Genomic DNA, 72,089 nt, shown 5'->3' with positions numbered 1-72,089 from the left:
CAGTTTACCAAGGTTCTGGAGGCGCTCTTCATCATTTTTCTCAGTCATGATGATATCATCAATATAACATTGTGTTCCTGGGATATCTTGGAGCACTTGGTCCATGGCTCTTTGCAAAATTGTTGGAGCTGTTGCAATGCCAAAGACAAAATGATTACACTGGAACAGTCTCTTGTGAGTGTTGATTGTAAGGAACTTTCTGCTTGACTCTTCAATCTCCATTTGCAGATAAGCATCTGACAAGTCAATATTTGAACACCTCTCCCTGATTGCCAAAGATACAAAAGTATCTTCTATTTGTGCAGGGAACATTGCACAATACACATCACTGGGATGATGCTCAACTTGAAGCCCCACATATGCAAATCACTCCCTCCTTGATCGCTGGGACAGTGGGCGTGGCCCAGTCACCCCACTCAACCTTGGAGAGAATTCCAGAAATTGGAGGAAACTCCAATTTCTGAAGTTCAGCATCCACTTTAGGACATAGTGCATAAGGCACTGGATGTGCTTTATGGAATCTTGGTGTTGCTGTTTCATCCAGTTCAATTCTGGTCTTGGTGCCTTTGAATTTACCAATCCCCTTCTCATTAGCATTTACCTACCAACCAGTATGTCTTTGGACTGTGGGAGGAAATGGGAGCATCTGGAGGAAACCCATGTGGTCATGGGGAGAACATACAAACTCCTTATAGGCAGCTGCAGGAATTGAATCCAGGTCACTGGTACTGTATGTATTGTAACATGATACATCTGACTTCAGCTCCTCCCTCTCAAATTCCATGGTGAAGTCTATCATCTTATGATCACTATCTCCTAAGTGTCCCTTTACCTTAATTTCCTTAATCAAATCTGGTTCATTAATCAACACCAAGTGGATACACAGAATAGCCTTTTTCCTAGTTGGCTCAACCAAAAGCTGCTCTAAAACGCTATCTTGTAGGTATTCTACAAATTCCCTTTCTTGGGATCCTGATTTTCTCAATCTACATGCATATTGCAATCGCCCATGGCTCTCATAACATTTCTCTTTAACTGTCTCTCATTGTAATTTGTAGCCCATATTCTGGCTACTGTTCAGAGGCCTGCATATAACTCCCATAAAGCTCCTTTTACCCATGCAATTTCTTAACTCTACTGCAATAACTTTACATTTTCCAATCCTATGTCACCTTTCTAATGATTTAAATTCATGTTTTATCAACCAAGATACCCCACCCACTCTGCTTACCTGCTTGTCCTTTTCAATACAATGGGTATCCTTGGAAGTTAAACTCCCACTTATGAATTTCTTTTTGCCATGACTCATTGCTACCAGTCTCTAACTGTGCTATAAGATCATCTACCTTATTATGGATATTGCATGCACTGAAATATAACACATTCAGTACTGTATTCATCACCCTTTTTGATTTTGACCCCATATTATGCTTCATCTCAACCCACTGACTGCAATTTTACTTTATTATCTGCCTGTCTGTCCTGGCAGTCTCACTGAACTCTCCATCCAGTTGTATACCAACTGCCCCATCGTCAGCATTATCAATCCAGTTCCCTTGCCCCTGCAAACTTAGCTTAAAGCCTTCCCAATAGCTCTAGAAAACCTACCTACAAGGGTATTGTTTCCCCTCGTGATAAAATATACTAAGTCCCTTCCGCAGAACAGATCCCAATGATTCAGAAATATGAGAATAGGTTGAGTGAACTCAGCCTTTTCTCCTAGGAGTGATGGAGGATGAGAGGTGACCTGATAGAAATGTACAAGATGATGAGAGGCATTGATCATGTGGATAGTCAGAGACTTTTTCCCAGGGCTGAAATGGTTGCCACAAGAGAACACAGGTTTAAGGTGCTGGAGAATAGGTAGAGAAGAGATGTCAGGTGTAAGTTTTTTTACTCAAAGAATGGTGAGTGCGTGGAATGGGCTGCCGGCAACTGTGGTGGAGGTGAATACGTTAGGGTCTTTTAAGAGACTTTTGGATAGGTACATGGACCTTAGTAAAATAGGGGGCTATGCGGAAGCATAGTAATTTCTAAGGGGGGGACATGTTCAGCACAACTTTGTGGGCTGAAGGGCCTGTATTGTGCTGTAGGTTTTCTATATTTCTATGTTCCGAGAAATCCGAAGCCCTTCCTCTGCAACAGTTCCTCAACCACACTTTCATCTGCCATATCAGCCTATTCTTACCCTCACTGGTGTGTGGCACAGGCAGCAATCCAGAGATTACTACTCTGGAGATCCTGCTTTTCTTCAGGATCTCCTTCCTTTTCCTAACTGGTGCCAAGACTTCTGGCTGCTCATCCTCCCTCTTTAGAATGCTGTGTACCTGATCTGAGACATCCCTGATCCTGGCACCTAGAAGGCAACATATCAGTTAGCTGTCGCTTTCATGTCCACAAAATCTCGTGTCTACTGTCTAACTGTGCAGTCCCCTATCACTACTGCAGTTATCTTTTCCCCACTTCCCTTCGGAGCCACAGGCCAGTCTCAGTGCCAGAGATCCAGTCCCTGCGAATCCTCACAGATAGGTCATCCCCTCTCAACAATATCCAAAGCAATTTACATATTATTGAGGGGAACTGCCACAGGTGTACTCAGCACTGGCTGCCCATTTCCTTTCCCCCTCCTGACAGTCACTCAGGTACCTGCTTCCTGCAACCTAAGGTTGAATACATTCCTATCATACTTCCTCAGTGTCCGTATGAGCCAATAATCATTGATCTGCAGCTACACTTCCGTAACACATTCTCTGAGGAGCTGCAGCTCAGTGCACTTGATGCAGATGTGAGGCTGGAGGACTCCCAGAATTCCCACACCTCGCACAAAGAGCACAACACAGACACTGGAGCCGTTCTTACTGCACCAACTGATGAAGAATGGAGAAGAAGAAACTTACCAGAAGCTTACCTCACCCAAGTGTTTTGAGCCAAAGCCTCTCCGCTCTAGCACTGGTCCACTTGAACAATTGCTGCTCCATTTATCCCTACCTTATTTTTAGTTGCCTTTGCTAATGAATTGTGATTCAATAGGGACACTGAAAAAAGCGAAACACCCGAGAATGCTCCTTTTCAAATCTCTCGCCCCAACCTGTGTGTAGCCTCCTCTCTGAACTTTCAGGGTAGGTTAATTGGTCATTGTAAAGCTGTGCTGTGTTTAGGTTAGGGTTAATTGTGGTTGTCGGGTGTCGTTGGTGTAGCATGGCTTGAAGGGTTGGAAAGGCCTACTCTGCATTATTTTGCTAAATGAATAAATAAATCACAAGGTCATGAGAGACTATTTCAAATGTCAAAGTCAAGCTGATTGTCATATCTACAAGTATATGAGGTGCAATGAAAAAGTTACTTGCAGCAGCATCATACGCACCTAGCATCAGATACAAACATTCAACAGAGAAACAAATGTATAAATTGTATAAGAGATGGGAGACACTGTCAAAGTACTTCAAAAACTAGGCCATGTAGAGCCTAAAAATACATTGTTGGAAAGATGTAGAAATAAACATGGATAACAGGTTTCTAAAGTCTCAATTGGATCAAAAAAAAGATGAGCAGGAGCTAGGGCATGTAGTGTCTGAGCAGTGAGGTGGCATTTATGCAAACTTCCAGTCCAGTTCCAGCTACTGAGTCCCGAGAACAGCTCAGTTCTTAAACTGTTTCCCAGATATGTGAATTTTTAATTTCTTAGTTTTTCAAAATATTGCATTAATTCAAGATCTGCCTGGGCCAGGTGTTCAGGCAAAGCATTCAGATACACTAAACAGTTAGGAAGGTGAATGGTATTTGATATTTATTTGAACAGACCTGAAGTACAAGAGGAACAAAAGTTCACTAATGATTTTGCGATGCCTAATTCCGTTGAAAACCACTCGGAATTGAGGAGCTCTGTGCCTACTTTTGTGTAGTGAGACCTACAGAGATCAAAGAAAGGCTGTTAAATGTCACGTAACATTCGTGTTCCAAAAATGCCTGGCATGACCATCTCCAAAGAGAGACAGTATAATCACTAGCCCTAAACATTTAACGGATTTATCATCACTGAGTTCTCCACTATCTTAACTGCATCACCTATATAAATACCATGACTACAGGAACAAAGAGAGGCTGAGCAACTGACTCACTTGACACCCCAGAGTCTTTCAACCATCTGCTGAGCACAAATCTTGAGCACTGGAATGCTTCCCACATGTTGAACATGGATATCCTTCATCATGTTGTACAGTTGGAATCACCACTCTGTGACTCCACTTCAGGCACCATTAGTGAACTTTTTAGTAAAGCCTCATTCTAGCTTCTGCAGAAGAGCGTAGCACTCATTCCCACCTGTAACTTTCTCTATTGTTTTGCAGTACGGCATCTTATCAGAGGCCTTTTGAAATTCCAAGCAAACAATATCCACCAATTTTGCTTTGCTGGTTTGTCTATCCCACCCGTTATTTCCTCAAGGGTTTTGAACAGATATGTCAGGCAAGATCTCTCCTTAAGGAAAGCATGCTGTTTTCAGCCATTTTATCACATGCTTCTAAGTACCCCAAAAATAGCATCTTACCAACCCACTGAAATCAAACTATAATTTACTGGTCTATAATTTACTGACTTTTGCATCCATACCTTCCTACGCAGTGGAGTGACATTAGTAGATTACTATTTCCCGGGAACAACTTATGAGTCTCGTTATTCTTGAAAGCTTACTGCTAATGTCTCCACAATCTTTTCTGCTACCATCTTTCAGAACTTCAGGTATAGCCCATCTAGTCCAGTTGACTTATCCAGCTTCAGACCTTTCAGCATCCCAAGCATCTTCTCTGTAGTAATAGTGACTACACTCACTCACTTCTGCTCCATGAATCTCTTGAATTTCTGGCATCTTGATAGTATATCCCACAGTAAAAACTGATACAAAATACTTATTCAGTTCATCCACCATTTCTTTGTTTCCCATTGCTAGTTCTACTGTGTCATTTCCAGTGGTCTAATGTCCACTATTGCCTCTGTTTTTTTTTCTTTTACTCTTTATATATCTAAAAAAGCTTCTTGTATCTCTTTCATAATTTTGGCTCGCTTACCTTCATATTTCACCTTTTCTTCCCTTTTGCTATTTCACTTTTCTCATGTTGGTTTTTAAAAGCTTCCTAGTTTCCCACAAATTCTTGAAATACCATTTGCCTTTCTTTTGCTTTCATGCTGTTTTTGAGTTCCCTTGCCAATCATGATTATTTCATCCTTACTTTCAAATGCTTCCTCTTCTTTGGGATGAAGTGATCCCTGTCATCTGAACGACTCTCAGAAACTCCCACCTTTGCTATTCCTCCATCATCCCTGCTAAGGTCCCCTACAATTAACTTTGCCCATCTCTGTTCTCGTGCCTCTCTAGTTAACCTTACTCAACTGTAATACTGATATATCTGATTTCAGCTCTCCCTCTATTGCATTATGATCACAAAAAGGTTCCTGTACCTTAAGCTCTTTTTTAGGAGATTATGAATGATCAGTTAATGAAGGGTATAATGAAATTTGGAGTTATGGATTTTGGATCCCAAGGGAGTGAGGATATTGTTATAGATCATTGTATATGGATTTCAGCTACAGAATTAATATGGATTTTGTTGTAAGAGGGACAGTCTTGTAGAGCCAAATGGCCTTTATTTTAATTTGTACTGTTCTTATGTTATTATGTAATTAACAGTGAAGTAATTGTCAAACCTGAGGTTTTGAGATGTATATATTGAGGCCCTCAGTTAGTCGAGGTCAACCATGGACGCTGTGTCCTAGGTGTCTACATGCTACACAAGCCAGATCAACGTAGAGCTGCCTTTGGAACTCAGTCTCCAGACTTTTGCTTGGGTTTATTCCCAAAGCTTTACCCATGAGTAGGTGTAGCTGCAAGGCAACAGACATTTGAGATCAGAGTTTTCATTCTCCAAACATGGCTGATGAGCCCCTTTGTCTGAAGTGACTGGTTTTAAGCCACCAGTAATCTGCCTCTGTCCCTTCTTCTGTCAGTAGGAATGGTTTTGCTGGGCTTAATAGCTAAGCCACATGTGAAGGCCAGGAGCTGGATTTGGTTGTCAGAGGCTATTTGAGATGCGTGCCACTGGGATCATTAGTGGGAGCTTGTCGCCATTACTATGCCCTGGACTATGACAACCTTAAGGAACCCTGATAGGACTGTTTGTTGGATTACAGGTAATTATCTCCTGATTTCCAAGACTGATTGATGAGAAATGTTGGTACAGTTTTCATTGACATCATTACTGTAAATAAGTTTATTGTCCCAAGGAGAACTTAGATACATGATGGCACTAAGTGGAAGTGCCAATCTTGTTTGACTCCTACCAAGGAACCTGGAACTAGCTAGAATTACATTTCTCTGAGGAAACAAAAAGTAGGACTTTTTGTAGGAACTTAAGTAGGACTGTCTCTAACTATGAATATTAAAATCAACATCCATTGTAACTTTAGGATTCTTTCAGAGAACTTCATCTGGCAATCGAGTCACTGGATCCTACCAGGGAGATCACAATAAGAAGGATCATTAGTATGGAGAGCACAGCACTGATAGAAACAGCAAACACCTTGGGAGCAAACTCAAATATAGCAGTTAGTATTTTATGTAGCAGCTGTTGTTTGTTAAAAGCATAGCGCTGGACAGGAGCCCATTGCTCAGGGTAACATGCATTGTTAAAAGTTCAAAATAACTTATTAGTTGTTGCACAAGGATGATGAGTTCTTTAAGTAGAAAATTTTATCCTAGTCTTATTTGCAAAAATTGCTCAAAACCAGTCAATACAATACCAATCATTGTTGTTTCAACACTTTTCAGACCGCGAATGCTACACTAAAATGGTTTCCTTTCCAAAAGCATCCTCTAGTTTCTTTGTCAGTATATTAAATGTGCATGATTTGTTAACTGATTTTTCAGCCATTAATACCAGTTACTCTCTGGTTATCCCATAAAACAATTCATGATTTTGAGAACTTTTGTCAAATTTCTCCTTACTTTCTCTACTCTGGGTAGAATAAACCAGGTTTCTTGCCTTACCTCAGATTAACACATAACCTGCAGCAGTTGAACAAAGCTCCCCACCAACCTCTCAAGAGGAGTTATGAATGGACAATAAGTAGTGGCCTTATGAGTGAGACATATACCCTGTGATGGTTAAAAACTGAGCTGATGTATATATGATGGAACTGGATTTCCAAACTTGTGACATTTGCCAGACATTACCATGCCTATGGCAAAGTGTGCATACAAGCAGTTTAAAAGATACTGTCCAGTGCACATTTGGTAGTGTGCACGCACATCATGAATACCATCTTAAGGGGTCCTAAAGCATCTAATAAACTTACATTACTATGCCTGATTTGTCTTCCATTAAATTTCCACAGTTTATTAGATTTTCTGATGTAGAGTTGTTCAAGCATTGAATTTACTGGTGCTGATCTATCCAGCCTTCAAAGTACAAAACTCCCAACTTGCATCTGATGAATCATTCCTTCTGTTGATGATATAAATCACAACGGAGGACATGTTTTGGCTGGATTTATGTGCCTGCAGCATCATAACCAGCTGCCTTAGGGTAAAGGTGACAAATGTGTTAAAATAACAGCCAGCTCTTCCTAGTTGACTAAGAAAAATATATTCATTTGTCAAAGTATAGCTAGGTACCAGACTATATGATGTAAAAATATCAACCTTCTTAAAGAGACATATCTTCTCTAAAAAGGATGAACCAGTATTTTTGTCATTTGAAGAAGCCTATAACTCAAAATTCCACATAATAATAATGTTCATCAGTTACTTTGGATGAGTGAAATATCTCTGTGTCAATAAAGTTGCTATCATTGCTAGAAAATGGAGTATAATTACAATTTTCATTGACTTATCTGTATTGGTATAATGAGAATCAGATTCAGAATCAGGTTTAATATCACTGGCATATATTGTGAAATTTGTTTTTTGTGGCAGCAGTACATTGCAATATATAATAATAAAAAGTTATAAATTACAGTAAGTATTTATAAAAATTAAATAAAATAAGTTGTGCAAAAAATGAGTGGTAATGTTCATTGTTCATTCAGAAATCTGATGGTGGAGGGGAAGAAGCTGTTCCTGAAATGCTGAATGGGTGTCAAAAGGGTTCTGTATTTACCTCCTCTTTGATGGTAGGGATGAGAATAAGGCATGGGTGATGGGGTCCACGATAATGGATATAGCCTTTTTGTGGCATCACCTTTTGAAGGTACCCTGGATGCTGGGAAGGATAGTGCCTATGATGGAGATTACTGAGTTTACAACTTTCTGCAGCTGTTGTTGATCCTGTGCAGTGGTCCCTCCATATCAGATGGTGGTGCAACCAGTTAAAATGCTCTCCATGGTACATCTGCAGAAATTTGCAAGAGGCTTTGGTGATATGCCAAAGTCTTCTCAAACTCCAAAAATGAAATATAGCTGCTGTCATGTCTTCTTTGTAATTGCATCCAGTATAGGTCTTAAGAGATGTTGACACCCAGAAACTTGAAACTGTTCACCCTTTCCACTTCTGGTCTCTCAAGAAGGACTAAAAATGTTTGTATTCCCTCAACTTAACCATTCTGAAGTCCACAAAACAATCAAAACAAGAATTGTCTTTGATTACTGAGATTCATTTTCTTGCATGTATACTCATTAAATCCATTAGAGAATATGAACCATGATAGAATAAGTGAAAGACCACACCAGCTTGGACACTATATCAATGTGCAAAAGACAACAAATTGTGCAAATGCAAAAAGAAAGAAATAATAATAATAAATAAATAAGCCGCAAATATTGAGAACATGAGATAAAGAGTTATTGAAAATGAGCCCATGGGTTGTGAGAACATTTCAGTGATGGGGTATTGAGGACAAGGTCTTGATGCTTATTTATTAGGTTTGAGGGGATGATGGTATTAAATGCCGAACTGTAGTCGATAAAGATCATCCTGATATATGTATCTTTGCTGTTCAGATGTTCCAAGGTTGAGTGAAGCCCCAATAATATGGCATCTACTGTGGATCTGCTGCAGCGGCAGGCAAATTGAAGTGGATCCAAGTTGCCTCTCAGGCTGGAGTTGATATATTTCATCACCAGTCTCTCAAAACACTTCATGACTGTGGATGTAAGTGCTAATAGACAATAGACATTGAGGCACGTTCACCATTCTTCTTAGGCACCAGTGTAATTGAGGCCTGATTGAAACAGGTGGGCACCTCAGATTGCAGAAGTAAGAAGTTAAAGATCTCAGTGTACAGTCCAGTCAGCTACTCAGCACAGGTCTTTAGTACTTGGCCAGGTACCCCGTCTGGGCCACATGCTTTTCATAGGTTAATCCTCCTGACATCTGCTCGCATGTCAACAACAGTCCATAAGCACAATTGGCTGCTTACAAAAGTATTAGGTTCAAAAATCTAACTGTCATTTAGCAAGCATTATTTATAAAGGTACAAAAGTAAATCAACATCTTCTGTAGTTTCTATGGCAATTAAACTGTAATAGCAATTAAAGCAAAATCCCTAAAAAACTGCTTTGAGGAAGAATCATTGAAGGACTAAAACGTTCAACATTCAAAGTGAATTTTTTATCACATATATGTCACCATCTATAACCCTGAGGTTCATTTTGTTCTTGGCATACTCTGTAAATTCAAGAAACGTAATCGAATCAATGAATCACCCAATAGAGTGGACAAATAACCAATGTGCAAAAGAAAAATTGCATAAACAAAAGAAAACCAGAAAAAATAATAATAGAAAAATAAGCTATAAATATCAAGAACATGAGATGAAGATTCCTTGAAAGTGAATGCATAGGTTAAGAGTGCAGTTCAGTGATGGGAACCCACTGGTTTAAGAGTGAGGGGTAATAACTATTCCTGAATCTGGTGGCAAGAATCCTGAGGCTCCAGTACCTTCTTCCTGATAGCAGCAGTAAAAACAGAGTATGTCCTGGGTGGTGGGGATCATTGCTATTAGATGCTGCTACAGTGCTCCCTGTAGATGTACTCAGTGGTGGGGATGTCTTTACCCATGATGGACTTGGCCATATTCACTACTTATTGTAGGATTTTCTGTTCAAGAGCACTGGTGCTTCCACACAAGGCTGTGAAGCAGCTAGTCAATACATTCTCCACCAGACATCAGTAGAAGTTTATCTAAGTTTTAAGATGTCATGCAGAATCTTCACAAACTTTTAAGAAATTAGAGGTGCTGCCATTAGTGCACTTATATGCTGGGCCCATGACACATGCTCTGAAATAGAACACAGAGGAATTTGAGGTTGCTGAGCCACTCCATCTCTGATTCCCCGATGAGGAACAGGCTCATGGACCTCAGGTGTCCTCATCCTGAAGTCAATAATCAGCTCCTTGCTGTTGCTGACATTGAGTGCGAGGTTGTTGTGGCACCACTCAGCCAGATTTTCAATCTTCCTTCTACATGTTGATTCATCACCATTTTTGATTTGGCCAATGTCAGTGGTGTGGTCAGCAAAACTAATATGGCATTGGAGCTGTGCTTAGCCTCATAATCACAGGTGCAAAGTAAGGACTTGAAGCTTATTGATTAGTTTTGAGGGGATGATAGTATCAAATGCCAAGTTGTGGTCAATAAAGAGAATACTGACGGATGTATCTTTGCTGTCCCTTTGTTCCAGGGTTGAATGAACGACCAATGAAATAGCATTTGCTGTGTCAGTAGGCAAACTGAAGCAGATCCAAGTCACTTTTCCAATAGAAGTTCATGTGCTTTATCATCAACCTCTTAAAACTCTTCTCCACAGTGGATGTGATTGCAACTGGATGATTGTTGTTCAGGCAAGTTACCACATCCTTCTTAGGCACCGATATAAGTAAAGCCAATTTGAAGCATGTGTGTATGTCAGACTGCAGAAGTGAGAGGTTAAAGATATTGGTGAACATTCCAGCCATATGATCAGCACAGGTGTTTAATACTTGGCCTTGTACCCCATCTGTGCTGGATAATACTTTCCGTGGGTTCACCCTCCTCAAGGATGCTCTCATGTCAGCCTCAGAGACTGAAATCACAGGGTCATCAGGGTCTGTGGGAATTCATGAAAGATCCTACATATTTTTATAGTCAGTGAGCATAGAAGGCATTGAGGTCATCTGGGTGTGAAGCCCTGTTGTTACCTATGTTGCTTGATTTCATTTTGTACAAAGTAATAGCATTCAGTCCTGCCACAGCTGTCAGACATCCTTTATTGATTCAAGGTTCATCTGGAATTGCCACTTCACTTGTGATCTAGCTTTTCTGAGATCATTCCTGGATCTCTCGTGTCTTACTTGGTCGACAAGCCAGAATATCTCTGATCTGTCCCCCAGCAGACTGCAAATTTCATGATTCATCCAGAGCTTCTGGTTGGGGAAGACTTTTAATGATTTTGTGGGGACACATTCATCCAGAACTGTGAGAACCACCGTGAATTCATTGAGATTCATTGATTCATTGTGTCCTTGAACACGTAGAGTCCAGCAACTCGAAGCAATCCCATACCATCTCCTCTGCCTCCTGTGAACATCTCTTTGTTGGCCTTGTCTCTGGAGCCTTGCTAAGTGATCAGTCTTCTCAAAATGTGGTTTGGGCATGGAATGAAAGGCATTCTTCATCATAAAATAGCAGCGTTCTAGTTGGTTGGGACTTCTGATGATACAGGTTATATATTCGTGGCAACTGGGCAGAGATTTCTTCAGATAAGCCAGATTGAGCTCCCTGAATATGATTGGAAATGCATCAGGGTGTACTGTTTGTTGTTTTGTGACGGCAGCATGAAGTATCTCAAGTGCCTGCTCACAGTCAGCCAGCATTGGGTATATAAGCTGCAGTCAGGGACTCTCTTGGTACTCTATCATTTGCTGTCGGGCAAACATGAATATGACAAAAGTGCCACATTGGAGTATCAGAGAGTCTATCATGAATCACACACCACCAACTTTTGCCTTTTTCCAAATCAGCAATTTGGTCCATTCTCTGTATTGAGGTCTGATTGCCAAATCTGACGTGCTCAAAGTAAGCCATGTCTCAGTAAAACACAAAACGCACCAATTCCTCATTTCCCTCCAATACAGCAGCCTTGCCCTCAGCATCTTGTTAGCAAATATGCAGTTGCTGGATTGAAAAAAATACATAAATTTAAAAGCATATTCTTGATTCTTTTTAAATATTTGTGAGCCAAGCAATTGCACAGATTTGAGTTTGCAAATTCACTCCATGACTGAATGAGCTTCCTCTGGGTTCCCCTGACTAAATGGTAGGTTAAATGGCTACAACAACACACACAAAATGCCGGTCCTGACAAAGGGTCTCGGCCCTAAACATTGACAGCGCTTCTCTCTATAGATGCTGCCTGGCCTGCTGTGTTCCAACAGCACTTTGTGTGTGTTGCTGTTTGAATTTCCAGCATCTGCAGATTTCCTCATGTTTGCTGGTTAAATGGCTGCCTTTTAATGTAGGATAATGGCAAAAAAGAATCTAAAAGTGAATTGTTTGACATGTGTGAGAGTGATTAGGCTGCTGGCATAAAGGGGAAAAAATGATGGGGCATGGAATGAACAGGATTGATTGTTTGGGACAACACACACACACACAATGCTGGTGGAACACAGCAGGTCAGGCAGCATCTATAAGGAGAAGCACTGTCGACATTTCAGGCCGAGACCCTTTGTCAGGACTGATGGACCGAAACGTCGACAGTGCTTCTCCTTATAGATGCTGCCTGGCCTGCTGTGTTCCACCAGCATTTTGTGTGTGTTGTTTGAATTTCTAGCATCTGCAGATTTCCTCGTGTTTGCTCGGTTGTTTGGGAGCTGGAGCCATTGAGTCAAATGGCCTTCTTTTGTGTCATTATATATAAAAGATCAAATCTGCAGCCTTGAGTGTTGCTTTCATTGCTTTGCTTTCAACAGCCTTCTCTCCCCCTTAACCTTAATCATAGTAATGATATATTACACAATTTATAGATTTGCATTGGTTATCTCTATATGAATGGAATTATGATAAAAAGTAAACAATAAGTAACCAGAAATAAATGCAGTCATTCTAAAGAATAGATAGGACTCAGAACTTATTTTGCATTTCAAAACATTTGTTGTTTCAGTGGAATGAAAGTTGATCTGTTCAAGATTCAAGATTGTTAATTGTCATTTTTAACTAAGCAAGTTTAAAGGAGAACAAAACAATTGTTAATGCTCTACCATGTTTAGCTAAATGCAAATGTCAGAATTAACTTCCTTTTGGAATCAATATCTTGAATTTCCTCAGACAATTCTTTCTTATTTCCTGCTGTAACTACTATAGAAAAGTATCAAGGTATGTATATCAGTACATCTCTGATATTCGTCTTCTCCAGGTAGCTGTAAAATGCAAAAAAATTCATGGTTGTTTTGTTGAAGGAAAAGACATCAACTCCCACATTCCAGCATGAAAAAGAAAAAAGAACAAAACTTGCGAAGTCCAAACCCCCCACCCTCTCCCCCAAAACCCCTCACCCTCTCCCTCAAAACCCCCCACCCTCTCCCCCAAAACCCCTCACACTCTCCCTCGCACAAATAGACCAACAAATTGTCCACATGGAAAACAGCAGCTGGAATATCAAAAGCTGGCAACCACCAACCCTCTCCTTCGCACAAATCAGCAACAATAACATCAAATCCCAAACTCGCTCTCTCACAAGAAAAAGGTGAAAAAAGAATTATTTTATCATGATAACTTTTGTGCATTCAAATTCAAGGAAAGAAAATAATTACAGCCTTTCTTCTTGAGAGAAAACCGTTCTGAATAAATATTTATATAATTGCCTGGAACTGCTTTAATTCATGTCATTTCCCGATAATAAAGAGATTATTGAAATCAGTGACAATGTAAATCTACAAATGAACAGATTTGCCAAATTACATCTTCTGAGGAGTGATCTCAACAAAGATTTCAGCAAACCTTTGATGACACAAAGGTTGGGGGTGTTGATAGTGTGGAGGGCTGTCAGAGGTTACAGCAGGACATCGATAAGATGTAAATCTGAGCTGAGAAGTGGCAGATGGAGTTCAATCCAGATAAGTGTGAGGTCAAATATGATGGCAGAATATAATATTAATAGTAAGACTCTTGGCAGTGTGGAGGATCAGCGGGATCTTGGGGTCTGAGTCCATAGGACACGCAAAGCTGCTATGCAGGTTAACTGTGTGGTTAAGAAAGCATATGGTGTATTGGCCTTCATCAACCAGGGATTGAGTTCAAAAGCTGAGAGGTAATGTTACAGGTATATAGGACGCTGGTCAGACCCCACTTGGAGTGCTGTACTCAGTTCTTCACCTCACTACAGGAAGGATGTGGAAACTATAGAAAGGGTGCAGAGGAAATTTACAAAGATATAACCTGGGTTGGGGTGCATGCCTAATGAGAATAGGTTGAGTGAATTTGGTCTTTTCTCCTTGGAGCAACAGAAAATGAGAGGTATAAGATGATGAGAGGCATTGATTGTGTGGATAATCCGAAGGCTTTTCACAGAGCTGAAATGTCTAACACAAGAGGGCACAGATTTAAGATGCTTGGAAGAAGGTACATAGGAGATATTAGGGATATGTTTTATTACACAGAGAGTGGTGAGTGCGTGGAAAGGGCTGCCAGTGATGATGGTGGAGGCAGATGTAATAGGGTCTTCTAAGAGACTCTTGGATAGGTACATGGAGCTTAGAAAAATAGAGGGCTACGGGTAAACCTAGGTAATTTCTAAAGTAAGTACATGTTTGGCATAGCGTTGTGGGCCAAAGGGCCTGTATTGAGCTGTAGGTTTTCTATGTTTCTAAAATGACACAGTGTGAATAAAATTTGAGAGCAATATTCTGTTATGAGCACCAAACTGGCTCACTTCTTTGGTTCCATTAAAATCAATGGAACTGATTATGTTATAACGAGTGCCACCGATGACAAATGCTCTGCATTCAAGATCACCAATGAAATTCAGCCCTCTGGTGTTCCTTTGTGATGTTGCCCAAGAGACCAGAAGAAGCTCCTCACTCCTTCTTCAAATTGTAGTGTGAGGCAGCTTGGTCCCCAACTGGGAGAGTTAACAAGATGTCAGTCTGGCAACTCATGAAAGATAATGCACAATGGCCTAATTAGTGCACTGGAGTGTCAATTTATGTGCTCAAATCTCCGGTGTGGATCTATGTTCTCTGAACCTTTTGACTCAGAGCCAAGGATGCTACTTTTGAAGTGAGGTTCCAAAACAAATAAATAAGAGTAATCAAAATGACAGATCTAGAAGTTTCATTGGTGCAAACACGTAACTATTTTTGCTAACCTGACAACATCAACAACATTCTCATAGAATCATAGAAACTCGTAGTTCAGAATGAAACTATTCAACCTGCACTGGATGTTTGAAAGACAGTCCCAGAATTATCTGTTGTTGAAACGGTTCCCTATTCTTGGTCTCACAGCCATTCATTTTAAATTTTATTTGTGGATTTATTCTTTTATATGTAATTGTATCATGTTTGCAAGTGTTTTACCAGTGATTTTAAAATCTAAAACTTTTGGTCATTGGCTCACTTAATAGATCAAAGAATTTTCATTGTAACACACACAAGTTTGAAATGTGGACTGAGCTCTTCCCTGATGCTGCCTGGCCAGCATTTTCAGTGTATTGCTCAGATTTCCAGCATCTGCAGATTTTCTCTTGTTTGTGAAAGAATTTTCACTATCATCTTGTAAACCTCCATTAGGTAATGTCTCAACCTTCTCTTTACTGAGGAGAACAATTCTAACTCTGTTCAGTTTTCCTCAAAAGTAAAATCCCTTATACATTATGCTGTCCTGACAAATATACTCTGTTCCTTTTTGAATCCTGAAGTGTGGTGTCTCCTAAGGTCCAAGTGGTGATTAATCTGAAGTTTTGGCAGAATATCTTTGCTTTTTTGTCCTGTCTATATTTACAATCCTAGTTTTTAGATACATGATTAGATTTTCCTGTCACCTTTAATGGGCATCAGTGTCCCTGCACAAGTAAAATCTTGCCATTTATGGTATACCATCTTTCCATTTTTAGTGCTCCCTAATGCATCAGTTCACACTTCCCTGCATTGAACGCCATCTGCCAGGTTTCTGCCTATGAACTCATCCTATCTATGACATTCTGAATTCTGCAACGATTCTCCTTATTCACTACGTTACTGTGCTGTAATGATCTGTAGACCTCTTTGCTGCTTCTTGTGGTGCAGTGTAGGTTGTTTATAAAAGTTGAAAAGGACAACACAAATACAACTATAAGCCAATTCCCAGTTGGAAAAGCTCACATGTATTATGGCACTTTGGTTCCTGTTCCAAAGCCAATTTCACACCTGCACTGTTACATCTAACTCCTTTCTTTTCTTTCACCTACTGCATAGTAGGCACTGTATGTATCTTCACAAACAATGTTTACTATGCAGCACTTTATCAAAGTTCTGAAAGTTGATATAAATATCAATTGGACTGGCTTGATTTAACTTCACTTATACTCATCAAAAATACTGCAGCAAATTCACACATATTTCAAGGTTATAAACCACACTGATTACATAATTTTAGCTTTCTGCAGTTATTAGTTAAATGAAGAAGAATGTTCAGAAGGCAAAATAAAAAGAACTTTTAACTCGAGGAAGTCTGCAGATGCTGGGAATTCAAAGCAACACACATAAAATGCTGGAGGGACTCTGCAGGCCAGGCAGCATCTATGGAAATGAATAAACAATCAACATTTTGGGCCAAAATCCTTCTTCAGGACTAAAAGGGAAGGGAGAAGCTGATATAATAAAATAAAAAGGAAATTTTTCTGCTTTTAAATCATTATCATGAGATCTTAGTTATCCAAGACAGACAGAGGTGACCTTGAGTTCATCTTGCATCCAAATATGCAGATTTCCTCAAGCATATACATTCAGCTTGGTAAAGGACTTGAACTCGTAATGTATTTTTCAGAAATAACAGAACACTCTATTTTGTAATGGAGAATGTTTTTCTTTGCACTTTGCAATGTGAATAATAGTGAAGCTCTCAATACTGACAGTTATAATAAGACCATAGGACATAGAAGCAGAATTAGGCCATTTGTTCCATTGAATCTGCTCTGCCATTCATTCATGGCTGATCTTTTTTACCCCTCCTCAACCCCATTCCCCAGCCTTCTCCCTCTAACCTTTGATGCCATGTCCAATAAAGAACATATAAATCTCTGCCTTAAATATACCCAATGACCTGTCCTCCACAGATGTCTGTGGTAACAAATTCCACAAATTCACCACCCTCTGGTTAAAGAAATTTCTCCACATCTCTGTTTTAAATGGACACCCCTCTGGCCTGAGGCTGTGACCCCTTGTCCTAGACTCTCCCACCATGGGAAACGTCCTTTCTACATTTACTCTGTCTAGGACTTTTAACATTCAAAAGGTTTCAATGAGACCCCCCCTCATCTTCTAAAGTCCAGCGAGTACAGACCCAGAGCCATCAAATGTTCCTTGGATGATAACCCTTTCATTCCCAGAATCATCCTTGTAAACTGCCTCTGGACCCTTGCCAATGCCAGCACACGGCAGAATAATGGCAGAAAACTGACAGAAACTTTGGGATAGTCACATGCCTCATTAAATACAAATCTATTGTGATTTATATTGATTTGGAAATTATTTATTATATCTAAATAAATATCATGGCTCTAAATATTAAAATAGGACAATTTCAATCCTTCTACACCAAAGAAACAAAAACTCTGAACACCCTCAGGGTGTATTTGTAACTTTAGGAAACCATTCTTTTGAAGGAATGTTAGCAAAGGTACACCTCCATCTGAGCAGAAGTATTATATGTTGTCAGTTATAACTTGTAGATTTTTTGCAGATTCTTAGTTAGTGGGTGGAAAGCTTAACCAGTAAGTGTGCATCATTTGATTTATTCTGAGTAATGCCATGGGCAATCTATTTTATTGAAATAATTATGAATTCCATTTTACTTTATTTTCAACCATTGTGACAGGAGTATTTGGAAGGGATTAAGTTTTCAATAATGCTTATATTCTTGTGGAAAATTTGGTCAATCTGCAAAGGCTTTATAGACTACCACAGGAGATCACAATCAAAAATGTCAGCTGTGTCAACTCCTCGAGATTAACATGCACTATATTTTCATGATGGAAAGTTCATTGAATTGTTTTTCTCTTGGATTTTATTAAGAAAAACCTTGCTGCACTTAGCTGTCCATGTATTGCAAAAATTAGTATGATTAATATGGTCAACATGCTGGTTACACAACAACAACACACGTAGCACAAAAATCACATTTGTTTTTATTATCTGTGAAAATCTTCTTACGTTACAAGAATTAAAAATAAATTAACTTAAATAGTTTGAAACAAACTAATTAGACATTCTAGCCCAGTCAGTCTTCAGCCTCACCAGAGACATCCGGTCTTTGCATTTATAAAAATGACAGTCAATGGCTAAACTTGCCCTGACAACAGTTCCCACAAGAATTCACTCTTTAGCTTGTATTATGACATTTTCTTTTATGCTCTTCCACCTACGTGTTCTTCCTGCTGTTGCTATTGTATGTTCCTCATCCCACACACAGTTAAAAGTATATATTGATGAATAAATATAATTATTTCTTATTGAGCACTGACCTTAACAATAACAGTTTTTATACTTTAGATGCTATATTGTTACTTCCTTGACAAATGCACCTCCCAAAATTTTTCCAAGATTACAAAGTATTGCCACTTAGCTGCCGCCTGAGATTAAAAAGTTGTCATTTATTATGATTGATTTCTTTCAGCACACAATCTGTGAACTGTCTTAGAGTTTTTGATCAGATAAGTGTTCAGAATGATTTTTTTCTTTCTAAGCATCTAGGTTCCCAGATGAATTTTCCATCAACTAAAAACAGCATTGACCTTTTCCTCTGTTTTTCTCTTGGAGACCTCAATTCACAATAAAACAGGCTCATAAATTTCCAGTCAAGGGGGGCAGTCTGTCTTTCAGTAGATTTAATATATGCACTTTTGTAAATTATTTTCAGAAGTCTTTTTGGAAAAAAACCTTATAATTACATTTCATAAGTTTCTCTGTATGCTTTACTTACAGTGTAAGAATAAGTTAGCAGTCCTTACAAAATAAATGTAGTTTTACTAACAAAAAGAATTGTCTTTTTATCAACCTGAGTTCATTAACAATTCTATATTTTTGGCAGATGTTTATCATTATGAATACAACATGTTACACAGAAGCTCAAAAATATGTAATTAAGGGAAATTTATAATAATCATATGCAGATGTAAATTGCATATTTCAAATAATACTAATGTGCTCTGTTTATATTGTAAAACTTTTTCCAAAATTGTAAACATTACATTACCATTGCCTGGCTGTGCATAAAACTAACTGACAATTAATTCATTGGTCTTGTTCAGGGATATGCAACGTTTGTCCGGAGGTAAAACATAATAGATCAGTATTTAAGAAAATGAAAAGAACTAAGTCAGCTCTTAAGTACATTATGTAAAACTTAAGAAAAGGAAGAGAAGTATGCTATTTGGCATCTCATGCCTGCTCCATCCTTTAATGAGACCATGATTGAGTATTTACCTTTGAGACAATTTCCAACTCTAACCCCATGCTCCTTATTTCCTTTTTGTTTTCTGTTAACATCTGAAAATCACTTGTCCTTTATCTTGAATTTACTCAGTAGTTGAACTTCCACCACCTTCTTCAGTGGAGAGTTCTAAAGATTTATTACCAAATATTTATTTATCTTTGACTTAAATGAATAGCTCCATACCTTGAAATTGTAACCCCCTGGCCTTGACTTTCCAATCATGAAGATCTTCATTCCTAAATCCATTCTGTCAAAGCCTCATAAAAATTGAGCATACCTCAATAATTTATCTAAAAGTTCTAAATTTAAAGGAGAAAAGGCCCTGCCTGCTTCATCTGTCATATGACAATATAACTATCTAGGATTCAATCTGATGAACATCCGCTGGGCTTCCATTACCTATATATTCTTTCTTAAGTAGGGAGATTAGACCTGCATGCAACACTCCAGATGTGGTCTGACCAGGACCATATTTGATTGGAACAAGGCATTTTTCTTTCCTGAAGGCTGCTGTTGTCAAGCTTCAACAATTCATTTGCAGTCACTCAAGTTTTCCTGATACTGTCAATCTCTCATACGTACAAACAACTCTAACTTTCTACTTTTTCAACAAACTACCTGTAAGGTCCTTGCCCATTCATTTGTCCACTTCTCCTTAAATTCTCTTTGCAACTCAGAATATCATCTAACTTTCAATCATTAATAAGCACCCTATTTCCTTTCAAAACTATTGACATAGATTGTGAGCAGAATCAGGTTTACTATCACCAGCATATGTCATAAAATATGTTGTTTTGTAGCAGCAGTACGTTGCAATACATAGGAATAAAAACTATAAATTGCATCAAGAAGTATACAGTGTGTGTCTTCAGGCTCCTGTACCTCCTCCTAGATAGTAGCAATGAGAAGAGGGTATGTCTTGCAAGATGAGGGTCCTTAATGATAAATGCTACCTTTCTGAGGGATTACCTTTTGAAGGATTCTGGATGCTGGGTGGGTACTGCCCATGATGAAGCTGGTTGAGTTTAAAACATTCTGCAGCTTTTCTCGATCCTGTGCAGTCGCCCCTCCATACCAGACAGTGATGCAACCAGTTCGAACCTGTAGAAATTTGCGAGTGCTTTTTGTGACATGCTAATTCTCCTCAAACTCCTGATAAAGTATAGCCACCGTCCTGCCTTCTTTGTAATTCCATCAATATGCTGGTCCCAGGATAGTTCCTCAGAGATGCTGACACCCAGGAACTTGAAACTGCTCACCCTTTCCACTTCCGATCCCTCGGTGAGGACTGGTATATGTTCCTTTGACATACCCTTCCTGAAGAATATAATTAATTCCTTGGTCTTACTGACACTGAGTGCAGGCCATTGCAGCAACACCACTCTACCAGCTGATCTATCTCACTCCTGTAGGCCTCTGTGTCACTATCTGAAATTTTGCCAACATTGTACCATTGCAAATTTATAGATACTGTTTGAGCTGTGTCTAGCCTTTCAGTCATGGATGTAGAGAGAGTACAGCAGTGGGTAAGCATACATCCTTGAGGTGTGCTAATGTTGATTGTCAGTGAGGAGGAGATGCTAGTTCTGATCCACACAGACTGTGGTCTCTCAGGGAGGAGGCTGAGGATTCAGGTGTAGTAGAGTGTAGCTGGGCAAAAGAATCACCGTGGGCATGGTGGTCTGAAAGTTCTGTTTCTGTGTTGCAGAATTCTACGTCTCTATGACTTTAAATAGTCACAGCTCATTGGAAGGTAGAGGAGGGCATACAAAAAACAAACAATTGTAATCCGGTTGCTTTAACATCAGATGTCCCCAAAATGCTTACTAAGGACATGTAAAGGATATTTAGAAAACTATTGGGCAGAGTAAACATGGTAAACTTAATGATAAATCATCAAACCTTTAAAAGTTTATAGCTATACATGAGGATGCTAATAGGTGCAGCTTGTCTTGATTTTCAAAAGGGATAAAGACCATCAGATCATAAGACCATAAGAAATAGGAGCAGTATTAGGCCATCTGGCCCATCGACTCTGCTGCACCATTCAATCATGGCTGATCCTTTTTTTTCTCCTCCTCAACCCTAGTTTCCAGCCTTCTCCCCATAACCTTCAATGCCATGTCCAATAAAACCATTAGAAGTACCATACAAAGGTTATTTTAAATGTCCTGAGAGAATTGTATGTTATATATTACAAAGGAAAGGTGATTAGTTAAAGGATATCTATTAAAAATAGCACATTCATTACTAGACTATGGTTTCCTGTCCTTTAACTAATTTGTCTTTTCTGGTTAGAAGGTAATTACATGGAAGACAACAGGGGCCAAAAATGGGCTTTCTACTATTTACACTTTATAATATAAACTGGCTCCCAAAGTGGATGATATTGCCTTCTCCGGGGACTGTGGAGTTTCTAAGGGGGTGATTAAGATAATGGGGTGGGATACTCATTAATAAGAGGCAGCTGAGGGATTACAGACTTAATTTAAGAAATTAATTGCTTACTATAAGCATTTGATCCTCAGTGCCTCATTAAAGGTTCCAATGATCATGTAATCACCTTATCTCTTGCTAACCCAACCATTCTCTTAGACCTAGCTCAAAGTACACTATAATTGTTGAAAAGTAATGGGATATGTCTGAACTTGGCATATCATGAGAAATAACTTGTGTTATTTCTGAGCCTGGTCATTGTACTATAGTACAGTGTTAGCTAGTAAGATTCCCACACTCTAATCATGCAATGATATGATTTCCTGTGAATTAGGGCATGGTGTTCAATGGTGTAAAGTCTGAATCTTCCCTTTTGAATAGTCTTGACCGCATTTCTCTAGCCCATGGCCCAATCAAGATATTATTGCCCCTCTGTATGTATCTTCAGGCAGAATGTCAGGTTTTGCTTGAACTATGATGACATCATAACTCTCCCCTTTATTGATTGCAGTGCTTGAGGTTGGAGTTAAATAATAGTTGTCAATCCATAATGAAAATGTTAGAAGCAGCCCAAATGAACAAGAGTGAAGGCAGTATAGTGTGGAATATCTGAAATATGGATTTATGTCTGATGGATAGGGGAATCAAGGGATATGGGGACAAGGCAGGGACTGGGTATTGATAGTGAATGATCAGCCATGATCTCAGAATGGCGGTGCAGACTCGAGGGGCCGAATGGTCTACTTCTGCACCTATTGTCTATTGTCTATACCAGCACCAGGCAAACAACAGCAGCCAGTATCTACTGTGTCACAAAGTTTTTTCAAATGAGGCAATGAAACCATTCAGGCTCCTTGAGCATTTGAAGAAAATACACTCTGATAAAGCAAACATGAACTTGGCTAATTTTCAGTCACTTTGTGACATCTTTCAGGAACCAAAAACACTTCAAAACATGTTTTTCAGCGTTTCACTACAAAACAGTAATGGTTTGTGTGCTCTGCATAACATTTCATTGCTATGTCTGGAAAGCCCCATGCAATTAAAGTGATTCTGCTCAACGACAACTCTGTTCAAAGATGAATAGTTGCAATGTTTGAGAATGTGGATATACATTATGCAACAAACTTAGGACAACAGAATTCACTATGCAGTTGGAAGAGTAAACTCAGCCAGGCAATTAATCTTTGTTATTTTTGCTTCATAATAGATGAAAGCACGGTTCAAGAGTTGTTATTTGCAAGGGGACTAGAAACAGATATGAAAGGGGAGTCAATATTTCATGTTGTTGAGCAATTTTTCAAAGAGAAAGGCATTTCACTCACCAACATTCTTTCATGTGCAATAGGCACCACTGTGGGGTTATTACTTTTTTGAAAAAAGCTATATATAACATATTTACCATTCACTGTGTAATTCACATACATCTTGTCACAAAAATGTTCAAAGTTCAAAGTCAAACCAAATTTATTATCAAAGTACACACGTATATATATATATATATATAGTGTGTGTGTGTGTGTGTGTGTGTTTGCACTTATATATCACAATATGCAACCCTGAGATTCATTTTCTTGCAGGCATACTGAATAAATCTAATGACCATAAAACAATAATAGAATCAATGGAAGACCGCGTCAATAGGGTGGATAACCAGTGTGCAAAGGACATCAAACTGTGCAAATACAGAAAGAAAGAAATAATAATAATAATAATAATAATAATAATAAAGCAATATATTTCAAGGTTATAAGATGAAGAGTCCTTGAAAGTGAGCTGAGTGAAATTGTCCACTTTGGTTCAAGGGCCTGATGGTTGAGGTGCAATAAATGTTCCTGAACCCAATGGCGTGGGTTCTGAGGATCCCGTATCTTCTTCCTGATGTCAGTAGAGAGAAGAGAGCATGACCCGGGTCATAGGGATCCTTGCTGGTAGATGCTGCTTTCCTGTAGATGTGTTCAAGGGTGGAAGGGCATTACCTGTGATGGACTGAGCTGTATTCATTACTTTTCTCTACCTCAGTGATCAGCTGCACAAATCATTAAATACTATCACAGTTGTAAATAAATCAAATCCCATGCTTTGAATTCTCAATTAATTTAAGAGCTTTGCATTGAGAATGATGAACAGTTTGAATGTTTACTCTTGCACACAGATGTCTCTTAAAAGGAAACTGCCTGAAATTCTTCTATTCATTTTTGAAACTGTGATCAAATTATTTGATGACTCGAATACTTCATTCAGTAATCAGCTCACAAATATTAGCATGGCATTGCTTATTTATCACAATTATTTGCTAGGTTCAATAAAATCAATCTTCAATTCAAGAAAAAGATGTGAGTCTTATCAAAATCAAGTCAGACATTTTTACAGTTCTGCCCAAGATTACCCTACTCAAGTGTAATATCAGCTATTGAAACCTTTTCCAATTTCTGAGCCTCTCTAAGTTGGAAGAGAAGGGAACAATCAAGATGGTGATGTTGAAGTATATCATGCCCACCTGGGTGAGCTGCAAAAAGACATGTCAGAGAGATTTCAGGATCATTTCTCAGCCCAAGTTCCAGATAGTGTAATAAATCCATTCCTGAAAACTTGCAATGAGGAATTAACTGGAAGGATGGAGGAAGAACTGATCTTGCTACAAAAGGACATTGAGCTGATGCCAAGATTCAAACGATCATGTCAAGACTTTGGTTATGTAAAGAAATCACTGAATACTATCTGCACTTTGGAAAAAAGTCAATATGTTCTTTATTACCTTTCCAGAATCACATTTAGTGGAGCATGATGTCAGTGCAGTTGCCAAACTTCTTTAAAAGCAACAATACTGACTGAAAGTGACTAAACATGGGGATCTGAAGTTCCTGTGTGACATTCAGCCTGATGTTGAGAATCTGCTCCAAGCCCATACATCTCATTGAAAGGCGAAAAAACAATGAGGTGGTGAATAGTTGGACTACTAATGTTCACTCTAAGATTGTTGATGAAACTTGCATTTACTGTAATTAAGTAAAGAAATAATTGTATTTGGTAGCTTTAAATAGATTGAATAATTTTAGCAATTCCAGTCAAGAGTTTATTATATCTGCCTATTCTGCTAGGAGGTGTCAGAAAGTAACAGCACACTCATTGGTAAAGCAAAGCCACTGACTTGATGCAAAAGGATCTCCTTACGGATCTTAGCAGATACTTGTATAAAAAGAATGATGTCAGGGTTTAGGTATCTGACAAAATGCCACCAGTGAATGCCAATCAAAGTATTGATATTTTGTTTCATTTTGATTTATTACTGCTCAGAAATTCATGCCTTGACAATAGGTCTGAAAACACAATATAAAACCCATTCTTTTTATGGGGTATTTATTTCCATTGACTTCAGTACAAACTGGCTTTCATTACCCAATAGCAGACTGTGTTCTGATGCTTGATTCCTTATAAAGAAATCAAAAGGAAACTTTCATTTTTTTCCTGTGCTTTCTATCAAAACCAAAGCCAGATGTAAGGAAACCTTAGCACACACAAGTTGAATAGAAAGGTTGCGAGAGACTTCGTTAAATCAAAACTTAAAGTAAAGTGCAAAAATAATAGACAAGTATGTAACCAGTGTGCATAATGAACTGTTTGTTTGAGAAGATAATCTATACTTTGAGGGCTTAATTGTTGCAATACATTTGTAATTAACCACTGGCAACAAAAGAATACATTAACTATGTATTGAGTGAGAAGTCCACTGGAGAACATTTGACAGGCACAGCTTTATTGAACGCAAGTGGGTTGACTATTGGTTGGCATTGAAGTAGTTGGTCTAAAGGCCTGAACCTATGCTGTCGAACCCTAGGATGCTATGTCTCCAATGAGAAGGCTGATAAGCTATATTGATTCCACATCCACTTGACGGAAGGTAGCCACCTAATCTTAGTGCTGAATGAGTTACATTGCTCACTAACAATGTCCAATACTGTGTGGGATCATCACTAATCAGAAACAAATTAACAAATTATGCAGATGCTGTATCCAGAGGAACAAGATGAAATTTTGGGTATTCCCTGGTGAATGACCTCATCTTATCTACCTTAAACCTCTCTGCTAACAATAAGATGTAGCTGAGTGTGCGAGGGAATAATTTTACCTTCCAGCACCTGTTAAACTCACTGGTATCCATGGTGAAGCAGAGTCACCCCAGCTAGTGCCTTAAACTTTAGTTTCCACCAGGATCAGCATAATATTAGTTGAACTATGTGTTATCTAATGGATTCACTGGAGTTACTTGTCAAGCATTCTTCAGAAACACTTCCAAAAGCTGCAACTTATACCACCTGGAAATATAGGGACACTAGTTGCATTAAAACACCATCATTTTTAAGTTCAAATCAAAATCAGTAAAAATTCGAAGGTTCATTTATTATCAAAGCATGTACCCATATACACCTCTGAAAATTTGACTTCTTCCGACAGCCATGAAACAAAGAAAGAACATTCAGAGAGGAACACCAAACCCACTCCCTGCACAAAAAGGAGCAGTATCCCAATCATCAACCCCCAAAACCCCACTCCCCCACACAAAAATGGAACAAGAGCCTCAAGCCCCAAAAGACAACACCTCCCCCTGCATAAAAATCTAACAGAGCATCAACCCCAAACTCCCTCCCCTTCAACAACAAAGTGGAAAAGAAACCGGTGATAAAAACACAGAATGTAAAAATGTAAAAAGTCTGCAAAAGTCCACAGTCCAAAAATGTAATAGTTCAATCCATAACTGCAGAACCATGATAACATCACTGATGTTCATTGAAAGAGTGGGACACCACACCAGCGCAGAGGCCCACACAGAGACACGCTGCTCACAGAATCCCTCACAGCAGCAATCAAAAGAAAGGCAGTTGGTACTGAACTCTTGCTCGCTGCCTGCATTTCCCTCGATATCTCTATCTTCCTCAACACTTTAATCGGCGATTAGTAAATGTTTTAACCAATAAAATGGAGTTAGACATCAGCTCGTGATCTGTCTCTAAGTTTCTTAGCATCAAGATCCTGCGAGTACATGCGAGTACTTCTTGGAATCTTCTCGGAGACAGCAAAGGCTAGGTTACTCAGACAATCCCCTAACTGTAAATCACAGGTTCTAACAGCACTAGAAACACAGTTGTGGTGAAGACCATTCACAAGAGAAGCAAAAAAAAAACATTAAAAAAAACATTTGTGAGCTATCCGGAAGATGTCGACTGAGGGAGTGGTGTACGCAGGCACCACCATGACTCTAAGTAGTGTCAAATTTCTGCTGCTTATGCAGATAAAGTACTCTTCTGGTTGCAGTTATTCCATTCTATGATATTTTCAGAATAAGCTTGTCATATTTGTACTTGAACATTCCTCTGTTGTTTCTTGGCTGCTGATGTGATATACAGTAAATGTAAGCAATCCACTAGTTTGTCTAAAGAAGGGAAAGTGAAGGTGACCATCAGAAAGGACTGAGTATCAGGAACATTCACTCTGCCTTTCTCATAGCTCCAAATCAAACATTGCAAGGTTCAGGAAATGTGAGGTTGTTTTTTTTTGGAGGTACAAGTTCAGACTGCATTAAAAGCAGAAATGGATTGAATTAGTTTCTTTAACAGTTGATCAATTTTGCAGTTATTAAACTAAGCAGAGAATTTGTAGCAGCATGGATTGTACCCAGCTTTCTGGACTTCTTTCTCACCATGTGAGATGGTGTCAGTAACTGTAGTGAGAGGAGTTGTGACAGTTTCCGCATTTATAAACTGACCTCATGTTCAATGTACACAACATATTTGCGTATTTTTTATTCTGGTTTATTTCCCTAATGTTAAGTAATCTTAATTTGTATCTAATGATACATATCATTGCATGGGCTGCACCTATGCTAGCCTTTTCACTGGCTATGTGGAACAGCCCATGTTCCAAGCCTTCCATTGGGAATGTTACCCAACTCTTTCTGCACTACTTTGATGATTGTATTCGTGCTGCTTCATGCTTGTCAATTTTATCAACTTTGCCTCAAATTTCCACCCCGTCCTTAAATTCACTTGGTCCATTTCTGACACCTCTCTCCCCTTTCTTGATCTCTGCCCCCAACCCTGGAGACAAACTGTCTACCAACACCTTTTCTAAACCTACCAATTGACCATACCTCTTCCCAATCTGTCTCCCATAGAAATTCTATTTCCTTTACTCAGCTCTTTCGTCTCTGCTGCATCTGTTCCCAGGATGAGGCTTTCCTTTCTAGGACATCAAGGATGTCCTCTTTCTTCAAAGAATGGAGTTTCCCTTCCTCAATCATTGATGTTACCCTCACCCACATCTCCTCCATTTTCCAGACATCTGTGCTCAACCTATCTTCCCTTCACCTTAACGTGGATAGAGTTTCTCTTGTCTTCACCTACTGCCTTATCAGCCACCATATCCAACATCCTCTGCAACTTCCAACATTTTTAGTTGGATCCTACATCAAAATCAGAATCAGAATCAGGTTTATTGTCACCAACATATGTCATGAAATTTGTTAACTTTGCAGCAGCAGTTTAATGCAATACTTAGTATGGAAGAAAAAAATAAATGAGTAAATTAATTACAGAATACATATATTGAATAGATAAAAATTGTGCAAAAAAACTAAAATAATATATATTAAAAAGTGAGGTAGTGGTTAAGGTTTCAATGTCCATTTAGGCATCGGATGGCAGAGGAGAAGAAGGTGTTTCTGAATTGCTGAGTGTGTGCTTTCAGGATTCTGTACCTCCTACCTGATGGTAATAGTGAGAAAACGCTCTGTGTGCTGGAGGTCCTTAATAATGGACGCTGCCTTTCTGAGACACTGCTCCCTGAAGATGTCCTGGGTACTTTGGAGGCTAGTACCCAAGTTGGAGCTGACTAAATTTACAACCCTGTTCAGCTTCTTTTGGTCCTGTGCAGTAGCCCCTCCATACCAGATGGTTATGCAGCCTGTCAGAATGCTCTCCACGGTACATTTATAAAAGTTTTTGAGTGTATTTGTTGACATACCAAATCTCTTCAAACTCCTAATGAAGTATAGTCACTGTCTTGCCTTCTTTATAACTACATCGATATGTTGGGACCAGGTTAGGTCCTCAGAGATATTGACACCCAGGAACTTGAAACTGCTCACTCTTTCCACATCTGATCCCTCTAAGAGGATTGGTATGTTTTCCTTCATCTTACTGTTCCTGAAATCCACAATCTGCTCTTTCATCTTACTGATGTTGAGTGTAAGGTTGTTGCTGCGACACCACTCCAGTGGTTGGCATATCTTGGTCCTCTATGCCCTCTTGTCTCCATCTGAGATTCTATCAACAATAGTTCTATCATCAGCAAATTTATAGATGATATTTGAGCTACGCCTAGCCACACAGTCATGTGTATATAGAGAGTAGAGCAGTGGGCTAAGCATACACCCCTGAGGTGCGCCAGTGTTGATTGTCAGTGAGGAGGATATGTTATCACCAATCCAGACGGATTGTAGTCTTCTGGTTAGGAAGTTGAGGATCCAATTGCAGAGGATGGTACTGAGGCCTAGATCCTGTAATTTTCGAATCAGGATTGTGAGAATGATGGTATTAGTGTTTGAGTTATTGTTGATGAACAGCATCCTGACAAAGGTGTTTGTGTTGTCCAGATGGTTTAAGGCTGTGTGAAGAGGCGTTGAGATTGCATCTGCCATTGATCTACTGTGGTGATCAAGGTGAAGGAGAAACACCTCATATCATGTCTGGGTAGCCTCCAACCTGATAGTAGGAACATCAATTTCATGTTCCAGTATTTTTTTCTTCTCCCCCTTCCTTCTTCTATTTCTCAGCCTGGTCCCTTACCTCTTATTCTCATCTGCCTATTAGCTCCCATTGGTGCCTCTCCTTCTTCTTTGCTTTCTCCCATGGTCCACTCTCCTCTCAGATTTCTTCTTCTCCATCCTTTTACCTTTGTTCCACCCACCTGGCTACCACCTTCTAGCTTGTCCTCCTTCCCCTCACCCCGCCTTTTTATTCTGGCATCTTCCCCCTTTTTTTCCAGTCCTGATGAAGGGTCTCAGCCCAAAATGTTGACTGTTCATTCATTTGCATCAATGCTGTCTGACCTGCTGAGTTCCACTAGCATTTTGTGTCTGTGCTCTGGATTTCCAGCATCTACAGAATCTCTTGTTCTTGTATCCAATGAATTGATTTTGTCATCTACAATCTTAGTTCACCAAAATACAAGAGATATTGTGAAATCAACTGAATTACTGTATCAGAAATCTGAACTATATCATCTTCATCATTTTCCATGTCTAGAATAAGCAATGTAGCACAAAAAGTTATTTATGTTAATTTGTTTTATCTTCCTTTCCTTTTGTCTTCCTTTACCTTCATCTCCATGGTGGAAATTTGTTACTTAATTTTGAGTCTGTAACAGTGACTACCTTTCCCTTATGCATCATGCCAGTGGTATCTTCAAAGACCTCCAGTAAGTTAATTAAGTATGACCTCATTTTCTTGAATTCATGCTGTTTGTCCTTTATCAAGCTGTGCTTTGCCAAATGCCCTTCCCTTCGCTCAGATTTGTGCAAACAGTTTGAAGATTTTCTCTATACTTGATGAACGGCTGTGATTCTACATATGAATTTTATTCTTCTTTATGTTTACTAGTTTATTGTATATTTTCATGAAACTTCCCTGAAACAAAATAGCTAATAAAAGGTACCAATGGCTTTCAATGGCTTAAGCGCTTATTACAAGACCTTTCAGAATTTTCATTACTCATTCTACATACATTTCAAATTCCTTACCAAACCTCATTTTCTCTTATCCTTACCTCCCAAAATACGTTTTTGAAATGTAAACTTTTCAGTTCATAAGCTTTTCTTCTGTTTCTCTTATCGACATTTATTATTTGTCCACCTCATCCAAACATTGCTCACACTAGCCTGTGCTTCAAGCCTTAATTCTTCCAGACTTCCAGCTTGTTTGTTGCTTAATTATTTGCACTTAAAACAATTAATATCTTGTACAGTGCAACTGTAATGTTTAATTTATTTATCAGTATTTAGCTTGAGGTCTTATATATAGATAGAGAAATGAGATTTTTATCACCATTGTTAGGGATTAGATATCCATATCCCACAATATTACTAATGGTCAAATAAACAAGAAAGATGCTACTTTAAGTTACCAGAATCTTCACATTAGAATTTGCAGCTGGGCCCAATGTTGAAACAATTTATCCCGGTCTAGCAATTGCTTCAAAAAATGTAATCCATTTATTTTGTTAGTAGGATAGCCTTGGAAATTACTTGAATGCTGCTTTATGGAGAAAAGATAATGTAGCATACAAAGATGGAACTTTACTATTGAAAAGACTCAGTGGTCTTCTGAAGGTGACAAAGTAGTTGGAGATAAAGAAGGAAAAGATGTACTTCTGATATTTCAGAGCTGAATATGTTGTTGCACCACAAAGTCAGGAGCAGAGGGATTACACTGTAAGAAAGTCAGTGGTGAAGCCATAGATAAACCATGAAGAAAGAAGCTGGTTCATGCAGTCTGAAAGGTTGCCGTAACCCTAGGGCTACCCTATGAAGAGATTTAAATGTTATGATTGAGTAAGCAAAAGAGTGTTTTTCCAGATGAAAGTAACAGTTAATTAAATCAGATCAGTCAAATACATTAAAATTGGACAACTCTTCTGTTTGTTTTTTCATGCTGTATTGCTCGAAGGCTTGAGGAGGTCTTGTAGCATAGATTTTTGAGCCAACGTATCCAACATTCATTTCATGATTGTAGCTGCAGAATCTGAGGGCAACAGTAGCATGTAATGTCACATTTCTGCTGCAGGAGAGTGCAGTTTTATGCATCAGTGAATGCCAAGCTATTGCCAGAGGGCATATGAATCTGTGACACCATGACACTAGAACTCTACTGGGCATATCATTTAGTGTGATACTATTACAGCTCTGGGCATTTGGAGTTCTAAACCAGTGCTGCCTGTAAGAAGCTTGTACATCCAAAGATGTACTGGTTAGTAGGTTAATTGGCCATTGTAAATTGTACTGCGATTAGACTAGGGTTAAATAGATGGATTGCTGGGCAGTGTGGCTCATTGGGTTGGAGGGGTGTGCTTCACATTGTATCTCTAAAAAAATAAATAAAATAATTCTATGACATATGGCTTATATTAGGTGATCAGGAAGAAATTACCTTAATTGAATTCTTCTTCGACATACAAAATAAGGATAAATTTGAGGAAAACAGTATGCTAAATGAGATTGTAGGGAACATTTGCTATGGGGATAGAATCTGGATTTCATTAACCCTGTGTACGAGTGTAAAACGGACATAATAGCTGCAAATTTCAAATCTGAAAGCAAAAGCATGATCAACATACACTTGACTTAAAATTAAGCCAAGCCATTTTTCAGGTATCTCTGAATGCCTAGAAAACCAACTTAGTATTAGTTGTGCACCTCTGTTTCATCTGGAACTACCTGGTGGCCAAACAGTCTAATTCTGATTCCCATTCCCATTCGACATGTTGCTCCATGGTGTCCACTTGTGCCTCTATGAGGTGGGGGAACAATACCTTATGTTCTGTCTGTGTAGCCTCCAACTTAATGACATGAATATCAATTCCTCCTTCAGGTAAAGAAAAATCCCTCCCCTTTCCTTCTTATTCTATTCTCCACTCTGCCTCTTACCTCTTCTCACCTGCCTATCACTCTCTTTGGGTCTCCTCCTCCTTTCCTTTCTCTTATGACCCTCTCTTCTCTCCTATCAGATTCCTTCTTCTCCAGCCCTTGACCTTCCCCACCCACCTGGCTTCACCAATCACCTACTAGCTATCTTCCTTCTGCTTCCCCCCACTTTTTTATTCTGACACTTTCCCCTTCCTTTCCAGTCTTGAAGAAGAGACCAGATATATCAACTGTTCATTCATTTTCATAGACGCTGTCTGACCTGCTGAGCTCCTCTAGCATTTTGTGTGTGTTGCTTTGGCTTTCCAGCATCTGTCAATTTTCGCATGTTTATTATTAGTGTTATTTGATCACAGGATCAAATGTATGGCAAAGACTCCATCTACTAAAATTGGACCACAGAACCGAGCACTGCAGCCATAAAGTAAGAAAAGCTGTGGATGCTAGACATCTGAAATAAAAACAGAGTGTTGGCAATACTAGCAGGTCAGAGGACCACACTCAGAATGCTGGAGCAACTCGACAGGACAAGCAGCATCTAGGAAAATAGTACAGTCGACGTTTTGGGCTGAAACCCTTCGGCTGGTCAGAGGACATCTGGGGATTGAGAAAAGAAGATGACATCTCAGGTCAATAAACCTACATTAGAACCAGGAAATGTAAGAAAAATGAATGTTTTAAAGTTACAGAAATGGGAGAGAATGGAGAGAAAAACAAAGGGAACATCTCTATTAGAGATTATGACAAATGTGCTGGTTTTTGTTTTTACTTCTCAACCAGCAGCTTGAGTCCTGCCCACAACCAAGAAACTGGGTGAAGTTATTATTTTTTAATTTCTTTGAATCGAAGAGGAGGAAAAAGTGTTCTTTAGCTCCACATTATGGTCCATTAATTACCAAAGTTTCTACTTTTGACAGTTTAAAGTAAGAACCTTTATTTTCTGAACAATATATCTCTTACATAAGTGTTATAAAAGTTTATTTAAATATCAAGCATAATGTGCTACATCTGAAAAACTTGTAATTCATGAATGAGCTATCTCTGGTAGACTCCTATATACTGACAACTCAGATTTTGAGGAAAAATATAAAGTACATTAAGAAAATACTCTTGATACTTCTGAAGGACTTTTACAAATAATCCACCTTCCAGTACTGAATTTGATTTTGCAAACTAATAGTCTTAAAGTAATATGGGTGGCAAAGCAGCTTGACTGAATTTGGGTCTTTTTACTCTCTCTGTGTTAAAAATACAAATTGGCAAGACATTGAGTTTGAAAGCGGTGACACTCTATACGTGAACATATACAGTATATATAGAATAACAGTTGGTGTTCCAAAACTGTAACACAAATTAACAGTTCTGATAATGACATGCATTTCATGCTAAAAAAAACATTCTGAATCAAACTTGTAACTCACTCCATTCCAACTATTTAACACCACTAACAACTAAACGTCAAAGTTCCTCTTGAAACCTTGGTCAGTGTTACCATCTGATGTCAAATAAAGCATAACATACAGAATTAATTGCATCAAAAACTGCAATTTGAGTTGAGGCATCTGAGTTTATATTACACTGGTATTTCATTTGAAGTAGGAAGAATATGAAATTAGAATTTAGGAATTAGGTCCATTGGTATTCAGTTTGTTTATGCAAAATCACATGTTAATGCAATTGTTTCCCCTTTAGATATATTACTTCTGGGTGAAATTATGTCCATTGGAAAACTGGTCTTGGTACTCCTATACAAAGCTCAATGCATAAACATAATTTATCCTGCCTTTATTTGGGCACTCAAAGAAGTCATAAGCCAGACCGTATATGCTCACTTCCTTGTTGGCATAAGTTAGAGCTTATGATACAAATTCAAAAAAAATGCCAGGAGAATAGTGCATTGAAATTTCCAATGTGACATCAGTTAAAGCAACTCCATAATGATGTTGTGCATTCAGTATTCACATTCTCAATCTTCAAAGCTCGGGATATTTGGAATTTCTTCACTAATTGTTTAAATGCTGATTTTTATTACTGTGCACGTTAGAACTACAAACTGAAATCTCATCCTCCATCTCATTGTGACAGGGGGCTGGCCACATAGAGAGAAGATCCCACCCCATGGTATTTTTCCTCATGCCTTTTGGGTAGCTGCTCTGTGGTTGCCATGGAAAGAGGCTGTTTAAGAGTCTGATGCCCTCCCAGTGATCTCCATGTCAAAGACACATCAGATCAAAGATTTTAATTTCACTTCCTTTTGAAATTTCACAGATTATGTTATGGCATGATTCTGTGAAAACCATGAGAGTGCCATTTTACACTTTTTGGCTGGTTTGTGAGTATCTTGTATATGGGATCTGAATGGAAGGCGGTGCTGTTTATTACCCATTTAATTAATCAAAAGTGAGGGAAAACTAGTTTCCACACAATTGTATTTATAGTTCCAATAATATACCAGAGAATCAAATTAAAGCACGCCTACTCATTTGCTGGATTTTCACAACTGAGCAAATTGAAATTTAGGTCAATGAAGCTGGTTAGTTGAAGGTGTAGGTGCAGTTTGGATATCAAAATACTACTCAAGACACAACTGAACACTTGTGAAAAGTGGCATCCTTGACACTGTATTGATGAGCGTGGAGGAGCGCTTCCCTTGAATGTTTACTGGAAGTGAGCTGCCACGACACCATTGACTTGAATGTAAGCCTGCCACTTTAGAGCGAACCTCTTGAGCTGATGCCCTCTCTCAGATACATGCAGCACATGACTAAACGTATTTTGCAATAAGCTGAGCCCGCTCACATTTCAGCTCCTGTCCCCACACTCCTTCACCCTTAGCTCACCAGAGCCAATTGAAGGGATTATCTAGTGTTACAGAATGCTGCATTTTAATGGAAACCTTTGATGTGGCCATTATATTCCCCCATTTAATAATCAGTCTTCAAACACCCAGGTAGTTAAATCTAGCTATTTAGTGAAGGCCATGTCTGTGAATTAGGGACTTAATTCTGAGTTTCCAAGACTAACCATAGTAGTAGCCGTTGGTATGTAGTGCAAGCTGACTGTCCAAGTACAGGTGTACTGCTCCCTACAGCTTCCTATGGTCATGAAGAATTAAAGAAAACACCAATCCTGGCAATGTAAAATTATTCCTAAAACATGTTGAATTTCTTTTTATATTCTGCAGATATTCCTTTGAATTTTTGTGCAATATATAGCATACATAGTTTTGAGAATATGCCCTGATTACCAGGGATGGCTTTAAGTGTATCATTGGAGCAGATTAGTGATACTATGTTAATACAGAAATGGAAAAAGGTTGAGTTTTCTGGTGCAAGACTCCTTCCAAAAAACAAAAATATTCATAGAGTATTAATGTAACCAAAATTAAAAAATATATCAGCCCCTGAATATAGAGTCCCCCAAAAGAAGAAAATAATTGTTTACTTTTGGTGTATCAGTTGCAATTCATTTAATTTAATGTGTGCAAAATGATTAATGTTTATGCTGGAATTATTAATATGCATCGCAGTTCAGAGAAGCTCAAAATTAGTGACATTAACTTGTGGCATCTAATTTACCTCACCATTTGATTCACCTTTCATAATTGTTGATCACAATGATAGTTGAATAGTGATGCATTTGTCAGAAATTTCCTGTTAGTATTTTGGCCTAGAATGTGAATGGGCATGTGAGACAAAACAAGACTGAAAATAAAGAAAGAATGATTGGCAATTGATGATTATTTATAACTTCCTGTTGTTCACTCTTTTCAAACATTTTCATTAGTCTCATTACAAAAAGCAATGTTGCAGTAATCTGCATTAGCTGATTTGGGCTGTTGAAAGCTGTTTAAATCAATTAGATGATGTGGGACTTAATGGCAAGACCAATATTTATCGCCCATATCTATGCGTTAGGAAAGGAATAGTTGAACATAAAATAGTTTTAAATACAACATAAATGGGAGAATTCCTGTATTAACTTTACCAGTATTTCTGTAATACGATCATTTTTGAATATTTAATATTAATCAGTGAACCCCTTTAATCAGAAAGTCAAAAGCTTTATTTCTCATCTTATGACTTTTTCAACTTGTCCTGTTACATTTAATAACTGGGTTACACAGTTAAATGAATTTCACACAGAGAGTGGTGGGTGTGTGGAATACACTACCAGCGATGATAGTGGAGGCGGATACAATAGGGTCTGTTAAGAGACTCTACGTGGAGCTCAGAAAAATAGAGGGCTATGCAGTAGGGAAATTCTCGGCAGTTTCTGAGCAGGTTACATGGTCGGTACAATTCTGGGCTGAAGGGCCTGTAATGTAGATTTCTATATTCTTTGTGCTATGGAGTACCTGCACCAAACTCCTGCCCACAGAGAACCATTAAGATATTACTGGTGAAGGTCTCTCAAAGTTAACTTGCTTGTATGATGGAGGAGCATCAGGTGGAGAACAATTATTTAAGTGTGTCCAGGAAAACTGTTTCAAACAAAATATAGCTGGCTTGAGAGGTGGCAAAACAATACTTCCTCTTGGGAAAATAGGCAGGGGTGAGGACTTTGGGACTAGTGACCATTATTCGATTAGTTTTAAAATAGTTTTGGGAAAAGATAGCACTGGCCCACAATTTAAAATCCTACGTTCAGACAGGGGTAATTTTCATGGAAGACTGAAGGGTGACTAATGTTGTGCAAGGAAAGGTTAGAGGCCTACAAGCTGGTGAGTCTAACCTCAGTGGTGGAAGTGACACTGGAGGGGATTCTGAAAGACAGGATTATTTGCATTTGGAAAGGTAAGGACTGGGTAAGGAGAGTTAGTATGGCTTTGTCCAAGGGAAATTGCATCTCACAATTTTAATTGAGTTGTTTGAAGGGGTGCAAAGAAATGAAGAAAGGTTGGTAGATGCTTTCTAATGGATTATAATGAGGCTTTTGACAAGATCCCCTGTGATGGGCTGGTCCGGTCCGGAACGTGATAACACATAGGATCCAAGGTGACCTAAACAACTGGAGGTAAAATTAGCTTGATGGAAAGAGTCAGAGGGTGGTAGTGGAGGGCTGTTTTTCAAATTGGAGGCTTGTGACCTGTGGTGTCTCACAGCATACAGTGCTGGCTATAGGTTTAAGATGTGAAGGGAAAGATTTACAGGGGAATAGAGGCGAATGCTTTCCACACAGAGCTGTGGGCACATAGAACAAGTTGCCAGAGAAAGTGATAGAGTTATTGGGACAGATGCATGAACAGGAAATGTTTAGCTGGACACACACAAAGTACTGGAGGATCCTTAGTTCCTCCAGCATTTTGCACGTGTTACTTCAGATTTCCAGCGTCTGCAGTTTTTCTTGTGTTAATGTTTAGATGGACAAGGGCCAAATACGGGCAAATGAGACTAGCATAGGCAGGTACGTTGGACAGCATTTGCTGTATAAATCTGAGTCAGCCCTACCTCAGAGATGAGACTCTATGTAGTTGCAGGCCTTTTAGAAATGTATTTTGCTATGGTAGAGGAACCAGAACAAGCATTACGCTTCAAAATGTTGAAAGCATATCTCAGCTGGCTAAGTCATGTCACTGCTTAACTGCCTGACAAAGTGATCAAAGTATGATGAATATTTTGGATTTTACCACATTCAGAAATGTTGAAAAATATGTTATAACCATTCAAAAAATTAAACTATTAAACATTTTAAAACTTATCAGTAATTCTTAAAACCCAAACTCTTAAATACACTTAAAATACTCAACTAATTAAAATAATGAATAAAAGCAAAAGAAACTGACTTTACACAGGTCCCTTGCAGCCATTCCCTTCCCTTCAAGTTAAAGGTGCCACAGTTTCTGTGCCATCCACTGGAAAAGATAAATAAGACAATACCAGAGCATAACCAGAAAATAGTTGTTGAACAGCTGAATACAGATAGGACTTGTGCATTCACAAGTCCATGTGGGACAATGCCAAGCTTACTGACACCAGTATATGAAGTGCTAGAAATTCTCGGAGTGATGTGATCATGGTAAATCTCATTTTTTGGTGGCAGCACTCTCTTTACCATTTGTTCTGGATGAACTTTGTGTAGATGGAGTGTGTGCAGACACTTGGCAGCCATTAAGCGATACCTGTCAAATTATGCAGTTTAGCTTATTTGTGCCTAGTTACAATGCTTATGCTCAAACTGCGTGACTTAAGCAGTTTGGAGAACTCAAGCTGAAGTACACCATTTCTGGGGGAGCCATTGCATTGCAAGTAACAGAATTTAATACAAAACTTTAATTTTATTAAGAAAGTCAGAGACTAGAATAATGTCTAAAAGAAATGCTGTTTAGGATTTTGATTTTGGTGGTGTGAAGTACAAGTGCCAAGAAACCTATTGTTGTCTCTTTGGGAACGTTGTACATACATATAATTGGTGTAACTGTAAAGACTGCTTGGTGTTAATGAAGAAAGCTTTGCAGCTGAAAACATTCAAGGAAGCAAAGAATGCAAGATAACATGCATATGATCCAAAACAATTTCACTATTGCTTTGGATGATGAATGCCTAAGACTGACTCCAGGTTTAGGTGGAGCAGTGTGCCTTGTAAGCTGCACAATTAGCATAATCCTTCGATGCTTCACATTTAAACACCGCATCATGTGGGGTAGATCCAAAATCCATATGCTCATTAAAATTTTGCTCTGTTTCAGATCCAGTACATCTCTGGTATTGGTCATTGTGCTTTCTTTCCTATTATCCATTAATTAACATTTTAAGGCAAGAGAATTTTTGGACAAATGCATTAATACATTTCTGTAAGACCATAAGACATAAGAGCAAATTAGGCCATTTGGCTCTTTGAGTCTGTTTCATCATGACTGTTTCATCCATTTTTCTTTGCAGCCCCAATATCTTGCCTTCTCCCAGTCTCCCTTGATTACCTAACTAATCAAGAATCTGTCAATCTCTGCCTTAAATATACATACAGACTTGGCCTCCGCAGCTGCCTGTGGCAACAAATTCAACAGATTCACTGATCTCTGGCTAAAGAAATTCTTCCTTATCTTCATTCTAAAAAGACACTCCTCTTTTCTGAGGCTGTGTCCTCTGGTCTTAGACTCTCTCACCATAGGAAGCATCCTCTCCACATCCACTTTGTCAAGGCCTTTCACCATTCGATAGGTTTCAATGAGGTCACCACTCATTCTTCTGAATTCCAGAGCTATCAAATGCTCTTCAATACAAGTATATGCATTATTAGAATACTTTATATCGGAGTACTCGAATAAAGTTACTCAAAGTATTTCTATGCTTCTAGAATTTTATTACTTAATATATTATTAATGTACAATTGCCACAATTTGTTACAAATTTTTAACCTCTGCACAGGCATTTATAAATTCTCTTCCCATAAATATGTAAACTTGATCTCCTTTGATTCAGTTTGATTAGGTTTTCTCCTTTTAGAAAAAACACTAAAGTATTTTTGTATCTCAACAACTTTGTAGTCATTTCCTTTAGTTTTAAAATGTCTTTCATCCAAACCTTTGATCCAATTTAAAGAAGAGGATTTAGACTGATCTGAGTCTGATACTTCTTATTTCTTTGCCTAAAATTCAGAGATTGAGAGTTACAGCTCTGAAGTCAGTACTAAGCGTACCAAAGCTTACACTTGAGGCTTAAAATAAAAATGAATGTTTCTGGCTTTCTGAAGAATACCCTAAGGTTTAATTTACAAATGATGCTGTGTCATCCATCCCATATTAGATCAATAAACTCTTCCTCATTTGTTGTTAATATGATCCGATTACTGCTGAAATCTCATGAACCAAGGAAACGTATCTTGTTCTGCAACTGTTTCTGGACAAATTAGATGCAGGGTAGCAATGTTTTGATAACTATCAGATATTGTTTTTGTATATAAAATATCAGACAAAGTTGCTGTTTTAGTCTGTTTTTGTGCCCACTCTATGTTGCTTAGACTTTGGAACCTAAGGAAATCTAATTGATCCTTCTTAGACTGCTACTAGAATAATTTTCCAATTCCTTGATTTATTTTTTGATTTAACCATCTTTCCCTTTTGCACATGGGTGCACATATTTGCATTAAGGAAGTTGACCATTCCTTCTCCTTTCATTTTGTACGTGCGCAGCTGATATTGTATATGCATGTTTAGCATTTCTCTGGTCAGCAGGAATTGAGCTGATGAATCAAGTCTTGAGGAAGTAATATTGGTTGGTTGTTTTGCATGACACACATTCACATTGGTTTACATAGGTCCAATTCCACACAAACAGCTGTATATCCCGATTGATGTGTACTTGTATTTATCAATGATCAAGAATGATCAGCTTTATTCACCATATACATTGGCATGTATTTGGAATTTGCTGTGATGTATTGGTGCAAAATGCAATGAAAAACAACAATATTCAACTATTAAGAATAAAGAATTATATTAAAAATAAAGTTAATGGTTAAAGTACTGGGAAAGGCATTTTGCTGGGAGGGTAGTGTCTGCATTCAGTTTTCCTGCCTGCTTCTTGGGCGCATAGAGTCCTGCAGTGATAGTAGTCTGCAGCCAATGAACTGACCTGACAGCTTACTGTCATTTCTGTATATTGAGAGACGATGCTGCACCAAATGAGACAACAATGCATAGAGATATGAAAATGGGCTTTCTGATGGCAGTTTAGAAATACCCCAATTCATTTATCATTTCTATTACATGAGCCACCTTACTTCATGTAATCCTTTTAGCATTATCATCTGTATCTTTCCTATTTTATTGTTGGTGAACAATGCATATTTACTTTAACCACCTACTTCAGCAGTATGTTTCACATTCTAACTCTCATCTAGGTAAAGATAATGTAATGGTTGAATTGGGGATGATGGGGTAGGATATAATTATAAGTGACATATCTAGAACAGGTTTGCCAAGTTATTATTTGTGCTTGCATTAGCTGCTTATTTTAGTGTGCACCATTCTGAGTAACTGTCCTGACAGAAGTCCATCATCTATTACCAGAAGCTTCATAACTGCACTACAAAGCCGTTCATCACTCCAGAGGTAACTGTGTGCAGACTGATTAGATGGTTATTAAAGAGCAAGAAACAAATTCGGAGCAACGTGTTTTGTTCTGATGGGCAGAGAGGTATGTGATTTGCTGAGATGGCTTGATGGCTCATCTTCAAGAAGACAACAATACAATGTTGTCTTCTCAAGAATCGCCATAGGACCATAAGACACAGGAGCAGAATTAGGCCATCGAGTTTGCTCCACCATTCAATCATGGCTGATCCTGGATCACCCATGCACCTGACTTCTTGCCATATCCTTTGTTGCTCTGACCAATCCAGAAACTATCAACTCCCGGCTTAAATTTACCCATGGACTTGGCCTTCACTACAGTCTGTAGCAGAGCATTCCACAATTTCTCTCCGGCTAAAAAAAATCCTCCTGATCTCTGTTCTAAAAGGTTGCCCCTCAATTTTAAGGATGTGCCCTCTAGTTCTGGATACCCCCAACATAGGAAACTCCGCATCCATCCTGCTTAGTCCTTTCAACATTCAAAAGGTTTCAATGAGATCTCCATGCATTCTTCTAGATTTCAGTGAGTACAAGCCCAAAGCTGTCAAACACTCCTCATATGTTAACCCCTTCACTCCCGGAATCATCCTTGTGAACCTCCTCTGGACTGTCTCCAATGACAACACATCCTTTCTGAGATACAGGGTCCAAAATAGTTGACAAAACCAAGTACGGTCTGAATGGTGTCTTATAAAGGCTCAGTATTATCTCCTTGTTTTTATATTCTATTCCCCTTGAAATAAATGCCAAGTGGCTCCTTAGTTATATCCTAAAAAGCATTCTGGGGGCTAAGTTCATTTCTGACTGAAATTGAAATTGGTCCACTGAGAATTCCTCCAACTTGGTCCCATCTGCTTCCAATCAGAGCTGCAGAAATTATCATGCTGTAGTTTCCTAAGGACAAAGGAGATTCCAGTAGGAATTGCTATCCCAAAATAAAGCAAGATATAAGCAAGGTGAGTAAAATTCTGTTAAATGTTAACAGAGACTAAACTATAAATGAAAGAATATATTTAAACACAATTGAAATACAAAGTAACTATAGTGCTTGCAACCAGGATAACATCCCAAATTGCTAAATGAATAGTTAGACAATATGCATTGCCAACTGCTGATTGTTCAGATGTGAACATACATAGAGATGACTGGCGGGGATAGGCAGGATCTGGAATCTGGAATGCATCACAGTCAAATGCATAAGATTTGCCTCTAATGAAAGAAGTCAGCTTTTCAGCAGAAAAATCCTGGTCTGATTGTTCACAGCACATATCAGCCACAAGGTCACGTACTTGGATATCATTTATTTCTGCCTTGATCATGTCCGCATTACTGATTCAGTGTTATATTTTTCAGAGTTCAGTTTTTTCATTATTTTCTTCGTGAATGGAAACTTTCTATGTTATTGTTTGATGAGTGACATGTACTCACCCTCAGAGCACTTCACTCGCAAATGCTTTAAGATTCTGTCTCAAAGAATATAGAAATTCCTTGTTTTCTTTCATCCATCAACACTACACTTGCAACCGCAACTCATGTCACCCTTAGGTTTAATGTGGTCTGCCGCCTCCTTTCACCAGATGTGACACTTTCTCTTCAATTATTCTTGCTAATAAGTATATCAAGTCATGGTAGATATGAAAGTAGTTTGCTTTGATTTTCTGCAGTCCGATATTGAGAAAACAATTTGTTTTATTTCCTAAAAAGCAACCCCATCATAATGAAAGACAGAAATAAACACTTCTTTCCTTGGCACACCATCAGTCTGCAGTAACCTGGTAAAAGCTTTAGTTGATGTGGATCTTTTCTTTTCCTTTTTTTTTATTTTCTCAATTTCATTTGGCTGTGTCTATGTGAGCTGGTGGGTTTTCCTGCTTTGTTTACTGATATGAATCTGTTGTTTCTGTTCAGTTATGCTCTATTGTTATACTATTACTTCCAAAGCAGGAGCAACAAAAACAATGGCTCCCATAAGGGATTAGGATGGAGTTGCTTTAGAGGATGTGGAGCTTCTTTGAAGCATTGAGGCACAATATCAATGTGGCTATCAATACAGAAAGAAAGATCAAGTTCCAATATTGACCCTTTAGGCTAATATGGTGAGGGTTTTGCTAAATCAAACGTTCTTGTTTAGTTTAGTCTTAATACTAGTAATTTAATACTAGTTACACTTTTTTTTTGCCAGTGTCCTTGTTGCTAATGATACTAGACATTTCCCCATGTACATCAACATCAGAGAGATTGCACATTTTCTACGTGCAGTGAGCATTAGTCATTGTGACTTCCTGGACTAGACTGCCTACCTAAAGCCAATTTCATGAGGGAAGTTTGAACAAAACATGACAGATGATTCAAAACACAGCATGTTACTAGAAAGGTCAGTTGGCAGGGTCCCTGAGTCAAATCTGTTGATTTATATCCGTTGCCCCAGCAGGATGCATAAGCTTCAGTCACAATTATCTTAAAATATGTAATTAAATCCCACACAAAGGTGTCTGCTAGGATCATGGAAAGGGCTGCTAATAACACCCAATTGTAGTTAGTCTGCTCATGTTAACTGCTCATGCCAGATGAGACACTAGATAATGGGTGCTATTTTACAATGCATATCAGGAATAGTTTTGTTTTTGAAATACATTTCTACTGAGAGTGTGTCTGGTTAAACTAGTTACAACAAAACTACTTCCTGAACTTTAATGATATTAATTATATATGTATAAAATATTACTGTGAAAATTGTAGGGACTTTTTTACACTAATGAAATCTGACAAACTTCAATACCTTAATTTAAAGATTCATGTGCTCAGCTGTATTTAACATATGAAGAACCAAGCACTAACAATGATGCTTATTATGTTGCCTGCTCCATGACATTTATTATCGTGTTGACTTAACAAGCATCCTTAACATTTGTTTTCACATGCAAACAGCTAGGATCGTAGCTTATTGTTAGTCACGCTGTGAGTGCTGTAACAACATGGTGTGCTACTTTAAACTAATTGTGAAATTGCAGCAAAATGACATTTTTTGCAGCTATGTCACACTGATTCAAGGGTCAGTAAAGCAAGCTACATGTAAGGAAATCAGATATTTGAAACCAAAGTGGGGATTCCCCAAAACGTGTGAGCAAGATGTTTTCCTCAGGCTTCGGCTTATCGACAAATAGTTGAATACTTCTTCTTTGTCAAAGCAGAGAACAATAGGTATAAGAATTTTGCTGCTGTCTTATAATTAAAGGATGAACTGAAAGAATTGTGGATGGGGTAACATCCACAAGTTTCTCCTGATTTTTGCCTCTTTTTTAAACTCGATTTTTTTAACCGTCCTTCCAGTCCTTCGCAGTTGGAATGCTGCAATTTAAAGGCCAGAGCCCCAGCGGTGTGTTCATCTAGAAACTAATTCCGATATATTGCAACCAAATACTGTCTGATTGGATAAACTTCTCATCCACTTCCTTCTGCTGTTGCTTGGTAAGTTTTTTGGACTAAATGTACCGGCAGATCAAAAGCAGGAGAACATTTGCAATGTTGAATTTAGTTCTTAACGTCGTCAATTAATTTTTGTAACCTCCAGCTGATTGTCCAATGTTGAGTTATCTTTGTGTGTAACTATATAGAAATACACAAACTGCTGAGCACTATTAAAGTGTCAGAGTTAAAGTTGGACCTAGTTTTGTAATATTGTGGGTGTAAAATGGTTGCACAAAAGCTGGTTTCAACAGCCAACATTCCATATCTAACAATCTTCTGCTGTGTATCTGGTGCATTGTTAAGTCAGACCATTTCTCTGGCATTGCCTAATGGCCACCTAAAATATATATCAATGTTGGGAAAACTCTGATATAAATTCTGCAGAGATCTTAACAGAGAGTTTGCTCTCAAACAAAATAAAAGGATTTCATGAGATTACAAGCAGTCTTAAATAAAATTGGCAGCACCAATGTTTCTCCATAAATCTTACCCTACATCCATGACTCCTTCAACCTTGTGGTATTCCATCTCTCAACTTCCAGCCTGGTAATACATTTGACCATGGCCCACCTGGGCATTGGCACCAGATCGGAGCCTGTTCACTGCATGTAACCTTCACATCTGGCCAAAAATCAAACTCTACTCAGTCAATGAAAGGTGCTTAAAGAGAAATAAGATGAAAGGAAGTGTGACAACAAGTCAGTCAGTTTTATATGTCTTGCAGTTCTTTAATGCCTCTTTCTGGCAGTGCAGAGATGGAGATGTCAGTAGACATGATAGAAAGGACATTTTGCGGAGATAACCAGCCTGGTATTAGACTGCTATTGGAGAGTTCGTATTTTCATAATTTCATCCATGACCTACTACGTCCTCCAACAAAACTGAACTTCTTCATACTCAGGACAACTTCTCTTTAATTCCTCACACTTTCTGCAAACCAATCATGGACCCCAGCTAAGCCTGCCTTTTTGATAGCTACATGCAACAAATCTTGTTTCACCCCCTACTCTGGCATGCCTCCCCATCTCTTTCTCTGTTACATTCACAAATGCATTGGTGCTGCTTCCTGCACTCATGCAAAATTTGCCAATTTGATCATCTTTGCTATCAACTTCCATGCTACCTTAAAATTCAGCTAGACAATTTCTGACACTTTTTCCTTTTCTGGAACTCTGTTTCCATCTCAGGAAACAAACTATTCATTGATATTTACTAAAACCCTATGGATTCCCTCAGCTTCATCATACAGTTTACCTCCTTGTTTCCCATAGTAATGTCATCCACTTCTCTTAGTTTCTTTATCTTTACTGTATCTGCTCTCATGAGGAAGCTTTCCACTCTGGGGCATCTGAAATACCCCCCTCAACAGGGAACACTCCCACCCACCTGCTGCAGCTGACTGAGCCCTCATGCAATTCTTCCATTTCAAACATGCTTGCTCTCACCTCCCCATCCCAAAACAGAACAGAAATAAGACCTCCCCTGGTCTTCTCCTTTCACCCAACCAGCCTATGCAATCCAGCATGCCTTCTATCACCACTTAGAACCATAGAACCATAGAACACTATGACACAGTACAGGCCTTCACCCCTCCATGTTGTGCCGACTCATATAATCCTTTAAAAAAGTACTAAACCCATACTACCCCATAACACTCCATTTTTCTTTCATCCATGTGCCTGTCCAAGAGGCTCTTAAATACCCCTAATGTTTTAACCTCCACCACCATCCCTGGCAAGTCATTCCAGGCACTCACAACCCTCTGAGTAAAAAACTTACCCCTGATATCTCCCCTAAACTTCCCACCCTTAATTTTGTACCTATGCCTTCTGGTGTTTGCTGTTGATGCCCTGGGAAACAGGTACTGACTATCCACCCCATCTATGCCTCTCATAATCTTGTAGACCTCTATCAAGTCCCCTCTCATTCTTCTACGCTCCAAAGTGAAAGGTCCCAGCTCTGCTAACCTTGCTTCATATCTCCAATCTAGGCGACATCCTGGTAAATTTCCTCTGCAGCCGCTCCATAGCTTCCACATCCTTCCTATAATGAGGTAACCAGAATTGAACTTCTTCCAATTCCAAAGATATTCTATCATTAGCCATCAATATCGCACCCTCTCTCCCCTTTTCTGCTTTCTACAGGAATCTCTCTTTATGACAGCCTAGGCTGTTCATCCCTTCCTCTCCACCCCATTCTTCTGGTACATTCTCCTACAGTTGTCCCAACATCTCCTCCCTTACCACCATATATGGATCTAAGCAGCCCTTTCAAGTGAGGCAGATATTCAGATGCACTGCCAACAACCTGGTCATTTGTATTTAGTTCTTGTGAAGTTGCTTCCTTTACATTGGTGTGATTATTTTGAAGGGCACCTGCACTATGCTCACAATGGTCGGTTTCACGTCATTTCACTCACTGGCTATCTTACCTCTGCACTCTCAGTGCTAATGCAGGGTCTTGACCCAAAATGTTGACCATCCCTTTGCCTTCACAAATGCTTGGCATTAAATACGATAATTGCCTCGAAACTAAATAATAAGCTTCCAGATCTTGGCTGCAATACCTCTTTGCCAACTGGATCCTTAATTTCTGCACTTGCAGACCCCAGTCAGTTCGGATCAGTGAAAACATCTCCTCAGCACAAGTGCAACACAAGATCGTGTGTTTAGCCCCTGCTCTACTTATAACTGTGAGGCTAAGCACAGCTCCAAAGCCATATTTAAGTTGATGACATCACTGTTGTTGGTCAAATCAAGAGTGGTGACAAATCAGTATATACGAGCAAGATTGAAAATATATCTGTGTAGGAAAGTAACAACTTCTTACTCAGGAACTGATTATCGACTTCAGGAGAAGGAAGGTGGAAGTCCATGAGCAAGTATTACTCCGAATAGAGGAACCAGAGGTGGAGAGAGTCAGCAACTTTAAATTCCTTGTTGTAATTTCAGAGGGCCTGTCCTGGGCCCACCATGTAAGTGCCATTATAAAGAAAGCACAGCAGTACGTCAACTTCCTTAGAAGGTTGCAAAGATTCAGCATGACAACTACAACTTTCACATACAAAACTTCTATAAATGTATTGGCTGGTCATATCACGGCCTGTTTGGAAACACCAAAGCCCTTGAATGGAAAATCCAGTGAAAAGTAATTACAGGCTAGTTCATCATGGATAAAGCCATCATGACCATTGACCACATCTGCATGGAGTGTTGTTGCAGGAATGCAGTATCCGTCATCAAGGACCTCCACTACTCAGGTAATGATCTCGTTTCACTGCTGCCATCAGGAAGAAAGTACAGGAGCCTCAGGACCCACACCACAAGGTTCAAGAACAGTTAATACCCCTCAGCTTTCAGGCTCTTGAACCAGAGGGGGTAACTTCATACACCCCATCACTGAACTGTTCCTACAATCTATGGGGTCACTTTCAATGACTCTTCATCGCGTGTTCTCGATATTTATTGCTTTATTTATTTATTTCCCTTTTTTATTTGCGCAGTTTGCTTTCTTTTGCACATTGATTGATTGGCAGTCCTGTAGGGACTTTCATTGATTTTATTGCATTTCTTGGGTTTATTGAACAAGAAAACAAATCTCAGGGTTGTACATGGTGACATATACATATGTAATTTGATAATAAATGAACTGTGAATGTCGGTATTGACTGATAATAGTGGTGAAGGGATATGTACAACAGCATGTGAGGGGTACGAGAAACCAGAATTAAAGGACCTATGGAAATCAGCTAGGACATAGGAGTGCGAAGGATTTTTGAAGGATGGTGAAACAATTAATAGACTTGAGATCAAGAAAAGTTACATAACATTCAGTGACTTAGTACACAAGAAAGGCACTGAAGAATATGTTACAAACTTAATCTGCATTCACACCTCATTTTATTGGAACTAAGATAAATTATGCGCCCAGGGTAGTGACCCTTGGTCTGAAAATAAAGTGCAGATGAAGTATGGCATTGCTTCAGGATTCTCAGTATCATCCCAAAAGGTCCTTCATCATTTTGTGCCTGGGATTTGCAGGATTTGTGGGGGTGGGGGTGGGGGTGGGGGTGCTGTTTCAACAAATGTGAGGGAATCTCAAAGATAATTGTGAAAGAAAAAAATCTTCGGGTTTGACAGGCTGCATGCAGAGAAGATACAATATTTCCTCTGTGAATTGAAGCAGGGGCCAAAGTTACAGGATAGTCATAAAATATTTAGGACTGAGTTAAGAGAAATACAATCACTCAAGATAGTAAAGCTAAAGAATTACCTACCTTGGAAAGCTTTGGCTAAGTCACTTAAGAAGGAGGTAGATTTCTAGGCAAAAAAAAAAGCATCAAAGGGTATGGTGAGAGTGCTGATATATGGTACCGAGATAAGGGATGAGGCACGAATGGTCTGGAAAAAGGAGCAGGCTGGAAATACAAACAGCCTTCCCTTTACTTTTATTTATATTTCTACAGGCACTTGATCATATTTCCCATCTATTGCACACATATGCTCTTCACTCTTATCTATAGGTAATATCATGCTGCCGCTCTCACACAGTCACTGGCAATGACTCTCCATCCATTCATTCAACACATGCCGTTCTGTTTAATCTGTTTTGTTTTAGTTTACTTACATGTAAGGAAAACAAAATATATAAGGTTGGGGCAAAATACCAAAGAATATCCCATTTCATAAGTCACAGATAAGAAGCAAAGAAGTATTGCAGAGCAGCACCCAGCACAGTGGTACAGTGACCAGAGTGTAAACTTCGAATGTTACCTTAATCTCTTGTGCTTTCGGAAATGGAGTTTGCATGTTTTTCCCACAATCGCACAGGCTTCTTCCATGTGCTGCAGTTTCCTTCCACAAGCCAAAGATGAGTGGATATTGTAAATCAGCCCTAGTGTGTAGATGGATGGTACAATGTGGAGGAGCTGATGGGAATTTGTGGAGAATAAAAGGGGTTATGGTAGGGTTAATGTAATAATGGGTGCTTGATAATTAGCACAGAATTGGTGGACCGAAAGGCCTATTTTCTGCAGTATGTCTCCATGACTGATTAGAATTGGAGTTGCAATGTCTCTTGGCATTGGTGATGGGAAATCCGAGTGGCATAACTACCTGGTTACAGAATTAAATGTCAAGCATCACTTACTCATAATGATTTTCACACTAACCTGCAGTGAAATTTGATCATGTGCAGAATGATAACTGAACAGATTGAAGGCGTTTTGAGCCGGGTGGGAATGGGTTCCTGCAGGACTTGAGATGTCCTTTAACATCAGGAAAATGTCTTAGTTGGAGGTTTGGAAGCAGGTTACATTTTTTGCATGTCATTTAAACTAAATGGAAGAACGATCCAGTCTGTGTAATACAGTTTAATATTATAAAATCCATCCATCTGTGAACCACATGCAGACTTCTTTCCCACAATTTGTGTCTCAGAAACCTCTAAGAAACCTACTAACCTTGGCAACTCCTGAAGCAGGCTCAAGGTAAAGTTTGAATGATGATCAGAATTATTAGAGAAACTGTTACCTTACAGGAGAAGAGAGAGATGTAATTCTAAAATAGGCAAATGCAATGACCAAGATCTTGAAAGGAACCGACTGAAGTGAAGAGACAGGAAGTGTGAAAATCAGGACAGATGGTGATCTGACAGTATTTTAATAAGGTGCTGTGATAAAAACCCTTAGGTGCATGGAGGTCGGTGATCAGTGGTGTACCTCAGGGATCTGTTCTGGGACCCTTACTCTTCATGATGTTTATAAATGACCTGGATGAGGAAGTGGAGGGATGGGTTAGCGAGTTTTCTGAGGTTGGGGGTGTTGTGGATAGTGTGGAGGGCTGTCTGAGGTTACAGCGGGACATTGATAGGATGCAAAACTGGGCTGAGAAGTGGCAGATGGAGTTCAACCCAGATAAGTGTGAAGTGGTTCATTTTGGTAGGTCAGATATGATGGCAGAATATAGTATTAATGGTATGACTCTTGGCAGTGTGGAGGATCAAGGGATCTTGGGGTCCGAGTCCATAGGACACTCAATGCAGCTGCGCAGGTTGACTCTGTGGTTAAGAAGGCATACAGTTTATTGGCCTTCATCAATTGTGGAATTGAATTTAGGAGCTGAGAGGTAATGTTGCAGCTATATAGGACCCTGGTCAGACCCCACTTGGAGTACTGTGCTCAGTTCTGGTCGGCTCACTACAGGAAGAATGTGGAAGCCATAGAAAGGGTGCAGAGGAGATTTACAAGGACATTGCCTGGATTGGGGAGCATGTCTTATGAGAATAGGTTGAGTGAACTCGGCCTTTTTTCCTTGGAGTGATGGAGGATGAGAGACAACCTGAGAGAGGTGCATAGGATGATGAAAGGCATTGATCGTGTGGATAGTCAGAGGTTTTGTCCCAGGGCTGAAATAGTTGCCACAAGAGGACACAGGTTTAAGGTGCTGGGGAGTAGGTACAAAGGAGATGTCAGGGGTGAGTTTTTTACTCAGAGAGTGATGAGTGTGTGGAATGGGCTGCCGTCAATGGTGGTGGAGGCAGATACGATAGGGTCTTTTAAGAGACTTTTGGATAGGTACACGGAGCTTAGAAAAATAGAGGGCTATGGACAAGCCTAGTAATATCTAAGGTAGGGACATGTTTGGCAGAATTTTGTTGGCTGAAGGTCCTGTATTGTGCTGTAGGTTTTTTTATGTTTCTATCCTTGCTTGCTCATGTGAAGGAAAGAGATCCTGTTATGACTAGACTCACCGTTAGTTAGCTCATGACTAACAGCTAGACTGATGTGCTCATGTCTAGATGCCTATTTACTTCTTTACTTCCCAAAATCCTTTCTGAATTACTGATGTGTGGGGATGAATCTCTTGCTTTTCCCAGAATCATTCCTTTGTATTGAACATAGAAACATAGAACATAATGAGTAGGTCATACTGTAGTGAGTATGCTTTTCCTTTCAGATAGCCTGGATCCACAAGCTGACCAGGCAGTCATGGATGATTGAAAATGACTTTGCTCATTCTGGTATGTGTGGACACTGCTCCGACACAGACACTGTGGGTGACCATTAGCTTTGAGGTGTGGTTCACAGCTGGTGAAGCAGAATTGCACCCACGAAGGAAAAGGATAGCACAGATTACAGGAAGCTAAAGTTACCAATTCTGCTGCAGAGCACTCAGATGGTTACTTCTGTGGATCTCCCTTACACTGCAACATTTGGCAACCTTCAGCAAATAACACCTATCCTTAGACTGGAAAAACCCTGTAATGCAAATGTCATGGTCTGTGACTCCCTTAGTAAATCCTTTTATTGAGGAAGTCTTCATTCAGAGAAGTCACATCATGTACTGTTCCTTGCTGCTATGGAATTGCCCTAGATAGAGCATCCTGCTGAGAAAGCTGCATTGCTCTCTCTCTCTCTCTCTCTCTCTCTCTCTCTCTCAACAACTTGTTTTGTTCTGTAAGTTCTCTCTTTCTCCCATTCATATTCCTTTTTATGGAGAATATCAGCCAAAGCAGCCTCATTTTACAGCATAGCTACACAATAAATCATGAATTCAAAGCCATCTCCCTCAGGTCCTGGAATACTACCCCGATCAAATGTTGACAACTCTAATGACAACTGGAAGCCCCTTGTTAAATCAAGGAAACAATCAGATAAAATTAATCAACTACCAAACTGCAAATAATTGATAATTATCTAATGTGAAGAAGGATAGTCATCTCTATTGCTGAAATTGAAGTTGTCTTCCTAGAATTTCATCCTCAGCAGGTGGCATTAAACATGCAATATAGACACTGAGTTCAGTGAAATAAATTCCAAGATGCAGTGTACAACTTGCTCTTGCAACTATATATTGCTAATATAGCACTGCTGATTGGAGATGGATTTCTGCACAATGGTGATAGCTGGTGTGTTGAACTCCAATTTATCAGACCTGGGCTCCAATCAACTTTGCGCACTGATTGATATCTGGGTGCTATCTTTGAACATGCAACATGTTGGCTCACCCACACTGAAACATGTCCAGCTGCATCACATTGTAGAAACCTGTCTATACCTGGATGAACTGCTGCTAGCCCTGGACATAATTGGTCCTGCTGACATGTAGAGATGAGTTAGCCAAGGCTGATCACTGACATCAGATTAAGTAGGCGGTATGAATTTGATGTGGATTAAGTGTGAGCAATGCCATCCAATTTAAACCATTCACTGAGGACTCTTAAAGCTGCTGAATCTGGTACATTCTTGCCTCTGACGATAACCTAGTACTTCAATAATTTTAAATGATCAATGTTTCTATTTTTACATGAAAGTGTGAATATTTGCTGAATATATTTCAGCATGTACAGTATTAAAGTCCAAAACCACTGTATTTTGCATTTTAGGTCAAAAGTGATGATGCCAAATTATTTTGAATGGAACAAACAACTCATGCAGGAATACTTCAGAGAGGATGGTGAATGGACACCTTGTAAAAGTTTATAAAATAATGAGGGACACAGATAGTCAAAACCTGTTTTTACAGAGTAGTGGGGTATAAACCTAGAGGGCACAGGTTTAAGGTATGAAGAAAGAAATTTAAAGGAGGTCTGATGGATTTTTTGTTTTCACTCAGAGTGTTATGGTTATCTGGAACACACTGCTAAGGGAGTTGATAGAGGCAGCTAAAATTCCATCATTGAAAAGGTATCAGATAGGGAAAACTTTGAATTTCCCTAACACAGGGAAATGTGGTTAACTTTGAGTGATATGGTGCCATACTTACTATTTGGAAAAAGTTTAAATGTGGAACTCACTACCTCTGTGGGTAACTAATGCAAGTATTTAACATAGAAATAAATAAAGGCTTAGATTAATGGAATTTCTTTCAGCTTGTTAGGATTTCCTGATGATTTTATATCTGATAGTGTCCTTCTAAAGAAGAGATTGCTTTGTCATGTAGGAAGGCAGAATGAAATTAAAGGATATATTGATGGAATTCCATGAAAAGGAATGGGAGGAGGCTTGTGTGAATCAAACACTTTGCTGACTAGCTCGGTAAAATTAACTTTTTTGGTGCTGTGCTGTGATCTCCTGTGCTCTGCTGTGCTGTGATCTCCTGTGCTGTGCTGTGCTGTACTCTGCTGTGTTGTGTTGAGCTATGCTGTGCTGTGTTGTGTTGTGTTGCACTGTGCTGTGCTGTACTCTGCTCTGCTCTGCTCTGCTGTGTTGTGCTCTACTGTGCTGTACTCTGCTGTGTTGAGCTGTGCTCCGCTGTACTCTGCTCTGCTGTGCTGTGCTCCGCTGTACTCTGCTGTGTTGTGCTGTACTCTGCTCTGCTGTGCTGTGCTCCGCTGTGTTGTGCTGTGCTGTGCTGTGTTGTGCTATGCTGTGCTGTACTCTGCTGTGCTGTGTTGTACTCTGCTGTGCTGTGCTCTGCTATGCTCCACTGTACTCTGCTGTGTTGTGCTGTGCTGTGTTGTGCTGTACTCTGCTGTGCTGTGCTGTGCTCTGCTATGCTCCGCTGTACTTTGCTGTGCTGTGCTGTGCTGTACTCTGCTGTACTCTGCTGTGTTGTGCTGTATTCTGCTGTGTTGTGCTGTACTCTGCTGTGCTGTGCTCTGCTTCTTTTTTTTAATTACAAAATCCTTTATTACAAATATCGGTGCTGTGTTGTGCTCTGCTGTGTTGTGCTGTGCTGTACTCTGCTGTACTGTGTTGCGCTGTGTTGTACTGTGCTGCACTCTGCTGTATACTGTCGTGGTCCCATCATTCATATAAATTTTGCATCTAAAATAATTGAACTTTCTGTTCTTGTTTTAAAGCTGAAATTAACATACTTAGAAGCAACAATATAAAATTGAAAATATTTGCATATTTTTGTTGAATTTTTGATAGAGGCTTCGTCTTACAGAAGGTGCAGGCATAGATCTTCACAATATTTAAATTAATTGGCCATGTACACACAACAGGAAAAAGAGAGAAAAAGAACTGAAATATTTGATTAAATTTGTGAGCCATCAAAGAATTAGTTTAGGTTCAATCTAAATTCTGTTGCTCTGTACACTGACTGAGGTGATTAATGTGCTGTGGAGATGGCACTGCAGTAGGATAACCAGGTGGATTTTTTTAATGAATACTAATTTGCACAAAGACATGGAGACAGAACATCATGCTGGGTGAAGAAAGCTGAGACCTTTGAGTTATGTTAAATATTTAAAGGGGCTTTGTTATTAAATTTTAATGTTAACATCTCGTTCATTTTTGTGATTGGAGGATTACAATGGATTCATTGTGAAACTTCACTATTTTCACGAAGTAACTTGTTTAGGCAATCATGTTGATATTTTATTCATTTCCAAATCATTTAACCAGCAAACATGGTTTCAGGATAACATTTTGCTTTGTTTATGTGCTCCCATATGGTCCCTTGTTTGGTATAAGAGGTTGCTCCCTGGAGTTCTAGTTGCCATGGCAAATAGCCTTGTCTTTCCTTTTACGCTGCGGCATGAATGCTACACCCCAACAAGTAAATTATATTAAAGTCCACATACTGTGATCACTTGAACATTGATAGGCATCCATTTTACCAAGTGCCAGTGAAACAGAATAAATAGAACCACAGTGTAAGTTTCAGTTTTGCTGGTCCTGATATATTTTCAACAAAAAGATAAATCCTTCAATGATTTTTACCACAGTATTTACAATTTATTATGCTTGAAAAGTCCATGATTTAAGGCATATACATGACAGAATTTTGCTGTGGGCTTGATCTTAGTAACTATGCAGCTACTTTTTTTTTTGAAACATAGGAACTTATTCACTACTGAATGCTTGTCTTTTAATTTGAATCTCTTCAGTTGTGTCTTACATTCAGAGACCAGTTAATAAAAATACTATATGCACTTGACATGTATTCACTCAGTGTGAATGTTAATATAAGGATTTTATAGTTCAGGTTTATTTTATATTAGTTTACATAAATTTATATTGAATACATTTTCTTAAAATAAGTTATCAAAGCGATCCTTGGAAATATTCAATATTCTGGGTTTCCGTTGTTGTAGACAATATAGAGCAGAAGGCATTAAAGGGGGAGGGGTGGCATTACTAGTCAGGGGAAATGTCACGGCAGTGCTCAGTCAGGATAGACTGGAGAACTCATCTAGTGAGGATTTATGGGAGGAACTGAGGACTAAGACAGAAATGACCATGTTAATGAGGCTTTATTATAGATCACCCAACAGTCAGTGGGATTTGGATGAACAAATTTATAGAAAGATTGCGGACTGTTGCAGGAAACATAAGGCTGTTATAGTAGGTGATTTTAACTTTTGACATATTGACTGGGGATCAAAATGATGTAAAAGGACTAGACGGGATAGAGTTTGTCGGATGTGTTCTGAAGTTTCTCTGCTTGGTACAAAGAAGTCGCAAAAGAGAGTATGCTATACTTGACTTTCTATTCGGGAATGAGACGGGGCAGGGGACAGAACACTTTGCATCTAGAGATCATAATGCCATTAGTTTCAATTTAATTATGGAAAGTTAGTTCTGGTCCTTGGGTTGAAATTCTAAATCAGAGAAAGGCCAATTTTGATGGTATCAGAAAGGCTCTGGCAAGTGTGGATTTGAGCAGTCTGTTTTCTGGCAAAGGTGTGCTTGGTGAGTGGGATGCCTTCAAAAGTGAGATTTTGAGAGTGCCTGTCAGAGATAACTGGTTTAGGAAACCTTGGTTTTCAAGAGGTATTGAGCCCCTGGTTAAGAAAGGAAAGAAAGTGCATAGCAGGTATAGGCAGGGGAGAATAAATGAAGTACTTTAGGAGTGCTTCAGAATACTTATGACGGAAATCAGGAGAGCTAAAAGAAGGCATGAGGTTGCTCTAGCAGACAAGGTGATGAAGAATCCTAAGGGCTTCTACAGATATGTTAAGAGCAAAAGGATTGCAAGGGACAAAATTGGTCCTCTAGAAGATCAGAATGGTAATCTATGCATGGAGCCAAAAGAGATGGGGGAGATCTTAATTGGAATTTTTGCATCTGTATTTACTCAAGAGGTGGACAGAGAGTCTACAGAAGTGAGGGAGAGAAGAGTTGAGCTGCTAGACCCTTTACAGATTACAGAGGAGGAAACGATTGCTGTCTTGAGAAAAATCAGAGTGGATAAATCCCGAATGCAGAAATTGCAGGGGCCTTAGCAGAGAAAAAATATCATAGATACATAGAAAACCTGCAGCACAATACAGGCCCTTTGGCCCACAAAGCTGTGCTGAACATGTACTTACTTTAGAAATTACCTAGGGTTACCCATAGCCATCTATTTTTCTAAGCTCCATGTACCTATCCAGGAGTCTCTTAGAAGACCCTATCATATCTGCTTCCACCACCGTAGCCAGCAGCCCACTCCACACACTCACCTCTCTCGGCGTAAAAAACTTACCCCTGACATCTCCTCTGTACCTACTTCCAAGCACCTTAAAACTGTGCCCCCTCCTGCTAGCCACTTCAGCCCTGGGAAAAAACTTCTTGACTATCCACATGATCAATGCCTCTCATGATCTTATACAACTCTTGTCAGGTCACCTCTTATCCTTCGCTGCTCCAAGGAGAAATGGCTGAGTTCACTCAACCTATTCTCATAAGGCATGCTTCCCAATAAAGGCAACATCCTTGTAAATCTATTTAAATATGAAATATGATAACTAAATCATCCTGAGCAATAGGTGACGTATTGGAGGTCTGCAGAACAGCCAATGTTGTTCTGCTGTTTAAGAAAGGATCTAAACATAAACCAGGAAATTATGGGCTGGTGAACCTGACATCAATAACAAGACCATAAGACATAGGAGCAGAAGTAGGCTATTCAGCCCATCAAATCCACCCCGGCATTCAATCATGGGCTTATCCAATTCTTCCAGTCATCCACACTCCCTTGCCTTCTCCCAAAAGCCTTTGATGCCCTGGCTAATCAAGAATCTATCTATCTTGACCTTAAATACATCCAATGACTTGGCCTCCACAGCCGCTCGTGGCAACAAATTCTACGGATTTACAACCCTCTAATTAAAGTAATTTCGCATCTCTGTTCCAAATTCTGAAGTTGTGCCCTTTTGTCCTAGACTCCCTTACCATAGGAAACAACTTTGTTATATCTAATCTGTTCAGGTCTTTTAACATTCGGAATGTTTCTATGAGATCCCCCCTCATTCTCCTGAACTCCAGGGAGTACAGCCCAAGAGCTGCCAGATGTTCCTCATACGGTAACCCTTTCATTCCAGGAATCATTCCTGTAATGAGAACGTAATTGGAAGTTATTCTAAGGGGCCAGATATAAGAGTATTTAGATAGACATGGACTGATCAGGGATACTCTGCATGGCTTTGTGCATGGTAGGTCACAAAGCTGATTTTATAGAGTTTTTTGAGGAGGTTACCAGGAAAGTTGATAAAGGCAAGGCAGTGGATATTGTCTACATGGACTTCAGTAAAGCACTTGACAAGGTCCCACATGGGAGGATGGTCAAGAAGGTCCAGTCACTCAGCATTTAAGATGAGGTAGTAAATTTGATTTGTGGGAGATGCCAGTGAGTGCTTACCCTTCTGGCAGGCTGCTTGTGATTCGTGTGCCACAGGATTCGGTGCTAGGTCCATTGTTGTTTATCATCTACATCAACGACCTGGTTGATAATGCAGCTATCTGAAATAGCAGATTTGTGGTGACACCAAGATTGGGGGTGTAGTGGGCAGTGAGAAAGACTATCATGGCTTGCGACAGCATCTCGACCAGCCTGAAAGATTTCAGATGGAACACAATGCAGACAAGTGTGAAATGTTGTACTTTAGAAGGACCATAGAAACATAGAAATCTACAGCACATTACAGGCCCTTCGGCCCACAATGTTGTGCCGACCAAGTGACCTACGCTAGAAACTGCCTAGAATTTCCCCACTGCATAGCCCTCTATTTTTCTAAGTTCCATGTGCCTATTTAAGAGTTTCTTAAAAGACCCTATTGTATATGTTCCACCATTGCCACTGGCAGTGCACTCCACATACTCACCACTCTCTGTGCGAAAAACTTACCTCTGGCATCCCATTTGAACCTATTTCCAAGCACCTTAAAACTGTGCCCCCTTGTGTTAGCCATTTCAGCCCTGGGAAAAGCCTCTGACAATCCACACAATCAATGCCTCTCATCATCTTATACACCTCTATCAGGTCACCTCTCATCATCGTCGCTCCAAGGAGAAAAGGCCAAGTTCACTCAACCTATTCTCATAAGGCATGCTCTCCAATCCAGGCAACATCCTTGTAAATCTCCTCTGCACATCCACATAGTATCCACATCCTTCCTGTAGTGAGATGACCAGAAATGAACACAGTACTCCAAGTGGGGGTCTAACTGAGGTCTTAAATAGCTGTAACATTACTGCACGGCTCTTGAACTCAGTCCCACAGTTGATGAATCCCAACAGACCATACACCTTCTTTACAACACTGTCAACCTATGCAGCAGCTTTGAGTGTCCTATGGACATGGTCCCCAAGATCTCACTGATCCCACACACTGCCAAGTGTCTTACCATTAATACTACATTCTGCACTCAAATTTGACCTACTGAAATGAACCACTTCACACTTGTCTGGATTAAACTCCATCTGCCACTTCTTCGCCCAGTTTTGCATCCTGTCAGTGTCCTGCTCTAACCTCTGACAACCCCTCCCCCAAGCATCCAGAACACCCCCAACCCACCCCTCCATTTCCCCATTTATAAAAATCACAAAGAGAAGTGATCCCAGAACAGAACCCTGCGGAACACCACTGGTCACCACCTCCATGCAGGATATGAACAACCTACAACCACTCTTTGCCTTCTGTGGGAAAGCCAATTCTGGATCCACAATGGAAGGTCTCCTTGAATCCTATTCCTCATTACTTTCAGAGTGAGCGTCGCATGGGGAAGCTCATCAAATGCCTTACTGAAATCCATATACACTACGTCCATTGATCTACCTTCATCAATGTGTTTTGTTACATCCTCAAAGAATTCATTCAGGTTAATAAGGCATGACCTGCCCTTGACAAAGCCATGCTGACTATCCATAATCAGATCATGTCTCCCCAAATGCTCATAAATCCTGCCTTTCAGGATCTTCTCCAACTTGCCCACCACTGAAGTAAGACTCACTGGGCTATAATTTCCAGGGTTATCTCTACTCCTTTTCTTGAACAAGGGAACAACTTTGGGAACCCTCCAATCCTCTAGTACTACTCCTGTCCCTATTGGTGATGAAAAGATAATTGCCAGAGGCTCAGAAATCTTCTCCCTTGCTTCCCACAGTAGCCTGGGTTATATCTCGTCCGTTCCCTGTGACTTATCTAACTTAACACCTTTCAAAAGCTCCAGCACATCCCATTCCTTAATGTCTACATACTCAAGTGTTTCAGTCCACTGTAAGCCATCCCCACAATTGCCAAGGTCCTTTACACTGTTGAATCAAAGTATTTAGTCAGTATCTCTGCTACCTCTTCCGGCTCCATGCACATGTTTCCACTCTCAGTCTTGATTAGTCCTAGTCTCACACTGCTAATCCTCTTGCTCTTCATATACTTATATGGGGTTCTTGGGGTTCTCATTAATCCTGCTTGCCAAGGTCTATCCAAGAGTTTTTGGATAGACAGGGATTGATTAGGGATAGTCAGCATGATTTTTGCGTGATAGGTTGTGTTTAACAATGTTATAGAGTTTTTTTGAGAATGTTACCATTAGAGTTGATTAAGGTAAGGCAGTGGATTTTGTCTACATGGAATTTAGCAAGGCACTTGACAAGGTCCTGCATGGGAGATTGGTCACTTGACATTCAAGATGAGGGAGTGAATTGGATTATTCTATGGAATGTAGAAGATTGACCAGATTTGATGGAGGTATACAAAATTATGAGAAATATAGATAGGGTAAGTGCAAGTAGGTTTTCCCTCTGAGGCTGGGTAAGATTACAATTAGAGATCATGGGTTAAAGGTGAAAGGTGAAATGTTTAAAGGGAACATGAGGGGAAACTTCTTCACTCAGGGAGTGGTGGGATGAGCTGCCAGCACAGGAGGCAAATGTGATTTTGATTTCAATTTTCAAGAGAAGTTTGACAATAGACAATAGGTTCAGAAGTAGTCCATTCGGCCCTTCGAGCCTGCACAGCTATTTTGAGATCATGGCTGATCATCTACTATCAGAATCAGAATCAGACTTTAATCGCCAAGTACCTGTGCACATACAAGGAATTTACTTCCGGCAGATGTTGTCTCTCTGCTCATAACAGATGATAAATATAAATGAAAATATAGATTATACATACAAGTAGTGCAATCCAAGTAATAGTTAGCCGGCAGTTAACCGGCAGTTAACTGTTCAGCAAAGTGACCGCAGTAGGGAAAAAACTTCTCCAGTGCCTATTAGTCTTAGTCTGGAGGGATCTGAAGCACCTACCAGATGGAAGCAGTTCAAACAGTCCCCATATCAATACCCGATTCCTGCCTTGTCCCCATATCCCTTGATTCCCCTATCCATAAGATACCTATCTAGCTCCTTCTTGAAAGCATCCAGAGAACTGGCCTCCACTGCCTTCTGAGGCAGTGCATTCCAGACCCCCATAACTCTCTGGGAGAAGTAGTTTTTCTTTAACTCTGTCCTAAATGACCTACCCCTTATTCTCAAACCATGCCCCCTGGTACTGGACTCTCCCAGCATCTGGAACATATTTCCTGCCTCTATCTTGTCCAATCCCTTAATAATCTTATATGTTCCAATCAGATCCCCTCTCAATCTCCTTAATTCCAGCGTGTACAAGCCCAGTCTCTCTAACCTCTCTGCATAAGACAGTCCAGACATCCCAGGAATTAACCTTATGAATCTACGCTGCACTTCCTCTACAGCCAGGATGTCCTTCCTTAACCCTGGAGACCAAAACTGTACACAATACTTCAGGTGTGGTCTCACCAGGGCCCTGTACAAATGCAAGAGGATTTCTTTGCTCTTGTACTCAATTCCCTTTGTAATAAAGGCCAACATTTCATTAGCCTTCTTCACTGCCTGCTGCACTTGCTCATTCACCTTCAGTGACTGATGAACAAGGACTCCTAGATCTCTTTGTATTTCTCCCTTACCTAACTTTACACCATTCAGATAATAATCTGCCTTCCTGTTCTTACTCCCAAAGTAGATAACCTCACACTTATTCACATTAAACATCATCTGCCAAGTATCTGCCCACTCACCCAGCCTATCCAAGTCACCCTGAATTCTCCTAACATCCTCATCACATGTCACACTACCACCCAGCTTAGTATCATCAGCAAACTTGCTGATGTTATTCTCAATGCCTTCATCTAAATCGTTGACGTAAATCGTAAACATCTGTGGTCCCAATACCGAGCCCTGTGGCACCCCACTAGTCACCACCTGCCATTCCGAGAAACACCCATTCACCGCTACCCTTTGCTTTCTATCTGCCAACCAGTTTTCTATCCATGTCAATGTCTTCCCCCCAATGCCATGAGCTTTGATTTTACCCACCAATCTCCTATGTGGGACCTTATCAAATGCCTTCTGAAAATATGTTTGCATATATGGAAGGCAGGGGTATGAAGGGCTAAGGTCGTTTGGACTAGGTGGCTTAAATTGTCCAGCATAGACTGGATTGGACGAAGGGCCTGTTTCTGTGATGTCATTTTTATGACCCTATGACTCTATATATATTGCTGAAAAACATCTGTAAAGGTCCACGCACAAAATCCTGGAAGAACTCAGCAGGCCAGGCAGCATTTTGTGTGTGTCATTTGCATTTCCAGCATTTCCAGATTTTTTCTTGTTTGTAAAGGTTCACAGTTTGTTATTCTGATAGTTGTTAATATATGGACCTTGATGGAAATGATTGGTTTATTATTTCACATGTATTCTGATATTTGTTAATATATGGACCTTGATGGAAATGATTGGTTTATTATTTCACATGTACGAGGTTCAGTTAAAAAAAATGTTCTGCATGCTTTTCATGCAAAACAATTCATTACAACAATTCATTGATATAGTACAAGGTAAAACAATGCCGAATAAAGAGTTACAGTTACAGAGAAAATACAGAACAATAAAAAACAAGGTCAGAACATGCTAGGTTGTGAGATCACATGTCTATCATATTGTACTAGGGAACCATTCAATAATCTAATAAAGGAAAAATAGAAACTGTCCTTGAGCCTGGTATACATCTTTCAGGCTTTTCTATTTTCTCTCCTGATGGGAGGGGGAGAAGAAAAAATGTCTGGTATAGGTGACATTTTTGATCATGTTGGCTGTTTACCGAGATAGGGAGAACCGTAAACTGTCCATAGAGGAGGGATGGGTTTCCTTGATGTGCAAAGCTTTGTTCACAACCCTTAGCAGTGGAGTTGCCATACAAAACCCTGAAGCATTCGGGTAGGATGCTTTCTGTGCTACATAGATAAAAACTGATGAGGGTCAAATGGGATAGACCAAATTCCTTTGGCCTCTGGAGAAGGTAGAGGCACTGGTGAACTTTCTTGGATCTGACATCAATGTGGTTAGACCGGGACAAGCTACTGATGGTGCTCACACTTTGGAACTTGAAGTTCTCAGCTGACCTCAGCAACACTGATAGAAATTGGATTATTTGCACTGCCTCCTTCCTGAAGAAAATGATTAACTCTGTTGGTTTGCTGACATCGTTATCATGACACGATGTCACTAGTCTCTCCATCTCCTTCCTGTACTCTGACTCATGGTTATTTGAGATATGGCCCACTACCGTGGTGTCACCTGTAAACCTGTTGATGACTTCAGAACAGAATCTGGGCATGTACTTAAGGGTGTCTAATGAGTGAGTAGGGAGCTTAGGACATAGCCTTAGGAGCAGCAGTGTTTAGAAAAAAAAGAAAAACAGAAGGTGGCTAGCTACCTTCCTGACTGTGTTCATCTTACAAGGAATTGAGGAGAAAGTGATTCCATTCTGAATTGGATCACTTTCCATTGGAGTATCTCATGGACTTGCTCTAGGTTTTCTTTAATTCATTACTTCTTCAACTACAAGTTAATTGAATTTGCTAATTTGGGCAAAACATTTGAAAAATTCTTGGTACCACTAAAGGAGGCAATAAAATGTATATAGTAAATTTTTGTCAAATGAAATTTAAAAAACAGCAGCTTGTAAGACAATGTTGATGTATGTGATACATAAAAGTTGTGCCTGAACTTGAAAGGCATCTGGTAATATTAATAAATCCAACATTGAAAAATTATGGTATTGTTTTTATTTAGAGATACAACATGCTAACAGGCACTTCCGGCTCGACAATCCTGCACCACCTAATTACAGCCATATAACCAATTAACCTGCTAACCTGTACATCTTTGGAATGTGAGAGGAAACAGGAGCATCCAGAGAAAGCCCATGCAGTCACAGAGAGAGCGTACAAACTCGTTACAAACAGCAGTATTATTGAACACTGTAATAGCTTCATGCTAACTGCTATGCTACAGTACCACTCTGATAATTGTCTTTGTTTTTGTGGCCTGAATTTAGCCTCTGAGTCATGATTTCAAGTTCAAACTGACTTCTAAGAGTCCAGTGTCGGCTCCAGAGAGCATGGAGTGCCATTGGGTTTTCCCAAGCAAAATACCACTGAGTGGCCCCATCAATAATGACTTGAGCAAGAGCAAAATTAATTGGCTGCTGAATGTCAGTAGCTCAGGTCGCTCTGAGCTTATTGAGTTACAGCTGGCCTACTTGGATGGTAGTGTAGCCCTTAATGTAATGCTACTATGGCACCAACAGCCTAGGTTCAGTTCCATCGCTCTCTGTGAGGAGTTCATACCTTCACCCTGTGACCACGTGAGTTTCCTCTGGGTGTTCTGGTTACCTCCCACATTCCAAAGATGTATGGCTTAGTAGGGTAATTGGACGGGAAGGTTCTGTTACTGCGCTGTATTGCTAAAAAATAAATAAAACTAAACTAAAAAGGCTATTTGTTTTCAGGAGCTTATCTCCAAATGAACGAGAGCGATCTTGGGAGCTGCCTGAAACTGAGCCAGATTGAATTAGCATCTTGACACTGATGTAAATGTACTGAGTAACTCTTCATATCTTTCAGAACTGGTAACATTGATTTGACAACTCACTACTAATACAAAGGGTCGTGTAGGATGTTCACTTCAGGGAAGAGTTAACCTTGCTAAATTAAGCAGTAAAGGTGTGAACTAATGTGAGCTTACAACATTGTGTGTACCCTTGCGTGGATGTAGGGCAACTGTACAGCTATTAAGGAATGTTGTCCAGATTGCTCTCACAATATCGTTGTCATAAGCAATTGATGATACCTTGGTATTTTCTTACCCCTTGAATATGCATCATCCAGGTCTTGGAATGATTACTTTATTTGCTTTCTCACTTCAGTTTTGGACTCCTGACTTTGCATCTGAAGCTTGCAGACAGCAAAGTCAGAATATATTCATGGGCTGGCCAGCCACAGTGCTTGAAAAGACAGCCACCAGAAAGGGTCTTGCCAACTACCTGGGGACATGCCATCTTTCAGTGAATTGTATCCAGAAGCATGTTGGAAGAAACAGCATGCTCCCATGGGATCAGACGAATAAACCTGGGGACTATTTGGAAGATCCAGCATAATAGTGGATGTTGGAAATCTGAAATAAGTGCTTAAAAAGCCTGAAAAATCTCAGGAGGTCTGGTCAGATTCGCCTTGAACTTCTTTCCTCTGTGCCGATACACACTGATGATTGGGCATCCTGCACTTCTGTCGGATTCAGAGCCAGGCCCAGGGATGGAAATGTGTCAGACATTAGCTCTGCCTCTCTTCCCACGGGTGTGGCCTGACCTGCTGAGTATTTTGATTTGAGATTTCTGACACGGCAGGATTTCTTTAAATGTTTTCAGGTTTAGCTGAGGGGCCAGGCATACTTTGTACTTTACTAGTAAATGCAGAACAAACCATTAACCTGAATGAGGTCACCAAATTGGCTGGCAATGGAAGGTAAGTGATGCAGTCTTTATTTTACTTAATATTAATATTTCTAATTCATTTATGTAGATTAAGTGTAATTTTACTCAACACATTTTGACTTCACTCCAAGTGAGGTAAGGCTGGGTAAGATCCTTTCAAAGGAGAATGTTTCAAAAGTTGAGGCAAGTATTGAGCAGGTCATGGCAGCTGAGATCGGCCCCGTGGTTTGTTCATCTTGCAGCATGTCGGAAATCAGGGATACTTCCAGTGTCCCTGACAACTATGTGTGCAGGAAGTGTGTCCAACTGCAGCTTCTGACAGACCTCATTGAGCGTCTGGAGCTGTGATTGGATTCATACTGGAGCATCCGCGATGCTGAGAAAGTCATGAATAGCACATTCAATGAGTTGGCCACACCGCAGGTAAAGGCTACATAGGCAGAAAGGGAAGGGGTGGCCACTAGACAGTGTAGCAGTAGGCAGGTAGTGCAGGAGTCCCCTGAGGTCATCTCTCTCCTAAACAGATATACTGTTTTGGATACTGTTGGGGGAGATGTCTCATCAGGGGAAGGCAGCAGCAGCTGAGTTCATTGCACCATGGGTGGCTCTGTGGCACAGGAGGGAAGGAAAAGGAATGGGAGAGCTATAGTGATAGGGGATTCAATTGTAAGGGGAATAGATAGGCATTTCTGCGGCTGCAAACGAGACTCCAGGATGGTATGTTGCCTCCCTGGTGCAGGGGTCAAGGATGTCTCTGAGTGGCTGCAGGACATTCTGGAATGGGAAGGTGAACAGCCAGTGGTCGTGGCGCACATAGGTACCAACGATATAGGTAAAAAACAGGATGAGGTCCTACAAGGTGAATTTAGGGAGTTAGGAGATAAACTGAAAAGTAGGACCACAAAGGTAATAATCTCTGGATTACTACCAGTGCCACGTGCTAGTCAGAGTAGAAATAGGAGGATATTTCAGATGAATACGTGGTTTGAAAAATGGTGCAAGGAGGAGGGATTCAAATTTCTGGGGCATTGGAACCAGTTCTGGGGGAGGTGGGACCGGTATAAACAGGACGGCCTGCACCTGGGCTGGATTGGAAACAATGTCCTAGGGGGAGTGTTTGCTACTGCTGTTCAGGAGGATTTAAACCAATGTGGCAGGGGGATGGGAACAGGTGCAGAGAGACAGAGGGGTGTAAAATGAGGGTAGAAGCAAAAAGTAGTAAGGTGAAAAGTAAAAGTGGCAGGCAGGCAAATCCAGGGCAAAAAGCAAAAAGAGCCACTTTTCAACATAATTGTGTAAGGGCTAAGAGTGTTGTAAAAACAAGCCTGAAGGCTTTGTGTGTCAATGTGAGGAGCATTTGTAACAAGGTGGATGAATTGAATGTGCAGATAGTTATTAATGAATATGATATAGTTGGGATCACAGAGACATGGCTCCAGGGTGACCAAGGATGGGAGCTCAACATCCAGGGATATTCAATATTCAGGAGGGATAGACAGGAAAGAAAAGGAGGTGGGGTGGCATTGTTGGTTAGAGAGGAGATTAACGCAATAGAAAGGAAGGACATTAGCCTGGAGGATGTAGAGATGCATAACACTAAGGGGCAGAAAACGCTGGTGGGAGTTGTGTACAGGCCACCTGACAGTAGTAGTGAGGTTGGGGATGGCATTAAACAGGAAATTAGAAATTAAGTGCAATAAAGGAACAGTAGTTATAATGGGTGACTTCAATCTACATATAGATTGGGTGAACCAAATTGGTAAAGGTTCTGAGGAAGAGGATTTCTTGGAATACATGCGGGATGGTTTTCTGAACCAACATGTTGAAGAACCAACTAGTGAGCAGACCATTCTAGATTGGGTATTGAGCAATGAGGAAGGGTTAGTTAGCAATCTTGTTGTGCGAGGCCCCTTGGGTAAGAGTGACCATAATATGGTGGAATTCTTCATAAAGATGGAGAGTGATATAGTTAATTCAGAAATAAAGGTTCTGAACTTAAAGAAGGGTAACTTTGAAGGTATGAGACGTGAATTAGCTAAGATAGACTGGCAAAAGATACTTAAAGGATTGACAGTGGATATGCAATGGCAAGCATTTAAAGATCGCATGGATGAACTAGAACAATTGTTCATCCCAGTTTGGCAAAATAATAAACCAGGGAAGGTAGTGCACCCAGGGCTGACAAGAGAAATTAGGGATAGTATCAAGTCCAAAGAAGAAACATATAAATTAACAAAAAAAAGCAGCACACCTGAGGACTGGGAGAAATTCAGAGACCAGCAGAGGAGGACAAAGGGCTTAATTAGAAAATGGAAAAAAGATTATGAGAGAAAGCTGGCGGGGAGCATAAAAACTGACTGTAAAAGCTTTTATAGATACGTGAAAAGAAAAAGATTAGTCAAGACAAATGTAGGTCCCTTACAGTCAGAAACAGGTGAATTGATCATAGGGAACAAAGAAATGGCATACCAATTGAATAACTACTTTGGTTCTGTCTTCACTAAGGAAGACATAAATAATCTTCCGGAAATAGTAAGGGACCGAGGGTCTAGTGAGATGGAGGAACTGAGGGAAGTACATTTTAGTAGGGAAGTGGTGTTAGGTAAATTGAAGGGATTAAAGGCAGATAAATCCCCAGGGCCAGATGGTCTGCATCACAGAGTGCTTAAGGAAGTAGCCCAAGAAATAGTGGATGCATTAGTAATAATTTCTCAAAACTCCTTAGATTCTGGATTAGTTCCTGAGGATGGAGGGTGGCCAATGTAACCCCACTTTTTAAAAAAGGCGGGAGAGAAAAACTGGGGAATTATAGACCAGTGAGTCTGACATCGGTGGTGGGGAAAATGTTAGAATGGTTATCAAAGATGTGATAACAGCACATTTGGAAAGAGGTGAAATCATCAAAGTCAGCATGGATTTGTGAAAGGAAAATCATGTCTGATGAATCTTATAGAATTTTTTTAAGATGTAACTAGTAGAGTGGATAGGGGAGAGCCAGTGGATGTGGTGTATTTAGATTTTCAAAAGGCTTTTGACAAGGTCCCACACAGGAGATTAGTGTGCAAACTTAAAGCACACGGTATTGGGGGTATGGTATAGATATGGATAGAGAATTGGTTGGCAGACAGGAAGCAAAGAGTGGGAGTAAATGGGACCTTTTCAGAATGGCAGGCAGTGACTAGTGGGGTACCGCAAGGCTCAGTGCTGGGACCCCAGTTGTTTACAATATACATTAATGATTTAGACGAGGAAATTAAATGCAGCATCTCCAAGTTTGCAGATGACACGAAGCTGGGTGGCGGAGTTAGCTGTGAGGAGGATACTAAGAGGATGCAGGGTGACTTGGATAGGTTAGGTGAGTGGGCAAATTCATGGCAGATGCAATTTAATGTGGATAAATGTGAGGTTATCCACTTTGGTTGCAAGAACAGGAAAACAGATTATTATCTGAATGGTGGCCGATTAGGAAAAGGGGAGATGCAACGAGACCTGGGTGTCATTGTACACCAGTCATTGAAGGTGGGCATGCAGGTACAGCAGGCGGTGAAAAAGGCAAATGGTATGTTGGCATTCATAGCAAAAGGATTTGAGTGCAGGAGCAGGGAGGTTCTACTGCAGTTGTACAAGGCCTTGGTGAGACCGCACCTAGAGTATTGTGTGCTGTTTTGGTACCCTAGTCTGAGGAAAGACATTCTTGCCATAGAGGGAGTACAGAGAAGGTTCACCAGATTGATTCCTGGGATGGCAGGACTTTCATATGAAGAAAGACTGGATCGACTAGGCTTATACTCACTAGAATTTAGAAGGTTGAGGGGGGATCTTATTGAAATGCATAAAATTCTGAAGGGATTGGACAGGCTAAATGCAGGAAGATTGTTTCCGATGTTGGAGGAGTCCAGAACGAGGGGTCACAGTTTAAGGATAAAGGGGAAGCCTTTTAGGACCGAGATGAGGAAAAACTTCTTCACACAGAGAGTGGTGAATCTGTGGAATTCTCTGCCACAGGAAACTGTTCAGGCCAGTTCATTGGCTATACTTAAGAGGAAGTTAGATATGGCCCTTGTGGCTAGAGGGATCGGGGGTATGGAGAGAAAGCAGGTACAGGGTTATGAGTTGGATGATCAGCCATGAGCATACTGAATGGCAGTGCAGGCTTGAAGGGCTGAATGGCCTACTCCTGCACCGATTTTCTATGTTTCTATGACTGTTTTTGGGTCCAAACAAGGCCTCATGAATCACCACTAGAGACTAAGTCACCATCGACAGCGTGCTTCCTTTAGCAGAATGTCCATGAGTTGAGGATTTCAACTGAGCTCTGAGGCCGCAAAATGTTAGGTCACTCATGGGGATCATGCAGGGGCAAAACTGAGGCAAAAGTTCAGTTGACTATGAACGCACAAGAGATGCCAGACGCAAAAGCAAACTACTGGCAGATCCCAGTGTGATTCTGAGTACAGATGAAGGATCTCAACCCGAGCTCTTCCAATAGTCTGTTCAGTTGACCATATCTCTCTTTAGTTCCTAATCTCTTTCTTGTTTACATAGCTGCTCAACCTTTTGTATGGTTTGTGTTTCATCTTGTTTTTGCTTCTGCTGGCTTTTCAAGGGCCAGTTTCTTGGTCCACCACCAGTTGTACTGATTCATCCCTGTTGGTTCCAGTAATGCTTGGCTACAGTGTTACCTGCATTCTTTGCCTGGTTGTTGATAGCACGTTGCTTCACCCTGCTTTCAGTGCTTCATCATCACTTCTAGCTGGAAAATAAATAAACCCTCATTGTACTCATCTCATTGCCATATTTTAATTTAAAGAAAATTGACATATTTTGTTATTGAGCTTCATTTAACTAAACATTTCACCTTCTTTATGCATATTTATTCATGGACTTGATGAAATCTGGGCAATTTTCCCATGTTGTTGAGCATGATAGTTAATGATAAGCAGGAGCTGAAGACATTAACTTCCCCATCCTCAACACTAGTTGAGCTCAGTAAGGGATAAATGAGAAATGATGAATAAATTTAGGTTATGGGAAAAAAAGAATTGACTGAGAGAAGAAAATAGGAAGAGAATGATAGCACAGGATGAAAAATAAATAGATGAGGAAAGTAAGGATTTATGAAGAGTTTTCTTTGCTCAGTAAACTGCATCACTGCTTTCTGAAAATTCTCAGCAGTCTGTGTGTAGTAGGGGTGGAGGAATACTTACATAAAAGACTGAAATATTTACTCAAAGGGCAGTGGAGGTGGCGTGTTCAGGAAAATTCAAATGAGACGAGACTAAATTTCTTATTTTCAGGGTATGAGTGTCACTAGCAAGGTCAAGATTTCTTATCCATCCTTAATTACCCATGTTGGTGAATTGCTTTCTTGAACTGCCACAGTGACTTCGATGAAGATATGTTGTTGACTAAGGAGATTTGAGGATTTAGTCCAGTGACAATAAAAAACTTTCATTATATTTCAGGTCAGGACAATGTCTGACTTGAGGGAAACCAGCAGATGGTTTTATTCAAATGTACTTTTTCTGCCATTATCCCCCTGATGGTGAAGTTGCAGGCTTCAGAGATGCTACTAGGTGACACTCACTTCACCAAGCGGCTTAATATAGGGGGTGATAACCCTCTGCCCGGCCAAACTTAAGAAATTTTGTTTGCGCAATGTGTTCCCTGTTACAAATCAGTACCCTGAAATAACAAACAGTACGCAACATGCAATTAAACAATTAAGCTTTATATGTGTGTGTATATATAATAA

This window comes from Hypanus sabinus, chromosome 1 (assembly GCF_030144855.1).
Source record: "Hypanus sabinus isolate sHypSab1 chromosome 1, sHypSab1.hap1, whole genome shotgun sequence".
Taxonomy (NCBI): domain Eukaryota; kingdom Metazoa; phylum Chordata; class Chondrichthyes; order Myliobatiformes; family Dasyatidae; genus Hypanus; species Hypanus sabinus.
Note: the sequence above shows the minus strand (reverse complement) of the source record.